We start from the raw sequence: 72089 nt of genomic DNA, 5'->3' as shown, positions 1-72089 counted from the left end.
ACTTGTTTCTCAAAGATAGACCTGAGATCCGGCTACCATCAGTTGAAGGTGAGGGAGTGTGATATTCCAAAGACTGCTTTCCGAACTCGTTATGGCCACTTCGAATTTTTGGTCATGTCTTTTGGGTTGACTAATGCCCCCGCCGCTTTTATGGATCTCATGAACCGAGTATTCAAACCATATCTTGATATGTTTGTGATTGTATTCATAGATGATATTCTAGTTTACTCCAACAATGAGGAGGAGCATGCCCATTATCTTAGAATCGTCTTACAAACTTTGAGGGACCAGGTATTGTATGCAAAGTTCTCTAAATGTGAGTTTTGGCTTGCATCAGTGGCCTTCTTAGGCCACGTTGTATCTGGAGATGGTATTCAGGTTGATGCTCAGAAAATTAAAGCTGTGAAGAATTGGCCTAGACCCACATCCCCAACAAAGATAAGGAGGTTCCTGGGTTTGGCCGGGTATTATCAAAGGTTTGTAGAGGTATTCTCATCCATATCATCACTATTGACTAAGCTGACCCAAAAGAAGGCTAAGTTTCAATGGTCCGATGCGTGTGAGGAGAGTTTTCAGAAACAGAAGGCCGAGCTAACCACTGCTCCTGTCTTGACTCTGCCCGATTGGAGAGAGGGCTTTGTGGTCTACTGTGATGCATCTAGAATTGGGTCTGGTTGCGTGTTGATGCAAAGGGGGAAGGTGATAGCCTGTGCTTCGAGACAACTTAAGGTTCATGAGAGGAATTACCCAACTCATGACCTTGAGCTGGTAGCTGTGGTGTTTGCGCTAAAAATTTAGCGCCACTACTTGTATGGAGTGCATGTTGATGTATTCACCGATCATAAGAGCCTGCAATATGTCTTCAGCCAGAAGGAACTCAACTTGAGGCAAAGAAGATGGCTTGAGCTAGTCAAGGACTACGACATGAGCATCCTCTACCATCCAGGTAAAGCTAATGTTGTTGCTGATGCTCTTAGCAGGTTGTCCATGGGTAGCACTGCCCATGTGGAAAAGGGAAGGAGGGAATTAGCGAAGGAGGTACATCGATTAGCCCAATTGGGAGTCCAACTCGAAGAGAACAATGAAGGTGGAGTAAACGTTCGAGATGGGGCCACGTCCTCACTTGTAGCAGAGGTAAAAGAGAAACAAGATCAGGATCCCATCCTCCTCCGGCTAAAGAAAGTTGTTCACAAACAAAAGGTGATGGTTTTCACCAAAGGGGGAGATGGTGTGTTGAGGTACCAAAATAGATTGTGTGTGCCGGATGTCGATGATGTTCGAGAGAGGATTATGGTTGAAGCGCATAGTTCCAGGTACTCCATTCATCCAGGCTCCACGAAAATATATCATGACTTGAGGGAAATCTACTAGTAGAGTGGGATGAAGAGAGATGTTGCGGAATTTGTTTCCAAGTGCCCGAATTGCCAACAGGTGAAGGTTGAGCATCAAAGGCCATGTGGTTTAGCCCAAAACATAGAAATTCCAGAATGGAAGTGGGAGATGATCAACATGGACTTTATTACAGGCTTGCCGAAGTCCCGAAAGCAACATGATTCCATTTGGGTGATTGTGGATAGAATGACGAAATCAGCTCACTTCGTGGCGGTTAAGACTACTAACACCGCAGAAGATTATGCCAAGTTATATATACAAGAGATTGTCAGATTGCATGGGGTCTCTTTGTCTATCATCTCAGACAGAGGAGCTCAATTCACTTCCCAATTTTGGAAATCCTTTCAGAAGGGATTAGGTTCGAGGGTGAACTTGAGTACAGCCTTCCATCCCCAGACAGATGGCCAAGCAGAGCGCACCATTCAGACGTTGGAAGATATGTTGAGGGCATATGTGCTTGACTTCAAGGGAAATTAGGATGATCACTTGCCTCTCATAGAGTTTGCATATAACAATAGCTATCATACAAGCATTCAAATGGCTCCTTATGAAGCTTTGTATGGGAGGAGGTGTAGATCTCCCATTGGGTGGTTCAAAGTTGGTGAAGCCAAGTTGATTGGGCCTGACCTTGTTCATCAAGCCATGGAGAAGGTGCGAGTTATTCGAAAGAGGCTAAAGACAGCCCAAAGCCGCCAAAAATCTTACACCGATGTGAGGAGGAGAGACTTAGAGTTTGAGGTGGATGATTGGGTGTATTTGAAAGTGTCACCCATGAAGGATTTCATGAGGTTTGAAAAGAAGGGGAAGCTTAGTCCTCGATATATTAGTCCTTACCAGATCTTGAGGCGGATTGGGAGTGTTGCTTATGAGTTGGAGTTGCCTTCAGAGCTAGCCTCTATTCATCCGGTATTCCACGTTTCGATGTTGAAAAAGTGATTGGGCGATCCCTCATTGGTAGTCCCCATTGATAGCATTGGAATTAAGGATAGCTTGTCTTATGAAGAGGTTCCGGTCCAAATTCTTGATCGCCAAGTTCGCAAACTGAGGAACAAAGAAGTCGCCTCAGTCAAAGTCCTGTGGAGAAACCAATTTGTTGAGTAAGCCACATGAGAAGCGGAGGAAGCCATGAAATCTAAATATCCCCATCTATTCGTGCCTACCTAGGAGAATGTTGAAGGTAATGACCATTTCCTTGACTTGAATTCATTTGTGCCTTCTTGAGTCTTGATTGATAATTGTTTGAAAATTTGATTGATTGAATGACTGAATGTTGATTGTGATCTGTACCCTGAGTCCATTTCCTGGCCACTCATCATTCGAGGGCGAATGATTCCAAGGGGGAGATAATGTAACACCCCTCAAAAATTTTCCCTAGAATTCCGACCCTTCTTGTATACGGGTAGGGTCGAACTCAAGTATTGAGGATCGTATGCATGAGTTGAGATGAGTCTTTGAGAATTTGAGCAGCGTTAGAGGTGAGGTGGGTCATGAAGGACCCCTAGGATCAAATTAAATCCAAAAGATTCGTCGTGGCTATTTTTCAGAACTTTTGAGGAGGGGCAATTTGGGAATTTCCCCAAATTATATATGTATCACCCTAGACTATTTTGGGATCATTTATTCAGCCCCCACTCTCTCTCTCTAAAAGCCCTAGAAACCTCTTCTCTCTCTCTCTCTTCTTCTTTCTCTCCAAATCCTTCTCCAACAAGAAGAGTTCCAAGAGCTTCAAGGTTTGAGTTTCCCATTGAAGACCCAACCACAAGGTTTTCTTCAAGTCTTCACTAAGGTATGTAAGGCTATCTAAAACATGGGTTGAGTCCACCCATGTGCCCTACTCTTGCTTTGAGGTTAGATATCTATGAAAAATGTAGTTTCTTAGTATGATTCATGTTTGAATGAGTTTTGTCTCCTAATTATTTAATGCCATATGTGTTGATGTTGTTGAGCTAAGAAATTCCTAAATCCTTAATGTTAGTATGAGTTGATGGAGATGACTTGTTATTATGTTTTGTTGATCTCTTTGGCCAAGTGATTATGTTGCTTAAGTCATTTTTCCTTAAATGTTTTATTCTACTTAAATCGTTGAGCTAAAGTCATAGAGTTGTGATGAGTCTTGAGGAGATATCATAAATGCTTACCTAAATGAGGCTTGATTGAGTTAATTAGAGGGTAGAATTGACGAGTAGACAAGGTCCTAAATGAGACTTACCATTATGACTTAAACTGAGTTAAGAATGAGGATAGAGTTGATGAGTGGGAAATGTTCCACATGAAACTAGCCGTGAGGGCTTGTTTGAGATGATTTGAGGGAGTCTTATGAGCATAGAGTCATGGGAGGAGTATCGAGCACCAAAGCGGGTAAGAGTATAGTCCATACTCGAACCCCAGAAACTACGCCACCAACGTAGGTAGGGATGAAACCGTTAAAGTCGGATGCTTCCCATGGGATCGAACTGTTAAAGTCAGATGTTTTCCATTTTATTGTCCTAAAATGATAGGACTCGACTAATCGATGGTATCCATGATTAGGGAGGCGTTCATGCCCTGGCAAGGTATGGACGGACGTGGTAACAATGTCTGATTGTTGTACTATCGCCGGCTCATAGGTGATGGGTTTCGATTAAGAGAAACTCCTATTTAGGCCTTGATAGTTCTCCGAGTCAGTTGAGTTAAGTGGCTTATGAGTTAGTCCTATCTAAACTATTCTTGTTGGACTTAGGACATTTGAGTGAGTTGTTATGTATATAAATATGAGCTAAGACCCTGAGTTAATATTGATGCTTTCTTGATGTTGTTTCCTCCGGCCATTTTACATACTCGTACATTCTATGTACTGACGCCATTTGGCCTGCATCATTTTATGATGCAGCGACAGGTACCAGAGATCATCAACCGGCGCTCCGTTGAAGATTCACTTACACTCCCAGCTAGTTAGTGAGTCCTCCTAGTTTCCGGAGGATGTTGAGTTCTTTGTATAGTTTTGTTGTTGTTGCTTCCTTTATCTTGATTATTGGTAGCCATGGGCTTGTCATTGGCACCTTCTAGACTTTGATAAAGGCTTTATAGACTAGAGTGTGGGGAGGTTGGACTGTTATTTTGAGGAGTCCTATTATACTTATTTTGTTGAGTTAAACATGTTTGGCCTTCGGCCCTTATATTATGAATAGTATGTCATGATTGAGCCTTCCTTTGAGCGTTTATGACTGATTGATAAAGTGATTGAATCAGGTGGTTCGCTTAAGGGTCAGAAATGGCTTTCAAGTGTCGGTCACGTCTAGGGTGCCCTCTCGGGGTGTGACATTGATGTAAAGTCAGCTTTCCTAAATATCTACTAGGAAGAAGAAGTTTATATTGAGCAACCACTTGGATATGTGAAGCTACGATAGGAAGACAAAGTCTACCGCTTAAAGAAGGCATTGTATGATTTAAAGCAAACTCCACGAGTATGGAACACCTGGATTGATAAATATTTTCAAAAAAATGGATTTGTGAAAAGTCCACACTAGCATGCTTTATACACAAAGAAAAATAAAGTCGGAGACATCATGATCATATGTTTATACGTCGATGATATGATCTTCACCGGAAATAATTCAAGTATGCTTAATGACTTTAAGAAAGCAATGACTAAATAATTTGAAATGACGGATATAGGTGAAATGCCATACTTCTTGGAGTCGAAGTGGGATAAATAAATGATGGTATATTCATGTGCCAAAAGAAATATGCGGATCAAGTTTTAAGAAAGTTCAGAATGCAAGATTGCAAACTAGTATCCACGCTAGCAGATTCAGTATGAAGCTAAGTGTTGACTCAATCGAAGAACGAATAAATTCAACTTTCTTTAAAAGTGTCATTTGTAGGTTACAGTATTTAACTATCTCATGAACAGATATCATATATGCAGTTTGACTTATAAGCAGGTTCATGTAAAGGACAAAACAAGATCACTGGATTACTGTGAAAAGAATCTTGAGATACATTAAAGGTACAGTAAATGAACTCCTACTTTATACTCACACTAAAAATTTGAGTTTGGTAGAATATTCGGACTCTGATTATGGGGGAGATATGGATGATTGAAAAAATACCTCTGGATATGCTTTTCACATCGGTTCGGCAGTATTTTCAAGGTCATCAAAGAAGTAACAAACAATAGCCTCATCAACGTGTGAAGCTGAATATATAGCCGCAGTAGAATGTACATATCAAGCAATTTGGTTAAAAATTATTCTTGATGAGATGTATATTGCGAATGATGGTCAAATTACTATCTACATCAACAACAAGTCTACTATAGTACTTGCCAAGAATCTGATATCGCATAATCGCAACAACCATATAGATACAAAGTATCATTTCATCCGAGAGAAAGTGAGAAATAAAAATGTGGAGCTAGTTCATTGTAGGACAGAAGACCAACTAGCAGATATTTTCACAAAGTTATAGAAAGCTGATACATTTTACAAGTTGAAACAAATGCTTGGAATGAAAAATAGAGTTTGAGAGAAAGTGTTGAAATTTCAAACTCAATTTGTTAGTCAAATATTGATGCACAAGAAGAAGCAAACTTGAAATTGAATTGTGGGCTACGAGTAGCATTCTTTGAGTTCAAAAGGACAACCATGAGCCTACAATGCATGCATCCTTTGTTGACTAAGGAAGACTTTGTAGCAAAGTATTTTTTGAAATCTTTATAAACCTTCACTTAAAAATAGCCATTGTTAGTAGTAAATATATAAAAAAAATAAGGAAATAGAAATGAGCGTAAAAGATTAGTAAGGTATTCCTTGTTGAGTGATCTTTAATTTCCAAAAGTGCCGCAGAACTAAGTTTGCATTATCATCTTTCTAGTGAAATAAATTCTTTACTTTGGTCCACTACATTTCCAACACCTATGAACTTTTGAGTTAAAGTTATAACAAGTGCATAATTAAACTCTAGGGAGACTTAACTTAATGAAAGGTCCATCTTATTCACCGTGTCATCCATCATATCAAAAGATTTGGTTCCACCCAGTGTTATCATAAAGTGGGGAGACACAACAAGAAATTATAAATCAACTTCAACTGATGACACTTTTGTCACCACCCAAACTAGACCCCAAATATGACACAATGATTAAAATCCTAAGATACTCTAACCAAGCCTTTTATCATACATATCATGACATGAGATAACATAAAATCAAGAGTTAACACAAATGCGGAAACTAAGTCTCAAAACAGAGGAATCTCGATAAAAGAGAATTCAAAACATAACAAGTGAAATAAACATAAGCATACTAGTCTAGTCAGACTATGCCTCTACTAATATAGACAGTGGTGTAGAACAAGCCCTAACTCACCCAAAACATAAGAAATAACATGAGTCTGAAATGGAAGAAAACATAAATGGTTACATCCTTGAAACATAAGGATTCACCAAAATAAACAACTCTGAATAGAATATGTGCTAGCCACGAGAATGGAAAGCACGCCATGACCTATATTATGAAATATATAGGCAAAACTATGCATTAGTACATGAAATATACTAAGCATGTGAGAAATATGCATAACGTAAAATATGATATCATAGCATGCATTGTTGTTGTTTTTTTCTTTTAGCAGAGTGGTCTATTGGCTTGATAATATATGGTTATATGTTTTCACTTTATATGTTTTTAGATATCATGATGGCCTTGCCGGCCACAAAGGAGTAGTTTGCGTTCTATATGAATTGCTGAGATTAGTTGAGTTTACTACAAGTTATGTTGACAGGGGCCTTGCTGGTTGAGGGCTTATTTTTAAGTCAAGATATACTTGTTTGTTTTTTTGATTTCATAGTTGGTATTATGCTAGTAGTGTAGTTGTCTAGCAAGCAAGTATGGCACCAGATGCTACTTGCATCCTGACATTAGGGTTTGACATTTCATATCTATGATCGACCATAGAAGCTACCCATCTTATGAAAAAATTGATGGAGAAATATTGAAAAAGAAAGAGAAACTTGCATATGGTGTTCATTGACATAGAGAAAGCCTATGACAAAGTCCGGAGAGAAGTCTTGTGGAGATGACTAGAAGAAAGAGGTGTATTAATGGCCTACATTAGGGCCATAAAAATCATGTACGAAGGAGCTAAAATGTAGGTAAGAATGGTGGAAGGAGACATGGAACACTTCGCTATGAAGATGGGATTACATCGGGGATCAACTCTCAATCCATTTTTGTTTGTCTTGGTGATGGATGAATTGACGCAAGACATCCAAAATAAGGTGTCATTGTGTGTTTTATTTGTGGATGATAGTACTTATTAATGAGACATGCAATGGAGTTAAAGTTATGTTAGAGGTATGGAGAGAAACTTTAGAGACTAAAGGGGTCTGGTTAAGCAGGACTAAGATAGAATATGTTGAGTGTAAATTCAACAATGTGATGCATGAGGTAGGCGCGGAAGTGTGGCTTGGTACACAAATTATCCCTAAGAGAAACAATTTCAAGTATGTTGGGGCTAAATCCAGAGAAGTGAGGACATCGATGAGAATATCACACATCATATTGATGCGACTTGGATGAAGTTGAGACTTTTGTGTGGAATTTTGTGTAATAAAAAGGTACCGTTAAAACTCAAAGTTAAGTTCTATAGAGTGGTGTGTAGACCAATATTATTGTATGGTTAAGAATGCTAGCCAGTCAAAACCTTTCATATCAAAAAAATGCATGTTGTGGAGGTAAGAATGGTGAGGTGGATGTGTGATCATACTAGGAGCGATAAGATTAAAATAAAGATTTTTAGGATAAGGTGGGAGTGGCCTCTTTGGTGGACAAGGTAAGGAAATCAAGACTACTATCATTTGAACATGTGAAGAGGAGATGCACAGATTCACCAGTAAGTAGGTGCGAGAGGTTGGTTATAGAGGGTAGAATAGATGCAGAGGCAAGTCGAAAAAGCATTGAGGAGAGGTGATATGACATAATATGATGTAGATTTAGGTTAACGAGGACATGCCCTTAGATGTGAATTTGGGGAGGCCGCGTATAGGTAGAATGTTAGTAGGTAGTGGTGTCTTGCTTAGGGTGGTTTATGTTTGCCAATGGTACCAGTTGTATTATTGTAGTTATTGTTTTGAGTTTAGCATTGTTTATTATTGTTTTCAATAATCAATCATAGTATGTTGTTTACTGTGTTTCAATTGTCACATTGTTTTACTATTATTTTAGAATCATTTTCGGTAGACTTTGCACTGCTACTTGTTACTTTTATATTCTCTTCGTTGTCTCCTTCTTCTTTATACCTGGATTTGTTGCACTTGAGCCGAGGGTCTTTTGAAAACAGTTTCTCTACCTCCATGAGGTAGTGGTAAGGTTTGCTTACATTCTACCCCTCCTCCTCTCCAGACCTCATTTGTTTGATTTCACTGGTATATTATTATTATTGTTATTGTAGATTCATCACTTTTTGAAACCCATATTTTATAGAACTGACAATTTTCTTGCTTGCTTATTTTTTTAATTCATTGAAGATAAAATTACACATGTGAGCATGATTATAAGATAAATAGGATAATATCCTTGAAGATTACCTATAGAGAAATAAATGGCCATTTTTCTGTCATCATTCCGTAAATGTAAATTATTTTAAGTGAATTATATATCAATAGAATTGAGACATCGAGAGGAACTCATATCTAAAATTTTAAGTTGTTTAGAGAGAGATTTAAGTTGTTATTTCTTGAAATCTGTCATTGTCATTGAAGAGCTTTGAAGTTCAACTTTTAAAATTCAACATGCTGTAAACATGAACCATTTTGGATAAATAATATATCAAAAGACTCAAAACACTGAGAGGATCTCATATCTAAAATATGAGACAATTTAGAAGAGATTTAAGCTAGTCGAGATTGGAAAAGAAAATACAGCTCATTAAAGAAGATGAATTACTGCAGCGTATAAATGTTGTATAGTATTATCTGATAAATAGATATACATCATTATGCACGATTATACACTATTCAAATAATAATGATACATTACATATACTTGTTATTTTTGTTGAATTTTTCTTCTTTTTCTGTCGGTGGTACATTTACTTAAGCACTTAAATTTTACAAGGCAAATACATTATTTAGAAAAAATAACTAACATCAATTGATGAATATCTCAACGAAAAATTTATCATTTTCTGCACGACCTGATTCTTAAATAAGGAATAAATATTTTATCAGTGTTTACTATTCTCCTGCCTTGAGGTTCCAACTCTGAAAGTTATTGACTATAACAACCCCCTTTTTAGTGCCATATTTGCTAAATGGCCAGCCAATTTATTCCTCTCTCCGAGTACATGTGTTATGATCATTGTTTTGCCTCACATAATTTTTCAAATCTCTTCCAGAATAGTCACAATTTTCCATGGCACTTTTCAGGTTCTTTTAATAGTATTTTTGATTAATAGAGAATCAATTTTCATAATTACTTTGTCTAACTGTGTTGTCTCTAAATATTCTAGAGCATGTAGGATTGCCAGTGCTTCTGCTTTTGTATTGGTGCTAGATGAATCCTTAATATCCTTGGCTTGTGCATGTAATATATTTTCCTCTATGTTTCTCACACAAAAACCCCAAGAACTCCTACCAGGATTACCTTTTGAGGCCCTATCTGTATTCACCTTAAGCCATCCTATGACTGGTGGTTTCCAAGTTACTGTGATTAGCTTGAATTTAATCCACATGAGGTTGTATACTTTGTTGACTTACAATAATACAACGCCGTATTCTTCGAAGATTGAGGAACAAGAAGAGATCTATTAAGAGAAAGATTTATTCTAGAGAAAATCTTAACAGTTACATTCAATCACAAATCACACGAAAGTTGTTCCTCTTTTATGAAGATTTACCCATCAGAGAGATGCACAGAGGAAGAGAACGAACTTCATATATCCTTTTTCTACTCAATCCAAAAACAAGATCGGACGTTATTCCGGTTTGTCTCCATTTTTGTGAAATTATTCCTCAAGCAAGACAGCTGATAAGTCATCGAAGATTTTGTGTGAATAATGGAATGGTTAACATTATATATATAATAATTTTAAAAAAAATTCATGATCCACGAGTTGGCCTTTAAGGCTCGCGGGTTGAGCCTATGAGGCTGGCTAAAAAGCCTTGTTCCTAAATGGACTGAAAAAATTTAGCCCAACCCAACTTAATTCAAAGATTGGATTGAATCGACCTTACGAGCCAAATTCATTTTGACAGCTCTAAAAACAATAAGAAAAGGAAAAAGAAAATTTTTAAAAGAGCAACAAAAAATTTTAAGCAATAAAAAGGTATTTTTTTAATAGCACAAAAAAAGGGGGTCAAATGGCCAAGCCGGTTGCCAAATAGGGTAACTTGTCGCTTTTTTTTTCTCCAAACCAAATAACGACCATTTTAAGTAATAAAAAAGAATTGGGCTATTTTTGTGTAAATAATTTTTTTTTCAATGGACATTTTGCATAATTCATGCCGTCAAATTTATTTTGGGCTCAAATAAGATCAAAAATTTGAATTGGGTCATGGCCCATCTATTTTGACCCGCTTAATCTCAATAATTTTAATATATTGTTATTTATCTTTTATAATTAGAATTTGAATTTCAACTCAAGTAAATAAAAGAAATAAGTTACAAATGGATAAATAAATCTTAAAAGAAATAAAGTAGATAAAATAGATAGTAATTCATAACTTCATTATGAGAACACACATTGCACTAATACAAATAAAAAAATCTTAAAACAGGTTGAAATTGATAATTAAATTGGGTTCAATTGAAGATTATTTTAGAATGAGTTAAAACATGCATAGGTTAAGATTGATCCAATTCAAATTATCTTAAATTCAACCCATAAAATTTTAAACGAATTAAATAACCCTTACTTATATTTGAATTCATTTTACCACCCCTAACCTAAGTATATCCTTTTGTAACTTGATTTTAGATGAATCTTGTCCGCAAACATCGCCTATACTTATGCCCTATCCAAAGTGATGATGTTATGAAATTTATTTATTTTGGGGATGGCACGTCACAAGCACCAAAAAGTCCATACAATCATGTGCCTCAATAGGATATTGACTTGTAGTTATAGGCATGCAGCAATAGTCCTCATTGTGCCCCTTATGAGGCAAGCACATGGGCTTTATCATTATTTGAGTATTTTATAATAAATAATTATTAATTTTAGTAATATTTTTTATTTATTATTATTTATTATAATATTGTGATAATATATTAAAAGTGAATTATACTTGCAATATAAATATATCATAAGTGTTTTAAAATATATAATGCTTGTTTGATAAGAAATTGACACAACATATTATAAGTGTATTAAGAGTGCTAAAGTCTTTACCGGCATTAGTTAATTGTTAGCAGATTCAAAGTCACTATAAATTTTAGGGACATTTACAAAAAATTATTAATTGACATTAAAAAAAAATATTTAGCGTTAATTAAACTCTGCTAAAGATATTTTTGATATAGTGATTGTGTATTTAGAATATGTGATGTTTAAGAAAAGCTAAGTGGTTATATTTTCAGTTAAGAATGAGACAAACTACAAGAGGATAAAAGACAAGAAAAAGCGAAAAAGATATTTCAACATCATGGCCAAAGATGAAATTCCAAATGGTAGAATTTGTATGTTTGTGTGAAAGGTGAAAAAAACATTGTGTTTGTGTGAAAGGTGGAAGTTAGTAAAAGAAGAAAACATGGAACCAAAGACTTATTAAAGGGTGTATTAACTGACTTTTTACATGCAGATAGTCAACTGTTTGGAACTTTTAAGAATTTACTTTTGAAAATCTTGCAAAAATAAACCCTTTTTGCATTCTCATTATTAAAAATGTTCAATCTTTGAAGAAGTAACTAATTTTTTTTTATGAATGGGTGCACCACAATTTGAGTAGATACATCAAAAAATGTGAATCAGACCTTGCGACATTTGGCTAAATTATAAGGACATTTGTAATACAACTAACAATTTTATAAATCAAAACAAACATAAATGACTTAACAAAATTAGAAATGCCACAAATGAAAAAATAATCTGAATATATACCCTCCGTGTCCCACTTTAGGGTTGCGTGTCGGTTGTTTCTGTTCAATTTTAAAGTTATTTGATTCAACATATCATTTTTCGATTCGTAGGTAGGAGTGTTCATGATTTGAAAAAAAAACTGATCCAAATCGAAAAATCAAACCAAATCGATTTTTATTTTGTTTGGTTTGATTTTAAATTTTTAAAAATTGATAAGATTTGATTTAGTTTTGATTTTGTTAAAAAAAAATTATATTTTTTATAATTATATATACATAATATAGTATTTTTGAACAACTTTAAATATCATATATATATTTTCATTAAAGTTTATTTAAGAAATCAAGAAAGGTCAAACAAAAAGTTAGCATAAGGGCCAACTTTTGGATGATTATATATACATTGGTTAACTAATTGTTGCTAAAATAAGCTGGCAAACACTAAGAAAATTGTATTGGTTGCTCAAGATGAATGCCATTTGGCATGACTAAATGGACAGTTAAACATAATTGGAGCTCTACTTTTAAAATTATAAGATTCAAAATGACACAAAGACAATTCATTTCTGTTTTAATGAATTGTTGTCTTTTTTTTTTTTTTTGAATGAATCACTTCTTTTATTTTGATTTACGGTTAATAATCAAACAATCTAATCAATCCGATTAAATTGGTTTGGTTTAAAAAATTTAGTAATCGATCAAATTGATTTGATTTTGACCAATAACTGGTTCAAACTGCCCCATGAACACCCTTATTTATAGGCATACTAAACAGTTATAGTACAATTAAGATATCAGTTTATTAGTTATCAGTTTATAGTTATCGAATGTTATAAGTTCGGTCCAAACCGCCCCATGATTTTCCTTATTTTCTTTGCCTTGTATTTAAAATTTTCTCAACCACACGTAATTTTATTTTATTTTCATTTTTTACCTTCTTTCATTGTTTTCTCTTGTTTTAATTGATTTATTTATTTCCTTTTATTTTCTTTGGCTTTGATTTCAAATTTAATTCTAAATGTCTTGAATTTAAAATAAGTTTATTTCATACGGATATCAAAGAATAGTGGAGGAAATCAAATAAAACATTAAAAATATTAATAATAAAGGACACTTTTTAAAAAAAATATTATTATTATTATTATTTTTAAAATACACATAATTTTTTCAAATCAATTAAAGTAGAAATATAATAAATTAATGAAAGAGAAAAAAAGAGTTAAAAGTGAGATGTGAAATAAATATTTCACAAAGAAAGAAAGAAAAATAACTAAATATATATAAGTTTTAATGTTAATAATTATGTGCACCAACTAATTGCAAAATGTTCAAAAATAAAATCTAATTTCTTTGCACCTTATGTGCTAATGTGGAGCCACAACTCAATTCAATTAGCTGAGGTGATATGCACGCGCCGCCACGTGTATATATGAGTTATTTTCCAACTGTTTTTTCAGGTTTTTAAAAAAATTAAATTCTTCTTATTTTTTTTGCTTTGTATTTAAAATAAGTTAATTGTATTTTAAATTTTCTCTAATACACAATTTTTTTAAAATTTCCTCAAACACACGTGATTATTTCTTTTACCTTCTTTCATTGTTTCTCTTTTATTAATTGATTTTGTTTATTCTTTTTATTTTTGCTTTTCTTTGAATTTGATTCAAAATTTAATTCTAAATATCTTGTATTTAAATTAAGTTTATTTCAGATGGATATCAAATAGAATGAAGGAAATCAAATTAAATATAAAAAATAGATAAAAATAAAGAGAAAAAAATAAGTTAAAAGGAGGTGGAAAATAAATATTTTATAAAGAAATAAAGGAAAATAACTAAACATATATAAGTATTAATGTTAATAATTATGTGTACTAGTTAATTGTATATTGTTCAATTAAAAAAGAATATGTCTCCAATATTGATAGATTTTTCTCATATTTTTCGCCTTTCACTTACTTTCAAGAAAGTGAACACACTCTTTATGTCACCACGACACCAGAAGGTATGTTTATTACACTTTAAAATAGTTTTAAAAAGTGTAGAACCCAATAAAACATAAATGTGTCCTAGATTTCAATCATATTTCAAAGGATACTTGTGCTTTCTTCCTTGGAATAATAATAATAATTAAGACAAAGTTGACCAATTTTATTCTCCCAAGCAGTAGCTAGACATTGTTAGGGGAAATTTCATGAATCATCAAATGCAGGTGGAAATATACTCATTCCAACTAAGAAATTCCATCTGATTCGATTTCCTCTAATTAGCTTAATGTTGATATGCCAAATTCATTCCTTTCTAATTGCTTTTGATATGATATTTTCAGTACCATTATTGAATCAACTTTTTATCTTAGTTCATGTGACTTAAATCTGCATGTGATTGCTAGCTGCCATATATGACAGCAAGAATTTTTGTTCACATCTGTCTTTCACAACTCACATTTTGTAAATATATACTTTATTATTATCACAAGTCCAATAATTTAGAATGTTATTGGGAAAGATATGTTCATATATACATGCATCACCAATCATGGTCTTTGAGATATTAAATTACATTTAGAGTATAATTTAGCGGTCAATAAAGTGGACAAAAAGTATAATAGATTAAATTTAATTCCTAGCTGCAGCAATAAAAAAAAAATGTACTAAGTAATGTTTTTCCCATTAGTTTAAGCAATATATTGATAGGCACAGTTACCTGATTAACGTGTGCCAGTGAAAGTAGCAAGTAGTGGAAATTAGGGGTGGATATGGTATACGGTGATATCGAGTTACAATATTGAAATTGAAATTTTTGATATCTCAATTTCAGTGTTATGATTTTGTTGTGCATTTCAAAAAAAAAATAAAAAAATTAAGTGTGGTATTTAGAAAAATGTTATCAAAATATCGAATACCATATCGAAGTATTTTATCTTTATATTGGAACTTTAACCATTCTATCTTGATTTAACTATCTTTTTGTGTGATTGATTAACGAATGGAATTGCATTACTTTCTTTTGAATATTTCTACATGTATAGGGTGTAAGTATGATATAATTGAGATATTTCTTAAAAATTTGAAGTCATAAGTATGACGTAACTCAGATGTTTTTTAATAAGTTGAAGTCATAAGTATGATATATAATTGAGATATTTCTTAAAAAGTCAAAGTCATAATTCTTTATTATATGAATAACCATAGTTTGTTAGACGATGCCCCCGATACATGTAATGAAATCGAGTACTATACTTTTTTGAGGCGCGCATACAAGTCGTTGGCAAACAAATTATGATTACGAATTTATCTTACCCTAAAACATCAAAATCGAATTTAGAAATATCGAATTAATTTGGGTAACTTGCTTGTATTATCATTCGCCTACCTGACCCGAGACAGACAAAAGGTATGGAACAAATAGTTTTAAAAAAAGTGAATTTAATCTTATAATCGTTTTCTTTTGTTTGAAAAGATAATAATGATAGTAGTATTTTAAAAAATTAAAAATTAAAATTACCGAATCAAAGTTTTTTAATATTGTACCATGCTCACTCTTTGGAGACAAATGTGTGGGTTCTTCGTCAACCCATATCTCACCCATTTTTCATCCGTTTTATTACAAGTTGAAAATTGATTAATCCATATTTAAAATAGGCGGATTGAATACAAGTTTAGTATGAATGGATTAGGCATGTTAACCAAATTTGGGTTAATTTCCACCGTATAATACATGTATTAGGTGGAATAATTGAGATGCATTCAAGTTGATAGGAATATCAAGAAATTGAATTCACCTCACATTGAGCTCTATATATATCTACACTTGTCTAAAACTCCAACACATTCAACATTCCATTTCCAATTCCAATATCCCAATGATATAGCAATGGAAAATTGTAGTCCTAGTTCCAAAAAACTGACCAAGACCCTCTTACCAATTCTTCTTGTATTATTATCCACAATCTCCCAAGCACATGAAGGCAACTCAAATTCCAACTTCATCAAATCCAAATGCAAAATCACAACATACCCTTCACTTTGCCTGAACACCCTTCTCCCATATGCCTCTTCTGTCCAAACTAACCCTATCAAGCTCTGTGACACTGCTCTTGACATCGCCATAGAGAGCGCGCAAAATGCTTCCCACATGATATCAGAGGTTGGAAAGAATAAAGGGATAACAAAATACGAGGCAGGTGCCATTAAAGATTGTATTGGTGACTTGAAAGATGCAGTGTATGAGTTGAAAGAGACACTTGGTGCCATGAATCATCTTAATGATACAGACAAGGATTTTCAATGGGATAATGCTAAGACTTATGCAAGTGCTGTAATAACTGATGCAAATTCTTGCTTGGATGGTTTCTCTGATAGGAAAGTCAATCCTGATGTCAAGACTAACATTATTGATGCCATTTCTTATGTTACTAAACTTGCTAGCAATGCTTTGGCTTTCATAAATCACCTTTATTGATATCTATATGTATGTGTTATACATCAACTTTTATTTTAATTTAATTTGTTGGTTGAACAAAATTTGGTAATATGAATGTTTACTCTCTTTATCTTTTTTCTTCCTTTTGGAGAAATATTGGAACATTACACGGAATCAGTATTTGAAATTCATGTTTTAAAATTTATTTTTTCCTAAATAGTGATTTTAAATTAATAATTTATAGTAAATAATTTTTTAATATAAATGTAAAATTAATTAGAACAAAACTAATAAGTTCAACCTAACCAAGCTCTGCTTATATGTGGTCCACCTTTTCTTGTAACTACTATAAGTATCTAACGTACTCTTTGAATTCTTAACGGAAAAACTTGGTGGATTCGCCGATGTTTGCATTAAGCAAATGAATGTAGGATATGTTCGTGTATACAAATTTTTATCGCTTAACTATGAAAATTAAGTGATATATATGTATTCTCAGTTCATAATTTACCATTGTTACAAACATGGAGCGTGTATATATTTTTAAAGTTTAACGGGTCAAAATAGTCATAATTAAGTTAATTACATTTTCATGGGGATAGGGGACAAATTGCAACTTTAAAGTTCTTTGATATTGTAATTAATTCAAGCATAAAATCAGTTGTAAAAGTTGTGAAGATAATGGACCCTGAAACTCTTGGATCCACCCATATATTTGTTTGTGGCATGTGATACAGCATAATTTTAAAATGACCCAATAAATCTAACCTGATTTTGTGGTAATTCTTTTGTCGAGGTTAAATGTTTTTATTTATGAGGGAAAAAAACAGTGTGTCGAAAAAGTAAAAAAGATGTTAAGACTTGCAATAATTTCTATACCAAAACGAATTAATGGCCTAACAATGTTGTACAACTCAAATAATTTCGGATTAGTTAAAGAATTCAAAATTCCACATAAAAACACCTTCCTTCAACATATAAATGTCATCTTTTGTATAGTGAATATAGTTGAAAACTTTAAATATTTTTTGATCTTAACTCTCTCTTTCACTACTATACGCTACAATCTCTTTCCACACTTAACATATTTCAACTCATCTTATTTTCATGTCTATTACAAAAGAAGAAACATTAATATTTGTAGGTGAGGAATTCTTTCTTGGGTTGGAAAAAAAAAATATAGTGTAGTAAATTTGCAATTTGATAAATGAATAGTCGAAAGGATACTTATGTTACAAGATTTTAAGGGAAATTAAGGCCAACTCCCTGCCACTTTCATTGGCTGCTAAATGTTGACCAACAAACTGTAACCTCGAACTCACCACTACACACTTTATGCTAACATAATGAGGTTCTTTAATTTGAGAGTAAAGAATGACATACAATGCCACCAGCGGACATAAATCCATACATAACGTGCCAGTGCACGTAGGGATGACAATGGGACGGGTTGGGGTGGTGTGGGTACGGGGCAAATTTAGAGTTATGCGGAGCGAGTTGAAATAATTATTTTTAAAATTAATGTGGTGTGGGATGAGTTGTGAATTTAAGGTACTAAATAATAACTTAAAGAAAATTAAATTTTTGTAATTACTAAAAATCAAAGATATAAAATTTTTATATTAAACTTTTATTTTAGTTTTAATTTTTTTTAAAAAAAATAACTAAATTAAACGTGTCTAGTGAATTGTTAATTTTTTTTTAGGCAAGGTCAGTGGACTCACTCACTATTTTATTGCTAACTTTTTAAAGTCTTGCAAGTTGCAATTAAAGCAAAACATAAATAGGAATATAATAACAAAATATTAAAAGCAATATGTAAAGACAATAATAAGTGTATCAAGAGACTTCCCATCTTCCTCTTTCACAATGCTTCTCCTCAAGTGCAAATGGAGATTCTGATGTCGTTGTTATTATTCCGTCCAGCTGGATTTTTTTGTTTTGGTCTTTGTCTGCTAATTGGTATGTAATTTTTATGGCTTTAGTTTTTGTTGGCTTCTTTTTCGTTTTTCCTTTATTTTGTCGATTTTCTTCCTCGCTCCATTTGTTCATTTTTAAGGTGTTTTCTTTGAGTGACTACTGATATTTCTGAAATGTTGTTCCTGCTTGTCGGATTTGTTGCTTGATTTTGACTTTCAGGTAAATACATTTTTTCTTTTCTTCGATTTGACCCATTTCAATGTTGAGCTGCTGCAAATTTCTTGTTGTGTTCCTTCTTTTCTCTGTTTATACCTTAACCAACTCCTGCCTCTGTCTTCCTTTCATCTTCTGCATGACCTGATTCTTAAATAAGGAATAAATATTTTATCACTGTTTACTATTCTCCTGCCTTGAGGTTCCAACTCTGAAAGTTATTGACTATAAAGACCCCCTTTTTTAGTGCCACATTTGCTAGATGGTCAGCCAATTTATTCCCCTCTCTGAGTACATGTGTTATGATCATTGTTTTGCCTCGCATAATTTTTCAAATCTCTTCCAGAATAGTCACAATTTGCCATGGCACTTTCCAGGTTCTTTTAATAGTATTTTTGATTAATAGAGAATCAATTTCCATTAATAGACCTTGTGGTCGGGTCTCCGGACTCTGCGTATAGCAGGAGCTTTAGTGCACCGAAATGTCCTTTTTAGGGAATCAATTTCCATAATTACTTTGTCTAACTGTGTTGTCTCTAAATTATCTAGAGCATGTAAGATTGTCGGTGCTTCTGCTTTTGTATTAGTGCTGGATGAATCCTTAATCTCCTTGGCTTGTGCATGTATTATATTTCCCTCTATGTTTCTCACACAAAAACCCCAAGAACTCCTTCCAGGATTACCTTCTAGAGAAAATCTTAACAGTTACATCCAATCACAAACTACACAAAAGTTGTCCTTTTTTTATGGAGATTTACCCATCAAAGAGATGCACAGAGGAAGAGAACGAACTTCATATATCCTTTTTCTACTCAATCCAAAAACAAGATCGGACGTTATTCCGGTTTGTCTCCATTTTTGTGAAATTATTCCTCAAGCAAGGCAGCTGATAAGTCATCGAAGATTTTGTGTGAATAATGAAATGGTTAACATTATATATATAATAATTTTAAAAAAAATTCATGATCCACGAGTTGGCCTTTAAGGCTCGCGGGTTGAGCCTATGAGGCTGGCTAAAAAGCCTTGTTCCTAAATGGACTGAAAAAATTTAGTCCAACTCCACTTAATTCAAAGATTGGATTGAATCGACCTTACGAGCCAAATTCATTTTGACAGCTCTAGAAACAATAAGAAAAGGAAAAAGAAATTTTTTAAAAGAGCAACAAAAAATTTTAAGCAATAAAAAGGTATTTTTTTAATAGCACAAAAAAAAGGGGGTCAAATGGCCAAGCCGGTTGCCAAATAGGGTAACTTGTCGCTTTTTTTTTCTCCAAACCAAATAACGACCATTTTAAGTAATAAAAAAGAATTGGGCTATTTTTGTGTAAATAATTTTTTTTTCAATGGACATTTTGCATAATTCATGCCGCCAAATTTATTTTGGGCTCAAATAAGATCAAAAATTTGAATTGGGTCATAGCCCATCTATTTTGACCCGCTTAATCTCAATAATTTTAATATATTGTTATTTATCTTTTATAATTAGAATTTGAATTTCAACTCAAGTAAATAAAAGAAATAAGTTACAAATGGATAAATAAATCTTAAAAGAAATAAAGTAGATAAAATAGATAGTAATTCATAACTTCATTATGAGAACACACATTGCACTAATACAAATAAAAAAAATCTTAAAACAGATTGAAATTGATAATTAAATTGGGTTCAATTGAAGATTATTTTAGAATGAGTTAAAACATGCATAGGTTAAGATTGACCCAATTCAAACTATCTTAAATTCAACCCATAAAATTTTAAACTAATTAGGTAACCCTTACTTATATTTGAATTCATTTTACCACCCCTAACCTAAGTATATCCTTTTGTAACTTGATTTTAGATGAATCTTGTCCGCAAACATCGCCTATACTTATGCCCTATCCAAAGTGATGATGTTATGAAATTTACTTATTTTTGGGATGGCACGTCACAAGCACCAAAAAGTCCATACAATCATGTGCCTCCATAGGATATTGACTTGTAGTTATAGGCATGCAGCAATAGCCCTCATTGTGCCCCTTATGAGTCAAGCACATGGGCTTTATCATTATTTGAGTATTTTATAATAAATAATTATTAATTTTAGTAATATTTTTTATTTATTATTATTTATTATAATATTGTGATAATATATTAAAAGTGAATTATACTTGCAATATAAATGTATCATAAGTGTTTTAAAATATATAATGCTTGTTTGATAAGAAATTGACACAATAGATTATAAGTGTATTAAGAGTGCTAAAGTCTTTACCGGCATTAGTTAATTGTTAGCAGATTCAAAGTCACTATAAATTTTAGGGACATTTACAAAAAATTATTAATTGACATTAAAAAAATATATTTAGCGATAATTAAACTCTGCTAAAGATATTTTTGATATAGTGATTGTGTATTTAGAATATGTGATGTTTAAGAAAAGCTAAGTGGTTATATTTTCAGTTAAGAATGAGACAAACTACAAGAGGATAAAAGACAAGAAAAAGCGAAAAAGATATTTCAACATCATGGCCAAAGATGAAATTCCAAATGGTAGAATTTGTATGTTTGTGTGAAAGGTGAAAAAAACATTGTGTTTGTGTGAAAGGTGAAAGTTAGTAAAAGAAGAAAACATGGAACCAAAGACTTATTAAAGGGTGTATTAACTGACTTTTTACATGCAGATAGTCAACTGTTTGGAACTTTTAAGAATTTACTTTTGAAAATCTTGCAAAAATAAACCCTTTTTGCATTCTCATTATTAAAAATGTTCAATCTTTGAAGAAGTAACTAATTTTTTTTTATGAATGGGTGCACCACAATTTGAGTAGATACATCAAAAAATGTGAATCAGACCTTGCGACATTTAGCTAAATTATAAGGACATTTGTAATACAACTAACAATTTTATAAATCAAAACAAACATAAATGACTTAACAAAATTAGGAATGCCACAAATGAAAAAATAATGTGAATATATACCCTCCGTGTCCCACTTTAGGGTTGTGTATCGGTTGTTTCTGCTCAATTTTAAAGTTATTTGATTCAACATATCAGTTTTCGATTTGTAGGTAGGAGTGTTCACGATTTGGATAAAAAACTGATCCAAATCGAAAAATCAAACCAATTCGATTTTTATTTTATTTGGTTTGGTTTTAAATTTTTAAAAATTGATAAGATTTGGTTTAGTTTTGATTTTGTTAAAAAAATTATATTTTTTATAATTATATATACATAATATAGTATTTTTGAACAACTTTAAATATCATGTATATATTTTCATTAAAATTTATTTAAGAAATCAAGAAAGGTCAAACAAAAAGTTAGCATAAGGGCCAACTTTTGGATGATTATATATACATTGGTTAACTAATTGTTACTAAAATAAGCTGGCAAACACTAAGAAAATTGTATTGGTTGCTCAAGATGAATGCTATTTGGCATGACTAAATGGACAGTTAAACATAATTGGAGTTCTACTTTTAAAATTATAAGATCTAAAATGACATAAAGATAATTCATTTCTGTTTTAATGAATTGTTGTCTTCTTTTTCTTTTTGAATGAATCACTTCTCTTATTTTGATTTACGGTTAATAATCAAACAATCTAACCAAATCGATTAAATTGGTTTGGTTTAAAAAATTTAGTAATCGATCAAATTGATTTGATTTTGACCAATAACTGATTCAAACTGCCCTATGAACACCCTTATTTATAGGCATACTAAACAGTTATAGTACAATTAAGATATCAGTTTATTAGTTATCAGTTTATAGTTATCGAATGTTATAGGTTCGGTCCAAACTGCCCCATGATTTTCTTTATTTTCTTTGCCTTGTATTTAAAATTTTCTCAACCACACGTAATTTTATTTTATTTTCATTTTTTTTTACCTTCTTTCATTGTTTTCTCTTGTTTTAATTGATTTATTTATTCCCTTTTATTTTCTTTGGCTTTGATTTCAAATTTAATTCTAAATGTCTTGAATTTAAAATAAGTTTATTTCATACGGATATCAAAGAATAGTGGAGGAAATCAAATAAAACATTAAAAATATTAATAATAAAGGACACTTTTTTAAAAATTTATTATTATTATTATTTTTAAAATACACATAATTTTTTCAAATCAATTAAAGTGGAAATATAATAAATTAATGAAAGAGAAAAAAAGAGTTAAAAGTGAGATGTGAAATAAATATTTCACAAAGAAAGAAAGAAAAATAACTAAATATATATAAGTTTTAATGTTAATAATTATGTGCACCAACTAATTGCAAAATGTTCAAAAATAAAATCTAATTTCTTTGCACCTTATGTGCTAATGTGGAGCCACAACTCAATTCAATTTGCTTAGGTGATATGCACGCGCCGCCACGTGTATATATGAGTTATTTTTCAACTGTTTTTTCAGCTTTTTAAAAAAATTAAATTCTTCTTATTTTCTTTGCCTTGTATTTAAAATAAGTTAATTGTATTTTAAATTTTCATTAATACACAATTTTTTAAAAATTTCCTCAAACACACGTGATTTTTTTTTTACCTTCTTTCATTGTTTCTCTTTTATTAATTGATTTTGTTTATTCTTTTTATTTTTGCTTTTCTTTGAATTTGATTCAAAATTTAATTCTAAATATCTTGTATTTAAATTAAGTTTATTTCAGATGGATATCAAATAGAATGAAGGAAATTAAATTAAATATAAAAAAAAGAGAAAAATAACGAGAAAAAAATAAGTTAAAAGGAGGTGGGAAATAAATATTTTATAAAGAAATAAAGGAAAATAATTAAACATATACTAGTATTAATGTTAATAATTATGTGCTCAGGATGTAGCACCTACCATCCTGGTATGTCATGTCCTTAGAGTTTACATTATGTGTAATATTTCGGTAGGTAGTCATATTGAATTATCTGCCATTTGGATCTCACAATATTTGTCTCCTCTTCAATATGGTTAATTTGAATTCTCCTTGGAAGCTCTTTTAATAAATCAACTTCTACTTTAACCCTAGCACAACTAGGTGTGGTTTGATTATTTGTGGCTTTGTCGATCGCTAATGGTTTCCCCCACTGCATTCTCTATTGAGAAAAGAGATTATTTATCGAACAAATTCGTTGGTAGCCTTAGAAACAAAATCCATGCAATAGCATAGTTGTTTCTTCCTTCAGACTGAACCATGGATCCCACTTTAAGAATCTCACAGGATAGTACCTATTTCTTACTCTTAGTTCCCATGCTTTTGACATAAGTGTAGCATAGTCTTCCAGTATAGATAATCTGATCAGAATATGACCTTCTAGAAATCCAATAATGCATGGACCTTTAATCTCCAATTGGATTGGAATTGCCTTCCTCAATTCATGTAAATCAGGGCGGTCATAGGAGAGTTTTACTACAGAAAATTGGAGATTTTGTCTCACTGTTAGCTTTTCAAATTCCTTAGTCCTCCACATAATCGTTGGCTCCCCATGAAGAAAAGTAATGGATTTTATATTAATTGGTTCTGTGATCTGTTGTGTTAGAGAATTACGAACAGCAGTAACATAGTTTGGATTATTTGTGGTGGTGTTTGGGTTTGGGTGGCTTGTGGAAGGCTGACCATCCCCAGTAGGAGGTTAGCCGCAGGTCGGCAAGGCCATGGGAGGTGGTTGAGGTATTAGTATTCATAGGGTTTAAGGTTCAGCTGAGAGCGTAAACTTCTTGCAAGTATTAGTTGTTGAAATGTTAATTAGAAAAAGTTAATTAGTGATTAAGAAATAATTGTTGAAATATTAATTAGAAATAATTAATTAGTTATTGATGTTGATTAGTAAAAAATAAAAAAAATTATGAATTTTATTTTTCATATTAAACTCAATTAATAAAAAAATCTTAAAAATTTATGCGGGGCGTGTCTATACGGAGTGAGGTGGGGCGGGTTGAAAATGAAATAAATTGTAATGAGGGGTGGGACGAGGAGGGGCGGTTTAAAAAAATTGTAGGTTGAGCTCAACCCGCCCTGTCCCATTGTCATCCCTAAATGCATAAAATGCATTTTTAATAATATTAAAATGTAAAAAATCAACAATTTCCCACTCATTTTAATATTAAAATATTAGAGTACTTTAGTTGAAGGTAAAATATTATGCATAATGAAGAAGCGTTCTGCATTGAACCTCCACTTAGTAAAACAGTAACCTTTACTTCAGAGTTAGTACTAGTCTCAAACTTGAACTATGACTACTTAAGGGAATAAAGCTTCATTGCTTACACACAATAATCAAGATGTTGACATAAGCTCTTTTAGCCAGCATATTACGGCCTTGTGTTATCCCGATTTTCATGAGTGTTTTTGAGAACAAGCCCATTCTCATATAAAGAGGCTTACTTTCTCACTCACATAGGTGAAATTTATCAAAGGTGCTTCTATAATTTGACACCCCACTCATACGAGATACAAATTTTCATTAAGAGTTCAAGGACTTGACCTCACCAAATCATTATAGGATAAATGCACTCACGTCAAAGAGAGAGAATAAAATTAATATTAGTGCATTTTTAACGAGTCATCATATGATTCATTTTTTCCATTGAACCTGGTTATAGGATCTCTAGTCCCTAGATTGGATTTTCTCATATATGACACTTGAAATTAACGGCTTCTGTGCTTCAGACTTTTATATTACCAAGACCTTAGTTTATAAAACTGCAAGATTATATAAGTTTTAACACAATTAATATTGATGATATACCAGTGATTAATATGATCTAACAATATTGTGTTTTCTCTTCATGAGTCTGAATTTATCATTATAATAATGATTTTGTACTTACCAACAATATTGGTGCTATCACAATTAATCAAAATTTAATAAAATGAATTTCTCAAAATAAAGTATGATATAATAAAATCAATTTATTTTTTCACTAGTTGAAGCTAAAAATTTTACTTCAACTTTCATTGTAGAGTTAACAAAAACTAATTTGCTTTTCTCATTCCAACAAATAGCCCTAAGTTTTCTCATCTGTATCAACAAAACTTTTAAGTATAGCATGATATTTTTTTTCCATAAAACAAGCCACCAAATTTCATATTAAGTAAATATACCTGATTTTCTTGTACATGCTATACTATATACACAATATTACATCAAGTGCAATTAGTCACATATCTCATATTTTTTTATTAGGCTAGCAAGCTCATTTTTTTTTCTTTGGCACATCATTTCACTCAATTGAATCAAAGGGAGTTGCAAGACTCAGACAACCAAGAAAATTGTATTTTATAATTTTTTCAACATAATGTGACTTGGCATGGAAAACTTTATCACATGTTTTATGGAATTTTTTAATTCCAAGAATGAAATTTTTCTCACCCAAAATATTTCATATCAAAAAGGCTACTCAACATGATTTTCATGTTTCTTTGATAGCACTTATGTTAAAGCCAAAATCACCAAGTCATATCCAACAATAATCACATGTGATTTATTCCAAGATAAATCTACGTACTTGTAATCCTCTTTTTAGAGCATTTCTCAAAAATGCAAAAATCACAATTTCACAGTGATTTCTTTTCCATTTCATGAACCCCCACTATTTATAGAGTTTTAAATATAATTTTGTGTTTATGAAAAGTATTATCACTTTATTTATAAAGAACATTTAAGTAAAAAAAATTTAAATCTTTTTTCGCTTAAATTGAGTAAGTAGAAAATTGTCACCTCCTAAGTCTACAGCCTCGCCGTGGCCGGCACTCAAAAATTATTGTTGGTTCGCGAGCGAATCCTTGGCGTGACTAACTCATTAAGCGGAAGACTTTAACTCTAAAAGTACTTAGATAGGTACAATAAAATATACAAACTCAATAATCTCAGTTTAAAACTCAAAGCTCTAATATATATAAGAGATATAACATAATATTTTTAAAACATACTCAAATGAATAAATTGGATACTGTCTAACTAGTCTATGTTGCCCTTTAAAACTAACTCTAAAATAGGTACCGGGATAGACCCACGACTACCTCAACTGATAAGTAAATGATTGAAAAGTAAAGACTCAAGAGCGCCTTTGAATGCAAAGAGGTCTCATCAAAGCTGGTTGGAAAGTTAGATCTTCAACGATGCATCTATTGAGGATCTTTATTACCTATGTTTGCATCATAAAAAGATGCAGCGCCAACTGACGTCAATACATAGAATGTACGGTATGTAAAATAGCTGAAGAAAAATATACTCAAAGTTACTCAACTCCGAAAATAACTAAACTCAATAAAGCAGGCAATATAATAAAACAATACTTTAAAAGATATGAAATGGAAAATTCAACTCAATATATAAAATATAATACTTTACTTCTTGGAGAGTTTCTCCAACCGACAACCATCATTATGAGCCTCGTAATGATACAACGTTCTGCCCACGTTGCTAGAGCTATCCTATATCTTGCCACGGTATAAGACAATAACTTTACAATGGATCCACTTAAAAAGTCCTCTTTTGAGACTATGAGGAGTCCTGAATGAATGGTACGATCCTATCTACGCTGACGGCGTAGGTTATGGGGTTGGAGTTATCTACACTCATACCCAAATTGGTGGACGATACTACTCTCAAAATATATTTACTTTACTCATATCTTAAGTGAGTGTATTTACTCAATTAACTCTTTTAGTCTCTTTTGGATTTAGCTCAAAACTCAACTTTTCTTAAATCCTCTTTCTCTTTAAGATAGGTAAAATCATCATCTCAATTATGCATTTAAAACACATACTTTAACTTCTCAACTCAATCTCAAAAATAGATGTTTAATGTATTAATACGCATGCTTGAAAATAGAAATCAAGAGACTTCTTCAAACTCAACTCATGCTCAAAATAATTATTGAGAGACTTCTTAAACTCATCTCATGCTCAACTGTTTCTTAATTTAATAATGAAAATATGCATTATTTTAACTCAAACAATGCATAAAATATTTAATGCAAAACTCAACCAGGATTCATGTGAATGCAAACATGAATCCATAATCTCAAAAACTCCACTCATTAAAATATAATCAAATATGCATACTAGAATTCAATAAGGAATTATATAGATACTCAAGAATTCACTTTATTGGAATTGAAACTCAGACTCAAAGCTTAACTTGACTGTATGAAGATGTAGGGCACGAGGATGAACTTAGTCCAATGTTATGATAGCCCTACATACCTGAAAGATCAATGATTTAGACAAAACTTGAAAGATTTTGGTTTAACACTTGAACCCTAACTTCTCCTCTTCTCTCCAATCCTTGCTCACAAAATATTATAAGTAATAATGAGAGAAAAGGCACATTGGGTACTGATAAGGGACTAATTTTGGTCCCAAAACGTCTTGGATTTAGTTTGAAAAAAGGTGGGTAAAGAACAAACTAACCCTCATTAAAATTGGGTTCTGGCCGCCTATGGACCCTTCTACGGACCGCAGAAGGTCAATCATAGAAGTCATGGTCAAAAAGTTGGACATTCTAGAATTGGGCTAGCTGGGTCTGCAATCAACTTCTATGGGTCATAGACCATAGGACGACTCATATTAGTTCACTCGTACATTCGACTAGAGTTAAGGCTCGAAGTCTACAGACCATTTTCTACGACTCGTAGAATGCCTTACGGGTCGTAGGACCCAATCGTAGACCCTGAGTACAATTTCCAATAGCTACTGAATTGTGTCACTAGGTCTACGAGTCCCTTCTACAGTTGTAGACCCTTTGACGGGTCGTCAGCTTGGACTCGTAGGATGATTTAACATTTAGAATAATTCTAAGTCCCGATGGGGGTCTATGAGTTATCCCTACGACTCGTAGAACAGTCTACGGGTCGTAGGTGGCACTCGTTCCCCTACTGGCAGTGTACTTCTGAAATTTTCTCTAATTTTTAGACTTGGTCTAGGTTAGAATAGTACGGGGTATTACAAAACTACTTTACTTGTTCATTTCTACTCTTCCATCTCTTGAAAAGATCTAGTGATGTTGAAGCGGAATGATATTTATATCTCCAATCTTGATATCCGTATTTATTCAAACCGTAACAAAAAATGTGAATCTCCTTAAAATTATTGGTGTAATATACCACAAATCCAATAAATTACAGTTGAAAAATAAAATGACAAAAATGAATAAAAAATATATTCAAGCTGAGGCGCAGATATCTCAATCTCTTTAAGGAGATTCAAGTCCATTGCAGCATAATCTATATCGATCCAGCATTAATACTCTTGATTTGTCCCTCTAGGATACTACAACCCAACAACATCGTACAATTCAAACAACTCCGGATTAGTTGAAGAGTCCAAAGCTCCACATAAGAACACCTTCCTTCAACATATAAATACTCTCTTTTGTATAGTGAATATAGTTGAAGACTTAAAATAGTTTCTTGTCTCAACTCTCTCTTTCTTTTTAAAAAATATAATTTAAATAGACATATATGGGCCGTTTATTATAATAGAAATAAAAAGCTACAAAGGATAAGGCTCTAAAGTGACCACTACCCATAACCAGGTCCAATTAACTAAACAAATCAGAAAAATAAAAGCTAAGACAAATCTAGAACTCAAAATTGGAAACAATGTCCCGATGATTTACTCAGAACTCCACACCTATTCTTTGGCCAGCCTCCGATGAGACGACGCTCCCACAGCTCCCTCAGCTCCACCAATCAACTAAGCTTATCAAAACACCCAAGTTCAGAATGAAATTTTTTTTTCCGTTAAAAAATCTCACTGACGCCAAGATTCACTCTAATGAATACTTCTTCAACTTGTGTGGTAAAGATCTAGGTTGTAGTAGATGAAAGAGGTGGTCAAGAACAATCGCCAGGAAATCATACTTGAGCTCGCATCAGGGGTAAGCATCCGAAGATTATCCAAGCTGAAATTATCGATCTAAGGTAGCCTCTTTTTTAAATAACTTTGTTTTTTTTCCATTTCCTTTAAATCACCATCTCAACAGTTTGAACTTCCAAGGAGTTAATACCACTGCTAGAGCCGATAGTTTGTTGGATTTGTCACAAAGTCTAAAACTTAGGTAACATGAATCCTTCAATTGAAATAGATTGTAGATGAACTTGCTTGAAATTTAGTGTCCACTTTCTCCTTGATTTGTGAGGTCCTTATTATCTGTTCTCATTATCCTCAAATTGGAGATACTTTCTTTTTCTAATTGAATAATTGCTCTCGCCTTTTGTGGAACCTCCTATATGTTTTGAAATTGATGTCTCATTGTACCTGCAAAATTAATGGCATAGTTAGTAAAAACGTCTACTAGGGAGTTCTCTTCTCTGAATGTGCGCAGTACCTCCACCTCCTTATTTTACATCAGACCCTTAATGTATCTAATATCCCATACAATCAATCAAGGAACCTCCCAAACTCCATTAATTGCCTTCTGAGCTGTCAATGAATCTGTTTCTATGATAAGTGGAATTAGACCATTGTGTAAGCACTAGTCTAATCCCATTCCGATAGCTTTCACGTCAGTCTCTATTACAGTAATATTTTTCAAAATTCTGGATTTTGCATAGATAAAATTTCCCTTTCCATTTTTTACACAAAAGGCCATAGATCTCAACCATGAACCATCAGTGTTACATTTATAACTTTCCATAGGAGGATGGATACATATAATAATCTTGTAGCTAATCTTAGATGAATATCCTTTTAGTTCTTTGACAATGAGAGGCCAAGTTTTTGGTATCTCTTTGAGCGAAGGATATTGTCTTGGTGAAACAATATTTGTTACTTTGACTCTCTAAAATCATTGACAACCTACTCATTCTACCCCCATGCTTTATCATATTTCTTCTCTTTCATATTTACCAAATAACAAAAGCAGGAAGTGCTTTATAAATTGGTTTAAACATAGTACCACAATCAGCATTCCACCATTCCTCCAAATTTTGCCTAATCTGCACCACTGAGAACTATAAACCTGCAGTTTCCTGAAAGAGCTTCCATATATAAGCAGAGTCAGAACAATGAATAAATAGATGCATAAAGGAATTTTGTACATTACAACTACAACAACACATCATTGAGTCAGATATGCTCCTTCTAATCAACACCTCCCCTATTAGAATTATTTTAAACTAGAGTCTCCATATTAGGAAGGATACCTTGAAAGGTAATCCTTTTCCCAAATATTGGAAATATTAGCAATAGGATCTTTCCTTATCCTGTACAACTCCCATGCAGAACCAACATTAAATTTACCAGTTCCACTAGGCATCCACCAAGGTTGATCTCTTCCTTCTGAAATCTTCAATTCTCCCAAAACACTCTGAATGTGATTACACACTTCCTCATCAAAAGCACTAGCTAATAGTTTTAGATTTCCACCCTTCTTCACTAAACAACTGATGCACGGATTCCACTTGACATTGCTCATGAGAGATGGGTAGAAAGCAGTGAAGAGTCCCTAGTTGTGTCCAATTGTCAAACAAAACACTTGCATGACCTTCTGTAGGTTTCCTTCAAATTTCTTGATCAAAGTGATTTCTAGCTTGAAGCATAGCCTTCCAGATTTGAGATCCTCCCTTCCAATCTACTAGTTATGGTCTGTACCTCTTGCAATACTTATTCCACATAAAATTTTCCCATAGAGAATTAGTTGTTCTAAACTTCCACCAAAGTTTAGCAAATAGAGACTTGGAAACATCAAAAAGGGATCTAAACCCCAATCCTCCTTCATTTTTAGGAACACAAATACCCTCCCAAGCTATCTAATGAGTGGCCCTGCCCTCTTCCTTGAAGTTCCATAGAAATCTAAAAACAATCCTATGACGATCATAAATAACACATTTTGGAGGATTAATAGCAGATAACAGATAAATAGAAATGCTTTGTAGCACATGATTAATCAATACAACTTTTCCCCTAAATGACAAAGTCTTCCCCTTCCAAAGCTGTGGCTTGTTCTGAATCTTCTTGATCAACTCTAAAAAACCATGTTCTTTTTCTTAGAATGACCAATAGGGCACCCCAGATACATTAAAGGGAACTTTCCTTTGGAGAAACCTGTCACTTCTTCTACCACCTAGACAGAGGTATGTGTTGCTTTGGTGTGCATGTAGAAAGAAATCTTGTCCTTATTTATTAGTTGGACAGATTGTTGTTTATACATTCTCAAAGTCTCTATAATCAACTGTAAAGATCTATCATCAGATGCTGCAAAGATGATGGTATCATCAGCATAATCCAAGTGATTCAATGGCTCACTCCACTTAGGTAATCCATAACTCTTAAAATCATATCTATCAAATAGCTTGTTCAAAGCTTGTGATAGAAATTCAGCACATAAACAGAGTGGGAGATAGGAGATCTCCTTGTTTAACACCTTTGATAGAATGGAAGAAACCATGAGCTTGACTATTAATTAGTACTGAATAACAATTATTAGCAATAATCCTCCAAATCTTTTCAACTACATTAGAGTCAAAACCCATCCTTTCCAAGACTTTTATAAGAAACTTTCAGTCTACTCTATCATAAGCCTTGGCCATATCTAGCTTAATAACCATATTATCTGGTTTTCCCCTCAACCTAATGTCAGAAATAATTTCTTAAGCCAATAAAATATTTTCAGAAATATTCCTACCCTTTACAAATCCAGACTATTCTAAGAAATAAGATTAGGCAAGATACCTTCTAATCTATCATGAATAATCCTAGAGATGAATTTATTAAGAAAATTACTCAAACTAATTGGTCTAAGATAAGAGAATCTCTTAACCACACCCTTTTTAGGAATTAATACCAAATTAGTATGAGTAATAGAGTTTGGTTAGGTAGCACCTTGAAAGAATGCATGAACAACTTTGATAACATCAAAACTTCCAGTAAAACCATCAGGACCATAATAACTTTTAGGAATAAGAGCAAACATCACCTTTTTAATCTCTGCTGCCTCAAGTATAACATTAATCTTGTCATTATCTTCGGATAAAATCTTGGGGAGTAGATGCTTTATGTCACGATCCAACCCTGTAGGCCGCGACTGGGGTCCGACCTGGACTCCCCGTATACATATCTATCAGTTGTGGTCATATTGAACTGTAAATAAAACAATATCATGTAATAGAGCCACACTGGCGATAACATTTTCATAAACCTGTAGCCCTTTTTGTTTGTATCACAACATGATAGGGCACGCAAGCCGATAAGGCTATCATAACATAATAACATATATCATATATCATGTAGACCCAGTTGAATCAAACTGACATACACAACTCACATATACATGTCCACAGACCTCTAAAAATATAAATGACAACATATGGCGGGATAGGGCCCCCGCCGTACCCCCAAATGGACAAAATAATTTTATCCATCAGTGGACAGTATCAAAAACTAGGCCCCGATACAATGGAGCCTCTTCCAGCTAAGCTGCATAGAATCCTAAGCTGAAAGACTCCCAAAACCTGTATCTGTACCTGCGGGCATGAACGTAGCCCCCCGAGAAAGGGGGGTCAGTACAACATATGTACTGAGTATGTAAAATGTAACATAATACACTGGAGGTATATTCGAAATAGAGAAGCAAGAGAAACAAATTATCAAATCGAAGACATGTACCTGTACTCTGTGAATCACAAAAGTATGCATGCTCAATTTATACAATATAGCCGGCCCTTTCAGGGGTCCGGTGAATCACATCTGTAGGACCATCATAGGCCCAACGCCATCACCACCTTATTACAACACATCATCAACATATATATATACGTACCCGGCCCTCTAGTAAGGGGTTCGGTGAGTGATGCAGTGAATTGTGCACGATAACATACCCGGCCCGAGACTCAATGAAAGAAGGGTTACAGTATACACGAATAGAGTAGTGAGTAACTATATGCAAATTAAATCATTATCAGAGACTCGACAAAATAAGAAAGTTAAGCTTTTGTTTGAGGACCCGAGTAACGGTGTAGTCATCACGAGTGTCCTCTAAATGCCATTATGGGCTATCTCAAAAGTAATCTCGGGGACCCTAGACATGTATCAACATAGGGCCAAATCATTTATGGAATCAAAACACTTAGTCTCGTATAGTCTTTAAGACTTGGGGCTTGTATATTTGGTACCTCTTTAATAGATAAAAGTTTCCAGGGAAATAGTTCACTACTATCAGAGTTCGATATTCAAAAGTAAATAAGAGATGTTTAAGAATGGAGTTACCCCGGAGCTCAGATCATATTCAACTTACAACTAAGATAAAGACATGCCCAAAAGAAGAAAGAGAATAAGCTTTATGAAGTCTGTACTTTCCTTTAGGTGATCTTCATGTACATATATCATACCCGGCCCATCATGGGTCTCAGTGAACCACTATGTCATCAAAATCTCATTTTCGTACCAAATACATATCAAGGGAAATGAGAGATAGTTGTACGTACTTATACCAAAACATGCCAAGAGAAAGTTTTACATACCTCTTGTGAGTTACTCTTTATTCCGTTCACCTCGTCGTCCTTTGAACCTATTCAACATGAAAGTAATACAAATATCAACCACTCTTAGCTTTCTATCACCTTAGGTTGCACCTTAGCATTCCTGGAATCTATTTCCTTGCCCGTCTCTTCGACTAGTTCTTTAATTAGGTAAGGCGTTAACGAAAATTGGGCAGCACCCCCCTATAATGTGCCCTATACGAATTTCCAATTCCACTCCTAATACCTACATCCAACCAACAACAACAACCTTCAACATGTATACAAGCAATTCACACCAACATTACATAATACAAACTCCAAACGACTTGCTCACAACTACGATATCCCAAAATAGGGTGTCTAGCCTTTATTTTGTAACACCTTTAATTCTACGAAATGAGGGGTCATGTGGTTTCCACTAGAAGCACCTTAAACCTCTTTAGAACATATTTAGGCCCTACAACAACACACCACACCCCTGCAGCAACAACTCACAAGAACAACACTTTACTTCGATGACAATTCAACTATAACGACTACAATTTGGGTTGTCTCCAATGCCAATCATTCCTATACCATTTTCACGTTTCCAGCCACACACAAGGTGTATAACACACCCCATAACAACACCACAAAGTTCAAATTAAAAGGAGAAACCTTACCTTACCCGAAATAGGCCACAATCCGCCAAGACGCGCCTCAGAACTTCTCTAGACGCGCTGAAATTATGTGGACTATTTGTATGACTTCCTCGCTGCCTCAAATTGGAATTTATTGTTATTAAACATCGTTATATAACTGTAGGATACCATAATCAATTAATTCACGGAACGAAATTCAGAGGCTTACCTCCAAAGGGCCTAACCCGTAGCCCCTCTCTTCTTGCCTCCAACGTTTTTTCCTCTTCTTTCTTTCACTTTTCTGGACGTAAAGATGAAGAGATGGTTCTGTAGACATCGTAACATACATATATACATATCCACGTGGTTGAGGAACACCGTAGATAATTAATTAACGGAGGAAAATTGGAAAACTTACCTTAAACTTTCTCAAACCATGGCTACCTCTTCCTCTCACGTTTTCTCTCTATTCATTTGGCTGATTTTAGATAAAGACCAAGTGAAGAGTCACATACTACATATATATATATATATAAGGTGACACGTGTCAGCCCCTAAGGGTGACACGTGTCAAGCCCTTATTGGGCCACCTCAACCATGCTGCCAATAGGGTGCTGCCACATGGTAGTGGGGTCCACCTCCCCCAAGCAGATGGGTCACCTACTTGACCCCAAGAAGGTGGGTCACCTGCTTGCTGCCATGTATCACCTTCCTAGGCTGCCATGTGTCACTTTTTTCTCCCTCGTGGGTTCGTCATCTCGACTTATTTTAAGAACCCGTGTAATCATTGCTACGTAGTCTTGGTATGTCCTCCAGTAGCTCAAGTATATAAGACTTTTACATTGATAACTACATAGGTAAATCGAGTCCTACGACTCCTTACTTGGCCTTCAATTCCCTCCGGATTCTTATGACTCCATTTCCAACCTTCTCTACTGTGGGGTATCACATTCTCTCTTCCTTAGAGTCGTTAGATAGTGTCGTAGCGTATCCGGCTCATATGATAATGTCTAAGGAACTTATGGGACATTCTGAGTTTAAAAGTGTGGGGTGTAACACTTTAACAGGGGACACTCATCAGTAGTAGTTCCATAAGTAAATTGCTTTTGAAAAAATGAGACCCCTTCTGCTACAACCTCAGCCTCAATTTATGCCCATGAGCTATCAGCCTTCTATATTCTTTTCAAGGACAACCTCTTTCTTCTATCTTTAACAAGAAAATGGAAATTTTTTATATTTCTATTACCTCCTTCAAAGCATTGGACACTAGCTTTTGTCTCCAAAACTTCTCCTCATAATGAAGATAAAGTTTTAATTCTGCATAAGCTTGTTGTAAAATAAATCTATTAGAAGGAGAGGGATCTTCTTGAAATAAGTCTTCCTTGATTTTCACAATCTCTTCCCTGATGATCAGTTGCTTGAAAATATCTCCAAATATCTTCCTACATTTAGATAAAGGCACTTTAGTTCTCTTCTGCTTTTGCTTTAATTGAATAAATATGTCACCATTATTGTCTGCCACCCAGTTTTGTAACACCACCTCCTTAAAATCATCCCTCTCAGTCTAGAACTTCAAAACTTTGAAAGGTTTTGCAATGAAAACATTAGAGTTGCCACAAATAAGAAGTAAAGAGGCATGATCTGACCAAGTTCTAGCCAGATATTGTAATCTAGTACAAGGAAAGATATCTAGTAGCAATTGATTAACAACAACCCTGTCTAATCTCTTGAAGATGCAGTCCCCATCTACTCTTACATTCCACCAAGTAAAAGGGTTTCCAGAGAAATGAACATCATATGAATCACAGGAATTAATACAACAAGTAAAGTCATCATATTCCCAAGGATAGACAGGTATTCCCCCAATTTTTTCCTCATTCCCTAATATAACATTAAAATCATCACCCACCAACCAAGGCAATGAAAAATTAAGACTTATCTGTCACGATCCAAATCTGTCCCATGATGGCGCCTACTATAACCCCCGAGTAGGCAAGCCAAACTCAACTAATGCAGAAGTCAAACCTTCATTTAAATACATAATCAATAACATAAGAAGGCGGAAGCAAGATAAATATAACAAAAGAAATAGGGCCAAGGTATAGATATGTAAATATGATACAAAATCTAGAAAAGAGCCCGAAAGTGACAAAAAATAATGAACTAACGCTAGAACAAACCCTAGACCAGGTGTCACCTATGCAGGAGCTACTAAGTACAAAAGCTGACAATATATGAATATACAACGCAGAACTGACTGTCCAAAATATAAAATAAAAGTTAGTGCAAAAGAGAGAATGTAGCAAGTCTCTGAATGCCGGAGGCTTACCACAATCCAGATCTGGCACAACTACGGATGATCAAGCACGTGTTGGGGGTGGCTTTAATTGGAAGCTGCATCAAAAAGATGCAGAAGTGCAGTATGGTTACCAAAACACGGGATACTCAGTAGGCATCATAGGCTGATCGAGCTCAGAAAAATAAATATATAATAATCAGCACAATGATACTAATAATAACAAGGAAGAAGCATAAAACTACGATCTCGGGGAAAAGGTATGGGAATATCATATAATAATCAAGTAAATCCAATAAATTATGCCATCACGTCAATAATCTCAACTCATAAAATACCGAAAAACTGCAAATATAAACTCGTAGTTATGACTCAATATCCTCCAAAAGTATCATGAAGTGTTCGGAATAACCCTCGAGCTAATCAATAAAATAAAGGGTCTTCTACAACCATACCTCGAGCTCATGAACATTGAAATATTAATCCGGAATATGTATCAACGGACCGCCCAAAATTCACACCTCGAGCTTATCAAATGAAATAAAGTATAGCCCAAAGTCAATGAAATAGCCGCCCGGAATCATACCTTGAGCTCATCAATCATGAAATGTCATAAATAAGATATTACCTTATTTCTTAAATTCCTCTTATTTATTCATCAACCGAAAGTCTTAATCTCATCTGTTATTCATTCTTTTAAAAATATTTTTAACACCGGCATGGTAAATAAGACAAGTAGCATGTCAAAATCATATATCACTCAAGTCGGGAAAAATTCCGTCAAAGACACCATACCACTAACCTGAGACTCTGTGTACCGAAAGCACAGCTTCGGGCCCAACATTTCAACATCATAAGTAAACAAGGCCTACACATAAGCCAAAATCATAACAAATGGTCAACCAAAACCAAACAAGTCAAAAAAGCGGCATCCGAAGTTCAAATCACCTAGGAGCAAGTTCTAAGGATTCTAAACTATGTCGACAAGTCAAGCTAGCACCTAGACTAAGGCTCCAATGGCTAAAATCCAAACTAGATATTAAAGATGATCGTCGGCTCCAAAATGCTCAATAGGATATAACCAACTAAATCACCAACCTAATCACACGTTATCTCCCAAAATATATCAATTCCAACCAAGCCAAGTCTATTAAGAGGAAGCCATAACCTACCTCAAGGTTGAAATCGCACATGAACCTGCTAAACTTGAGCTATTTCCTTCCGGGCCAGCTTCGAACAATGCCACGCTATCAAATTATTGAAGAAAATACCAAAACAAAGACAACGATACCCATATTACTATAATTAAAAACATAACTAAAATTGGGTCAAAATTCGACATTAGGACCCAAGGACGAAATCAAAAAACCAACTCCGTCACAAGGTCCCAAATAGCTCAAGAAACTGGTGCCCCAAAAATGAGCACATTCCAAGCATCGAAAGAGGTCAAAACAACCCCACTAATTTCAAGCCCTAGAATAGTAAAAATTCAAAGGGAACAACGAAATTGTGTGAAACTTACGAGTTTTTTAGGATGAGAAAAGGTCCCGGAACGTCCCCACAAGAATCTCTAACTTATCGGAACAAGAATTGTCGAACAAGACCACGAAAAGCTCTAAAAGTAAAAAAATTACTAAGTCCCAAAATGGGACTTAGCTGTAGGAAACGGGCATTAAATTTCACCAAAGTCAGTGAAATTGCCTTTCGCAATCGCGATCTGGGACTTGTGAACGCGAGGTCCGATCCAGCTAACCCATCTCAATTGCGATGGTCAATCACGTGATCGCGATGCCCAAGGTCTCATACCTTCACAATTGCGGACCCCTAGGTTGTGAACGCGATGAGTAAAAGTCCCTGCACCTGCAGTTCAGCTAGTGTTGAACTTTGGACAAATGGGAGTTTTCTCCGATGGGGGTCCGAATTCGTTCGAAACCCCACGAATACAAATGGACTATGCTACCTAACTAAAAGCGGCATTCTAGTCTCAATGAAATCAATGGATTTTCCAATGGAGGTAGTTTTTTTGAAATATTGACCAAATTCAACACTTTTCAAAGAAAGCATTCAAAATGCACAAATGGCCTAAACCTCATTTTGAGAACCTCGAGAACCGAACTAAAGGTCATTCTAGACCAAAATCGACGTTCCGAAGCTAACCACGATGACAAAATTTTCATCCAAGTTCGTTTACTCAAAATGTTGACCGAAGATAAAATTGGCCAAAACTTTAAAGTTAAAACGACAACCCACACAAACTCAAAATGAAGACTCCAAAACCCAAACCAACCTTTCTTTTAGACCAAAATGGACCTTCTAGAGTTGATGAAACCATAGAAATTCTCATACGACACCCAAATCTTCAAATGTTCACTAAAGTCCTTAAGCCACAAAAATGGCTAAACTACATCAAAGCTCAACCGAACACCTTGGGGAGCGTGCCACCCATACCAACATCACATAAGAGCAATAAGGAACCTATGGGAAGGGGTAAAAATAGTAAAACCACACAAAAGCATGAAAATGACCTTGTAGGTCATTACAACATCCACTACTAAAATGACTTTCATCCTCGAAAGTCAAGGAAGAAAGGTACCTAGTGGCTCAAAAAGGTGAGGACTTCAAGTCTGCATGTCCTGCTCGGTCTCCCAAGTAGCCTCCTCGATCGGACGATGCCTTCACTAGACTTTCAATGATGGAATCTCCTTAGACCTCAACTTTCTAACCTGTCTATCCAAAATAGCCACAGGCTCCTCCTCAAAGGATAACGACTCATCAAACATAACTGAATCCCACTAAAGCACGCGAGACTCATATGAGATATACCATCGCAACATAGAAACATGGAATACAGGATGAACACTAGCTAGTGTTGGGGCAAGGCCAACTCAAAAGAGCCGATGAATCTAGGGATAAGCTTACTCTTCCTCCCAAATCTCATCACGCCCTTCATGGATGACACTCACAGAAATACTCAGTCTACAACCATAAACTCTAAAGGGCTGAACCCTCTAATCAACATAACTCTTCTACTTACTCTGGGCCGTACGGAGTCTCTCCTGGATCATACGAACTCTGTCCACCGAATCACGCTGTAAATTGGTGCCCCAAGGTCTAACCTTAAAAGAATCAAAAACCAGCCCAATGGGGACCGACATCTCCTACCATACAATGCCTCAAAAGGTGTCATCTCGATGCTCGAATGGTAGCTATTATTATATGAAAACTCTGCCAAAGCCAAGGACTGATCCCAGTAGCCACCAAAATCAATAACACATGCCCGTAACATGTCCTCTAAGACTTGAATGGTCCTTTCGACTGACCATCGGTCTGGGGGTGGAAAACTCTGCTGAGCTCGACTTGGGTACCCAACTCTCTTTGTATAGACCTCCAAAAATGTAAAGTGAACTGAGTACCATAGTCTGAAATGATAGATATTGGCACCTCATACAATTGAACTATCTCTCGAATGTAAATTTGAGCCAACCTCTGTGAAGTGTAGATAGTATAGATCAGTAAGAAATGAGCAAACTTGGTCAATCGATCTACAATGACCCAAATAGAATCAAAACCCCGAGAGGTATGCAGTAAACCCACTATAAAGTCTATAGATATCCACTCCCACGTCCACTCTGGAATAGGTAGTCACTAGGTCAAACCACTTGGCCTCTGATGCTCGAACTTAACCTGTTGACAGTTCAAGCACCTAGACATCAAAGTTGCAATGTCCAGCTTCATCCCACACCACCATTAATCCTACCGTAGGTCACGATACATATTCACCACACCAGGATAAATGGAATATTTGGAACAATGGGCCTCCTCAAGGATGAGCCTAACTAAATCTCCAACTCTAGAAACACAGATACGACCCTCAATCCTCAAAATGCTCTCCGGATCTAAGGTTGTCTTCCTAGCCTCTCCACTAAGTACCTTGTTATATTCCGTATTTTTGTACATTTGTTTATTTGTGAGCTAATCGACATAAATTCAAGGACTTTTAATTTCGAATTTTAAAATGGCACGATTTATTTGTAAATGACAAGTTATATGGATAATATATGTGAAGTTAAACACAACTCAAGAAGGACCCTTGATCCAAATCAAAGTGGAAGCCATCAAAAATTTATTTTTTAAGTCACGTTTTTGGGACTTCGGGAGGCCATAACCCCTTTAGAATTTGGGAATTTGGGAAAACTCTCAAAATTAGAGTTGTATATAATTGAAATAGTTGTACAACCATAGGTCGTGGGTCAGAATGTGATATCAGCATAAGAAGATATGGATATTTGAAGGATGAAAGGTCGAGTTGAACAGTGGATTCGACCCAACCCGATTCCAACTCGAGTCAAGCCCAATACCCACACCATTTAAGGAGATTTTTAAGTTTTTTCCTTCATTTTTCAAACCCAAAACATCCAGAAATTTCCAGAGAGAGGAGAATTTAGAGAGAAATATCAATTTCGACCAAAATCTGCCCTGAATCCCAAAGCTCATGAAGAGAAAAGTGTTGTACGTCGCATTGACTTCAATTTGAGCTAAAAATCAACCAAACAGGAGAGTGTTAATGTGGTTTCTGCATACTTAAGGTAATATTAAAGTTCCTTTTTCATTGTTAACAAGTGTATTTAGAGTTTTAACAAATTAGAACGGAGAAAGCAGCGTTATAAACGTGTTTGTTGTTTTGTTGAGATTTATGGATTAAGGGGCTATTTTAAGTAGATTAAATGGATGAAATTTGCTTAGTTATGATGCTAATAATTCTTGATATTGGTTTTTATGTTGCTGATGAGTTGTTGTTCTTGAATTTGGAAGAATAAAGTATATGAAGATATTGTATATATTTTGGAGCTGTTTGGTATGATATTTATGGTTGTTTTGCATTGACATTCTGGGGACTATTTCGTGGTTGTTATGAACTGTTTTGTGGGATGGAATATAGGGGGATTGTCTATAGTGGTTGTTGTTGTTATACTATGGATATACGGAAATAAAGAAGTGAATACAAGCATTGACATCTGAATGTATATTGGGCTATTTTGGAAGTAACTTAAGGATGGATTTAATTCTAGTTTGATATGAAATTGTTGGTATTATTGTTGTTGATATTGTAATTGGTATTTGGCTAAATGGGAATTTTGAGGTTTGTTAAGTTTCATTCGTACTTGGATTAGTTAGTAAGTGATGTGGATATCTAACTGTGGCCTATGTCATCTTAATTTTAGACCCACGAGCTCGAGAAGTAGACGTTGGACATTTAGATAGAGTTCAATGTATGTAAAGATGTCCCTTCTTTCTTTTGGCATGTCTTAGATTTAAGTAATGAATGATATGAGCTTGGGGTAATTCTATTCATAAATTCCGAGTGTAATTCACGATCCTTATTTATTTCCTAATGTGATTGAGCTATTTCCCCTCGAGTCCTCTATATATTGGATAGTTGATGGTGTATAAAAGTCGCGGACCACACTGCCTCGCAAATTAAATTCAAGCTTCAATTTTGGTCACTACATGTCAAAGGTCCGCGATGCGGACTTGTCGCGGACCATACTGCCTCGCGCTTGAATTTTTGATTTCGCTTAGTTTATTCTTTATGGCCAGGTCAGCGATGCGGACCTGTCGCGGACTACACTGTCTTGGCCAATAAATTCTATACTTTAGGCATTCGAGTGTTAGTTACTCTACTTATTCTATTAAGTCTCAGATGATGATCTATTTGTACATGGTTGTTAATGATACCCTATTCATGCATATTGTTATTGTATTATTCACCGAGTTCCTTACTAGAGGTACCGATACGGTATATAATAATATGATGTTATGCTGATATGATTATGGCACTGAGTCCCATGACGGGCTAGATACGGTATACGTGTACACGACTTTATTCATCGAGTCCTTTACTAGAGGGTCGGATATGGTATATGTATATGTATATGATTATGATGATATAATTATGACACCGAGTCCCATAATGAGCCGGGTACGGTATATGATGATGATATGCATGATTTCATTTCATAAGATGCAAGTACTGTGATTTATTAATTACCATATGTGCCTCCTGGAATCTCTACTTTAGTATGATCATTCTTATTGTATTTTATGTACACTCAATACGTATGTCGTACTGACCCCCTCTCTTCGAGAGGGGAGGAGTTGTTGCGTTTCATGCCCACAGGTGCAGATATTCGCTTTGGTGATCCGCCATCTTAGGACTTCTATTCAGCTATCTTGGATGCTCCATTGTCCTGGAGCCTAGACTTTTGGTACAGATCTTTTTTGAGGTATATATATATTTATCTAAGGGTACAGAGGGGCCCTGTCCCGTCATATGATACTGTTGATACTCTTAAAGGTTTGTAGACATATGTGTGGGTTCTGTATGGATGTTGTTCGACTTGTTAGCATGACTTATTTTGGAATATGTATGTAGTGGCACCCTTGTCGGCTTATGTTTTATGATATTTTGGTTGATTGTTACTCCTTAGGAGACGGGTTACTATGATATATATATGTAACATTTTGAGATGATGTCATATTTTCACAAAACCTCCATATTGTGTCTAGTTTTAGTTTGATGTTGTCTAATCGATATGTATACGAGTGTCCAGCTCGGGCACTTGTCATGGCCTACGAGGTTAGGTCGTGACATACCTTATCACAAATCACCCTCAATTGTAGGTCCTCAAACTGTTATGCCCGAATTTGCTCTATCAAGGAAGACCTAGCCTCCACACAAGCAAGTACCCTGCCCGGCTTAGAAATATCAAGACTGAATGTCCAAAGCTAAAGGTTGCTCCTCAACCGATAAGAATGCCAAACTCCCCATACTCACTGCCTTCCAGCTCAAAGCATCTGCTACTACATTTGCCTTGCTCGAGTGATAGAGAATAGTGATGCGATAGTCCTTCAGCAACTCCAACTACCTATATTGTCTCAAATTAAGGTCTGGTTGAATATGTACTGAAGACTACGGTGTTCAGTGTAGATCTCACAATGGGCTCCATACATGTAAGGCCTGTAAATCTTCAATTTGAAGACTATCGCTGCCAACTCTAAATCATGCGTGGGGTAGTTTCGCTCATGCACCTTTAGCTTCCTGAAAGCATTTGCAATAACTCTACCCTGGTGCATCAGAACGCAACCCAAGCCAACACCTGAAGCATCACAATATACTGTAAATACCTGGTTCTCGACAAGAAGAATAAGAATCGGAGTTGAAGTCAATAAGGCCTTGAGCTTCAGGAAGCTTGCCTCACACTCATCAGACCACTTAAAAATGAACATTCTTATGATTCAATCTGGCCGAAGGAATTGCAATAGAGAAGAACCCCTCCACAAATCATTTGTAATATCCTGCCAAATCAACGAAACTACGAACCTTGATAGGAGAAGTGGTCCTAGCCCAATAACGAATTGCCACTATCTTCGTTGGATCTACCATAATTCCATCCTTAGACACCACGTGTCCTAGGAGTGCCACAGACTCCAGCCAGAATTCACACTTAGTGAATTTGGCATATAATTGTTATTCCCTCAAGGTCTAAAGTACTATCCTTAGGTGCTGCTTATGCTGCTCTCTGCTCCCGGAGTAGACTAGGATGACATCAATGAATACAATGATGAAGGAGTCCAAAAAGGGCCTGAACACACGGTTCATCAAATCCATGAATGCTATCGGGGCATTAGTCAACCCGAAAGACATGACTAAGAACTCATAGTGCCCGTATCGAGTCCTAAAAGTAGTCTTAGGGATATCTGACTCCCTAATCCTCACCTAGTGATATCTTGGCCTCAAGTCTATCTTAGAGAATACTGTTGCACCCTGGAGCTGGTCAAATAAGCCATCAATCTGCGGCATCGGGTACCTATTCTTGATGGTCACCTTATTCAGCTGCCTGTAATCAATACATATACGCAAGATACCATTCTTCTTTTTCACAAACAGAACAGGAGCACCCTAGGGAGACACATTGGGCCTGATAAACCCCTTACTCAAGAGGTCCTGGAGCTGCACCTTAAGCTCCCTCAAATCAATTGGAGCCATTTAATACGGTGGAATAGAGACTGGCTGTGTACCCGGCTCAACATCGATGCCGAAATGGAAGACCAGGTAGATCAGTGGGAAATACATTAGGGAACTTTTGGACTACCAGAATAGAATCAATAGAAGGAGTGTCAGCACAAGTGTCATGGACATAAGCAAGATAGGCTTAACACCTCTTTCCCACTAACCGTTGAGCCCTGAAGAAGGATATCACACGACACGGTATATGACTAACTGCACCTACCCACACAACCTGAGGAATACTAGGCATACACAAGGTAACGGTCTTGGAGAAGCAATCCAAAACCGCATGATGAGTAGACAACCAATCCATTCCTAGAATCAAGTCAAAGTCTACCATATTTAGGACAATCAAGTGCGCTATATTATCATACTCTAAGATAGTCACCACACAGAATCGATATATTTGATCCACAACTAAAAAATCACCTACGAGAGTAGCTACACACATAGGCACAGGAAATGGCTCACATAAAATACCCTATCAAGTAGCATAACAAGCAGACACATACGAGTAAGTAGACCCTAGATCAAATAAAGCATAGGAAGGCTGATGAGAGACGGAGATCATACCTGTGATGACGGCATCCGATGTCTCTACCTTCAGCCTACCCAAAAAGGCATACATATGACTGCGTCCACCTCTACCACCTATACGGCCTGCCTAGGGACCACCCCTAGTACCTTGAAAATTACTTTTGCCACCTTGTACACCTTTTGTAGGCAGTTGAACTGAGCCCTGGGGCCTGAACCTGCTGACCCTGTGGACCTTGCTGACTCTAGCATCTACGATAGCTAATTGTAGGACACTCCCTGGCAAAGGGACCTATCATACCACACTCATAGAAGGCCCTCCTAAATGAACCTCCCTCTGATATCCTAGTTGAACTCGAATGGCCACCACAGCCTAAATACCCAGAAATCTAACCCCGAGAAGACTGACCCAATGTCTCACCGCTCTAACCGTCGGCACCTATTGATCTACCATCTGTAAGTTGTAAGGCTGCCTGAATCAACCTACTAGGTGGATACTGTTGTAGATGGCCTTTGCCAAAAGAACTCCTAACACATGGCAGGCATTCACTAAAACTGCCTTAGCAGTGAGGCCTCTTATCGCTGCCTCCGTAGGCCTCACCCCTAGTACCTTGAGAATCACCTCAGCCACCATATACACCCTTTTTAGGCTGCTGAACTGGGCCCTGGGGCCTGAACCTGCTGACCCTGACATCTATGATGGCTAATAGTAGGACACTCCCTGGAAAAATGACCTATCACACCACACTCATAGCAGGCCCCCCTGAATGAACCTCCCTGTGATATCCTAGCTAAACCCGAATGGCCACCACATCCTGAATACCCAGAAATTTAATCCCAAGAAAACTGACCTAAAGTCTGACCGCTCTAACTGCCGGCACTTATTGATCCATCGTCGGTAAGTTGTAAGGCTACCTGAATCGGTCTACTAGGTGGATACTGATATGGATGGCCTCTGCCAAAAGAACTCCTACCACATGACAGACATTCACTGAAACTGCCTTAGCAGCGAGGCCTCTTGTCGCTGCCTCTATAGGCCTCACTATGTATATTCTTAATAGTACGATTATGATCTACTATCTGCAAAAATGAACAGCTTAATGCAACCATCTGCTCTATAGCCAACCTCAAAGAAACAGACAACCCTTTAATGAATCGGCGCACCCACTCCTACTTTATCAGCATAATCATGGTAATGTGTATGGATAGCTCATGGAACCAAGACTCATACTCTGTGACTGTCATCGATCCCTATACCAGCTTTGTGATTTCATCTTTCAGCCTCTCCTTCAAACTGTGGGGTACATATTTCTCCAAGAAAGCCTCGGAGAATTGAGTCCATGATATCAATGGCCAGAGTCTACCCAGAACTACCTTCAGGAGAGGTTCTACGACTCAACATGATGAGTCATCATCCTATTGATGAGTCGTAAGAATGAATCATCTCAAAACTTCAGAGGCCCCAAACTTGAAGGCTTCCCTGACCTGCAAGATGATTCATCATGATGACTCATAGTCATAAAGACAGGTCATAGACATGACTCATATGCAAAGATTAGAGACTCTAAATTTGGGTCTTCTCAAACCTGCAGGATGAGTCTTGTTGACGACTCATACTCGTTTCGATGAGTCATAAACTTGATTCGTACAGAAACTCCCGAGGCTTGCTTTTTAGGAAATTCATCAGGACTGCACTACGACTCAAGTCTACGAGTCGTAGACTTGAGAATAATTTGTAAAAGTGAACTCGTAGGGCCAAATTTTAGTTTTAATGAAAGGCACTTATATTATTTCTCAAGTTCGATTCAATGAACCTAGACATAATTATGAATAAGTTCAAGCCTACATCTACCTAATCATTTGAAATTTCCCTCATTCTAAATCATTCGTCTAAAAAAATTCTCTAAGGCAAATAACTCAATTATCTTAAGGATTCCTATCTAAGTTTCAAGCTAGGATTTTAGATTTCTTCATGGTTTCTTCTCAATTCTAAGTGATTTCACTCAAGGTGTGTGGGGATTGATCCATGGGTTTCTTTCACCCATGTATTCTCAAAGTTTTCTCAAAGTTTCCTTCAATTATCAATGATGTATAACCCTAGTTTTGATGAATTGCATTGAGCTGTATCAATTTCATTTTAAATTGTTATCAATGATTATTCTGAGCACGTTTCTACAAATATTGCATGATTTTGATTTGAATTATGAATGCCCATGCATAAACCTATATCCAAGTTATGATTATGAAGTTAAAGATGATTTTCATAAGTTGATTATGAGTTCAATGATTTTGTAGGAAAGTTTTTATTATTTAAAGCTGAGATTATAATTTAATGATGAAGTTATGATGATGACCAATTATGATCAAAGAAAGTTACTATGGTGAGATAAGTACAATTCTCACACAATCATGTTTAAAGATGGTGATAAAGACAATTCTCACCGAAGTTATGGATTCTTATGCATCACTAAAGTTAATGAGCTACTCCTAATATGTTTTATAAAGATGGATTTATAGGTAGTTATTATCTTTCCCTATTATATTATTATCATGTTTATATGAGTTTTGTTGGGATATTGACTAAGCATTGAGAGGACTTCTAGGTGGAATACGATTTGGTAACGCAGTTAGTTATGCAAGAGAATCATAGTAGCAACCTAAATTCTAAACTACATTTCTCTTGTAGGATTGCCTTCATGGCCTAGCTAGTAGATCCACATATAGCAAAGTTAAGTTGAGTTGAGTACCATGACGGAGTATACCCTGGCAAGATAGCCTCTCCCTTCTCGATGAGGGTTACATCGAATTCATGTTATAGCTCGCATAGTCTTAATATGTCGGTTAAAGTTCTTATCCCACACAAGTTTGAAGTTAAACTATGAGTTTTGCGATAAAGTTTTATGATATGCATTGACCATGAGTTTTCATATGTTTTCAAATATTTTTAAGCCTTACTCATGTTCATTATGATTGGTCATGCATCTTATGACATATTGTTCATGTCCTTTACTTGTTCATGCATATCTCACATACTTAGTACCTTCCATGTACTAACGCATATTTTATCTACCTTGTCTTGTAATGTAGGGACGGACGACACTCACGACCATCCTCTTCATGTCTAGAGTTTCTTTAGATATCAAGGAGTTGGTGAGTTCTCATTCTATCGTGGACATGACTTTTATTCTCGTTGTTTACTTGACTTTTCTTCTATTGTTTTGGGTGAGCTAGGAGCTTGTCCTAAGCCCCCATCAAAGACTATACTAGAGGCATGTTTAGACGATGATTTGATGTAGTCCATTTGGGCGTCGATTAAGTATTTATATCCCTTAGACCCATTTCTTTGAGTTGTTACTTTCGCTTATTTTACTATGTTTCTTTACCTTATATATGCGATGTATGCTAAAATGGCTTGGTTGGGGTCCCTCTCACCTTGATCGCCTTGTCTTGACTTGGTCCCTAGTTCGTATCGTGACACAATGATTCACATTGAAGGGCGGACAACTCCAATTAAAAAAATGTTAAACAAACTCTTTTTTTAAAAAAATAATAACAAATTAAATAATAATAATAATAATAAATATAAGATAAAGAAAATTAAAGGTATTCACTAAATATAACATCATGTACAAAAATAAATACGAAGATGTACCCAAACTCAAGGTGACACCTAGCAAGTCTGGTGTCGGAGTGCAGCCTTGGTTGAATTTTTGAGGGTTTTTCTCAAAAATTTTGCCCCTGTTCCAACTTCAACAAACTCCGGTATTCAATCTTATAGCAAATGTCTTCTTATTATTTTTTTTGATCATTTAGAAAAATTTCCCCAAGTTTCCGGTGTAAAAAAGATAAAACACTTACGGGTAATTTGATCGAGCCATTATGGTGCCTATGCATATCGTTGAAATAGGAATCAGGTCAAACGTAGTTCCAACCTATAGACTAGGTAAGCCATAATTTTTTATAAGACAGCTACAACTTTTGACTAAGCAACTACAATTTTTTTATTAAACCACCACAACTTTTGACTAAGCAACCACGAGTTTTGACTAGACAACCACAATTTTTGACTAAGCAGCCAACACTTTTGACTAGACAATCACAATTTTTGACAAACAACCATAACTTTTGACTAAACAGCCATAACTTTTGACTAGACAACCACAACTTTTGAAAAACAACCATAACTTTTGACTAAACAGCCATAACTTTTGACTAGACAACCACAATTTTTGACAAACAACCACAACTTTTGACTAAACAATCATAACTTTTGACTACACAACCATAACTTTTGACTAAGCAGCCACAACTTTTGACTAAATAGTCACTAAATTCTTGAAACAGTCTTGCTTTTGACCTTTGAATATGCAAATTTTTCATACATCTCAAAAAAAAAATCTAACGAAAAGGAAAAACTCAAAGACAAAAGTATTAGTTCATTAAACAAAAATAATGTATAAACAGACAACACTTTTTCATTCAAACAGAATTATCCAAGATTTGAAGAATTGGACACTCTAAAAAAGATGACCGAATGGACACTCTAAACGGCGTTGAACGACCACAAACGAACTATCTATTTTCTACTCTAAAAAGTAGAATGCTTTTATAAACAGAAAGTCACAGATAACCACGTAACCACTCTTATTTCTAATGCAAATTATTTGTCGTTTGGCAGAAATCATATCATGATGCAATGACAATGTACATATAATTAAACAAATAATGAGTAAGGAATATATATATATACACACACACAATATAAAAATAATCAAGAAAAGATATCCAAGGCTCAATATATGATATAATAAAAGAAAATTCTCCTTTATTTAAAAAAATGAACCCATAATGGTTAGAACTTCTATTCCCCAACAGAGTTGCCATTCTGTTACATCCCTATTTTTTCAAATAAGGAGCAACGTTGTGGGACTCATTTAAAATCAATTTATTTGTTTTTAAAAAAAATTAAGGGGAAAGTTTAATTTAAGGAGTCGCCACCTAATTTTAGAATAATTAGGTGTCACGATCGGAATATAAATGTGATGGACATACCCTTTTCCACCGGACAAGTCACCCTAGCCCACTAAATGCGAAAGTAAAGACTGAAACAGTTTAAAACAAGTGATTTAAATGTCAAAAACAGAAAATCTTTATCATTACAAAATCTCTCACGGACTGATTGTCACATATACAAGGCTTCTAATATAAGATACTAAAATAAATACAAGTATCAACCTTTGTATCTCAAATAGAACAAAGTAAAGGATAAAGAGGAATAGGAAAGATGGTCGGCATCAACAACTACCTCTCGAATCACCTCAGGAAGCCACAAATGAAAGATGAGAAAAATTATCACTGTCCGGGCTCAGAACCTATACAAGTGTAGATAGCAAGGGTGAGTACCATCGACATGGTACCCAACAAGCGAATGACTAAGACTAAGCTAACTAATAAGACACATGTACTCCTGTCATACCATCCAATCCCTAGATTACAACTTGTATGGAAATCATCCAATCTAATAGTTCTAACAGCACAGTACAGTATACATATAAGTCTCCACAACAGTGCAACTCAAGTATCAAATAGGATCTCATCAGTCAATAATACAAATCAAGGGGATATCATGGGGCAAAGCAGTCCAAAATAGCAAAAGATGTATAATGTAATGAAATGCAATGCAATGTCACATATAGTGATGCAAGTTTGTCCTAAATGATACATATCCACTAACTAGCAGTCTGGAACCCATGGAAGCTAAACATGGACCGTGTATCCGCCGGAACTATTTTCCTTTGGCATAAATCATCTCTCGCCGAAACTATTTCCCTTCGGCATAATTCATTTCTTGTCGGTATCATTTTCCTTCGACATAATCCTCGAATCAAATTTTATCTCAAAGTATCGGAACCAATGCAAATAGGCAATGTCCATGTAAAATACAATGATGGAATGAAAATATCAATAAGTCATAGCTCATATCACAACAGTATATTCAAATATTCACAACAAGTCAAGTATCAATTCATATCAAGCAAAACATGCATAAGTCATATCATTTGTCATCTATTGCCCCATTATTCATTATAGAGTTCGTTTTAAACATCAAATAACTCAACTAATCCCCAAATCATTTCCCCTAACTACCAAACATGTAAAACATGAATACATGATCCTACAATATTAAACATAGGTTTAGAAATTCAATTGCCTCGATTTCAATCTCAAACTACTCTGAATCTAAGCTTTACCCTTACGCCGACGTTCCGAATCAATCTATTGAAATAAGTAATCTCAATAAGACTACGAGTCTAATGATAACCAATTTGATATTTTGAACATGGGCCCTAAACTGACCCGAACAGTCTGAAATACCTAATTTCGAAAAACGAACAGAAATTTGAAAATTTTAACATAAAAATGGTTCTTGAGGTATTTAGAAACTAATACTACAAACCAATTTGAATTTGGAGTTAAAATCAACCTCAAACACCAATTTAAAAAATCAAAAGTTTTTGATAAAATCCCTCAATTTTGAAGCTTATAAACCATGAATTTGAAGTGAAAATCAAGTTAAAATCACGGGGTAATGAAGGATTGAAGTCAAGAACACTTACCCACACCAAAATCCTCGAATAGCCCCTTCAAAATCACCTAAGCCGATCTTCTAGAGTTCAACAATGCTAAAAATAAGATAGCGTGTTCGCGACACCCTTCCTCGCGATCGTGATGAGTAACTTCGGTCAACTCATTAATTGACCATCGCGATCGCGGGGAAATCCTAGCGATTGCGATGACTAACTCAGCTAACACTTCGCGATCGCGAACAACAAATGTCCCTACACTAAATTTTAGATAACACAGCTATTTTCTCTAAGTTTCAAATCTCGAAATTAATCCTCAAAATTCATTCGGAATCCCAAGCACACAGACTTTATATTCTGCCACACTAATTTTGATGTTCTGGACTCAATGGAACCATCAAAATTTGAATTCGAGGTCTCCTTGACCCGAAACTAGAAAAGTCGCAACTAAACTAACTTAGGCTCCAAAATACCAAAATTGAATCAGAACCTCTAAAAATTCTACTAACACTTCTTCTAGACTAAAAACCACCCCATGAATCCAATAAATCGTCGAAATTTCATCCTGAATATCAAAACTTAGAAAATTGACCAAAGTCAAACCTTGACCTAAAATTCATCAAATTCTCAACTCAAGACCTCAAATCTTCTTTACCACTCCAATTCTGATTCCGTAAACTCTCTTAGACCAATTTCTCCATTCCGGAGTTGTTGAAATTAACAAAATTCTATTCTGAGACTTGTATCTCCAGTTGACCTAAAATACCACTTTTAGTGACTTAGAGCTTATAAAAACTCAAAATTTCCAAAACTCAATGTTTTCATAAAATTTTCTCAAAATCAACACTCGATACAAATCAGAAATAACTCGGGGCTGCTAGAGGGAGCAACAAAATGGTCATTTCGTGAAAAATTCTAAAAATGACCTTCAAGGTCATTACATCAGGAAATCAATTAATTATTTTTTAAAAAAAAGTGTACAAAATCAATAGATTCTAGGTAAGGGATTCAAGTGATTCAGAAGAGAAGGTATTAGCACCCTTTAGAATCCACAATTGTAGGTCCCGACTGAACTCATTTCTTTAAATTGAGGAGGATTAATGCACAAGTATAAACTAAATAAATAAATAATAAAATAAAATAATAATATTAAAAACAGTCTAATAGTTGTCTAACGTCAATAATATACAATAACAAATTAAAAATATTATTCTAATTTAATTGGAATAGCTTCTTCGAGAGGAAACTCTGAATACCTGTAAAGATATTTAGTAAAAGTGTTAGTAATAGATAAATATGATTGAAAATAATAATAATAATAATAATAACTCAAATATAAAACCAGTCTTATGAACATGAAGGCCTTAAAAATGGACGGTAATTTTTTTATCGGCCAATTTAACTATTTAAATAAGTTTAATAACATAACAAAAGAATAAAAGTAACCAAATAATATTCAAAAGCCGTGAATAGTGGCAAAACTATAACAAATCATAATGACAATGTTGCTAAAAAAAATAACTACCAGATCATTCATACCATAAAAAAAACAATACAACAACAAAAGAAAATAACTTGACTTTACAGGTGGTTTCCACCAAAATCTGTAACTTTCCAATAATTATTGTCAAAATAGTGAGAAATAAATTTAAAAATATATAATCCTAGCATAATGAAATAAAGAATAATAGGAAAAAACATTTATAGTGGAGGCAAACCAAAGGAACGAAGAAAATTAGTAAAACATATCTATAAACTACCAGTAAGAAATATAAAAAAAAATAGTGGACAGAATTAAGTTGGTATTGGGTTTTTACCGGAAAAAATATACTCAGTAGTGGAAGCGCAAAATATAATATATAATATAAACTTCAACTAAAATTTTCGTCTTTTATTAAGTTTTCCGACATAAAATCACATAAGATTAAATAAGACAATAAAAAGTAATATACACCATCTATATAATAAATAAAAACAATAAAATATAATATGCACCATCTATATAACAAACAATATCACAAAATAATTTATCATAAAGATCATTGAATGACAAGTAGCACCATTTAAATTCTAGAAAAAAGTGCACATACTTGACCCCAATAAATTAATACATCAAAATGATTAAATAAAACAAACTAAGATAAAATACAATAAAGTAGATGAGAATAATAGAGTGTACCCCAATGCTATAAACAAAATTAAATCTAACTTAATAAGAAGACAAAACAGGTTTTAACAAACACAATACAAAACGATGACAACAATAATTAAAAATATGAATAGACCCAAATTAAGTTGTCAATCACCAACCCATATTTATGGAAGGAAACTAACACATCGATGCTAGAAACAACTCTATTGAATTAAACAAAACGTATATAAATTAAAATGAAACAAACAACAGTAGTAACAATTGAAACCCTAAAAAAGAAACAAAAACAACAAAAAATCAGTGTGCTTCATTTCAAGAACTAAGCCATAACAATAGTGTTCATCAGAGAAAACAAAGATTTCGCCGGAAAGTAATGATGTTCTTAGTTTGAAATAAAAAATTAAGTAAAGTCAATTAATTGTGCAAATGAATCAACCAATAAAAAAAAGAAATTTAAAACAAAGAAAGAAATATCATTGGAACAAAGACATAATTTGCCAACAAATTAAAAAATATGAACATACAGAAACTCACAACCATTATTACAAGCAATATTGAATCAACGAAAAAATAATGAACAACTTAATATGCAGCAACTTAACAACAAAAATAACTTAGGAAGTCAATAGATAATCAAAATAATGCAAACCCCAAAATAGTAACAAGTGGAAAACACATTAAGATAGAAATAATAAAAACACAAAGATGAAAAATAGACTCAAATAGATATAGAGATAAAAAATTAAAAGGGTCACCAGAGAGTTTCTTTTCCGAACAGATCTGGAAGTATGTTTCGTTGGAGTTTGCTAATTTTTCCGGAGACGCTCATGGAGGAAGATCTGATTGTGTTTGGTCGGGTTTATCGTGGCTGGATGAAGGAGATGAAGTTGGAGCTTGTATTGTGCGTGGGTGGTGGAGCTGTTTGGAGGTGTGGTTGCTGGAAACTAGGTGAAGGAGAAAGGGTTGTGTGGAGGAGAAGGATGGTCGAAAATGGGGTCGTGAGGGTGAGGGAGAAAGTGGAGAAGAGGAGTAAAAAATGTGTGGAGGCGGCATGACTGAAGAAAATATAGAGGAAAATGTTCAGGGTTTTTCCCTTAGACCATTTTTGTCCATTAATATATCTGAAAATTTGATCCACCATCTATGGACTCAAAACTATGGCCCAAAATCACGGGCTAATTAAATATCTACATAATAAAATATTTATTTGTGATTCAATATTATTTTTAGATTGTGCTAATAATACTAAAATAAATATGAATAAGTATAACAATGGCATGTAAAAATGCAAACTAATGAATTGTTATTTAAAAAAAATAGCAATAATTGAAAATAAATAAAATAAACTAATAAAAATCCTAATCTAAGGATAATTATTATTAACTTTTAAAAAAAACTGAAAAGATGAGTAAAAATTATATTGTGTGCTCTTTAACGATCAAAAAGTCTGAAGACATTAATTTTGAGAATAAAGAGACAAAATTGGGTGTCAACATCCATGTTGATATATTTACCGACCATAAGAGTTTGCAATATGTGTTCAACCAAAAGGACTTGAATATTCGATAAAAGAGATTGCATGGTTGTTGAAGGATTATGATATGAGTGTGTTGTACCATTCGAGTAAAGCAAATGTGGTTGCTGATTCTCTTAGTATACTTACCATGAATAGTATTTCCCATATTGAGGATGAAAAAAAGGAATTGGTTCAAGATGTTCATATAGACTAGCTCATTTGGGTGTTCGATTCGTTGATTCTAATAATGGCGGTATTGTTGTTCAAAATGATTTTGAATTGTCTCTTGTAGCAGATGTTAAGGCAAAACAAGATAGTGATCCTACCTTGGTTGACTTGAAGAAAGTGGTTGTCGAAAAAATCATTGAGGCTTTCTCTCAAGAGAGAGATGGTGTGACATTAAGGCAGATTGTGTGTTCCCAATGTTGATGAATTAAGAAAAATGATATTGTTCAAAGCTCATAGTACAGCTGACTCCTTTTCAATAGAAAAGAATAGCCAAACCAACCCAGGGTTTGGGGAATCACGGGGCCTTACGTATTCTATTCATTTGGGTTCCACAAAGATGTATATAGATTTGAGGGAAGTGTATTAATAGAATGACATGAAGAAAGATTCCTAATTCTGAACAAGTAAAGGTTGAGAATCAAAAATCCAGAGGTTTAACTCAAGATATTGAGATTCCTACTTAGAAGTGGGAAGACTTGAATATAAACTTCATTACAGATTTGCCTCGTACCTGTAAGCAACATGATTCGATTTGGGTGGTTATTGACCGAATGACTAGGTCAGCTTATTTTCTTCCTGTTAAGACTTCTTATTTAGATGAGGACTGTGCTAGACTATATGTTCAAGAGTTGGTTAAGCTTCATGGTATCCCATTGTCCATCATTTCATACTGAGGTACTCAATTCATATCTCAGTTTTGGAGGTCTTTTCAAAAGGGTCTTGGTACTCAAGTTAAGCTTAGCACCACTTTTCACCCTTAGATAGATGGTCAAGTTGAACGTACCATTTAGACCTTAGAAGACATGTTGAGAGCCTATGTAATCAATTTCAAGGGTAATTGGGATTATCATTTGCCATTGATAGAGTTTGTCTATAATAATAACTACCATTATAGTATTCAGATGGCTTCATTTGAGGCCTTATATGGTAGGAGATGTAGGTCCCCTGTTGGTTGGTTTGAAGTTGGAGAAGTTGCCTTGATTGGACCTAAGTTAATACATGAGGTTATGGAAAATGTTAGACTCATTAGAGAAAGATTGAAGATTGCCTAGAGTTGACAAAAGTCCTATTAGGATGTGAGGAGAATGGAACTTGAATTTGAGGAAAATGATTGGGTTTACTTGAAAATTTAACTTATGAAGGGTATGATGCATTTTGTAAAGAAAGGAAAGCTTAGTCCCCGATATGTAGTCCCATATTAGATTTTGAGGCAGATTGGCAAGGTGTCATATGAGTTGGATTTGTGTTGTGAGTTGGCGTCGGTGCACCCGGTGTTTCATGTATCCCTATTGAGAAAATGTGGGGGTGATCCTAGCTCCATTGTGCCTTTGGACAACACTGTTGTGAAATAGAGTCTATCCTATGATGAGGTTCCGGTTGAGATTCTAGACTGGCAAATTAGAAGGTTGAAGAATAAGAAAATAGCTTTCGTTAGGGTGTTATGGAGGAACCAAGAAGTTGAAGGTGCCACATGAGAAGCTGAAGTTGATATGATATCGCAATATCCTCATCTCTTACCTTCTATTCCTAGTTTAGGTATTGAGTTCCTTCATGATATTTCTTTTGCACGAATAAGACAGGAGCACCCCAAGGTGAGACACTTTGCCTTATGAATCATTTATCTAGGAGATCTTTCAACTTCTCTTTTAGCTCTTTTAACTCTACGGGAGCCATTATATATGGTGGAGTAGAAATAGGCTAAGTATAGGGAATGTAGGACCCCAAAGTTGGAAATTCGAAAAAATAGAGTTTAAAGGATATTCCTTGAAAATCTCAGCTTTTTTGGCACTAGATAGATTTCATGAATCCCTTAACTGGACGTGTAGTGGACTGCGGACTGAGGAGAGCCACTAAGGTCCAGCACTGGTAGATGAGAAATTTGGGGAAAAGGATTAAAAAGGGCACTACGGTCCGTGGTGCGAACCACGGACCATGCAGTCATCCATGAACCCGATCCCCCATGACCCCAAGTTTGAGTGATAACCACTAGAAGGTCCACGACCTGTATTGATGTACACGGACTGTGAAGAGGTCCATAGAACCCAACCCTAACAACCTTTTGAGTCATTCAACTTCATGAGGGGCTTCACTGTCCGTCATGACCTTTATAGAATATAGTGGCCTCCATGGAAGTCTACCCCTCTAGTATGAGTTTCTCTTCAAAACCACGACCCTCACCACGAACCAAGGTGACTTTCACGGGTCGTGATGACATCCTATCATGAGGTCCCGATCAGTTAAGTTATTGGTGTGTTTTGGTCTTTTCTCTGTTGTTTCATGAATATATTTGAACCATTTTGGTCGCTAAGTCCTATTATATTAACTATCCCAAACCCTTCTAACTCCCTCATTCTCACCCTAATACCCAAATCACAAAATCTTCTCTCTCAAAGTTCTCCCAAGGTCTTCTTCTTCCTCAAGCAAAGAATTTCAAGGGTTTCAAGCTCAAGTCTCCAATTAAAGTGCAATTTAGGGCTTCTATAGTCTAAGTTATATGGGAATTCATCCATGGATCCTTTCATCCATTGAGTCCCAAAGTTCTTTTCAAAATTCTCTTTATGAATTCTTCTTCTAAGCCCTAAATTTTCATGAAATTGCATTAGGCCATCTTAATTATAATTTATTTTATTATTATTTATCAAATTATGCATAATTCAAGAAATATTGTATGATTTCAAGTTGATTTTCATAGACCCATGATATATGCTATTTTGAAGGATTTATGATCATGATTTATATAGGAATTTCTATGAATGATCTACAAATGTTTATCAAGGCTTATGAATGACTCATGAAAGTAATGAATAATGATGAACTATGATTTCAATGATGTTTCAAGCAAAGTATAAAGGATGTGATGGGTTTTCCTCACACACTCTTGTTAAAGATGGCGAATGATTCTCTCACCAACTCATGGATTCTTATGAATCAATCAAGTTAATGAACTACTCTTATGATTATTTTATGATGATGATTAATGTCTATTCTTTTTATCGAAAAGACATAACCAAGAATTCAAAGCGATCATACCGAGTTCTAAAGACCGTCTTAAGAATGTCACATTCCCTTACTCAGAATTGATGATAACCCGATCAAAGAACATTGAAAAGTAGCTTACACTATGAATTTGATCGAACAACTCACCCATTCTTGGAATGAGATACTTATTCTTAATAGTAACCTTGTTCAATTACCGGTAGTCAATACACATCCAAAGCAAACCATCCTTCTTCTTAACAAAGGACCCGGAGCACCCCATAGAGAGATACTCGATCTAATGAAACCCTTATCCAACAAATCCTTCAGCTAATCCCTTAAATCTTTCAGTTCTTCCAAGGCTATTCGGTAAGGAGGAATAGAGACAAGTTGGGTATTGAGGATAAGATCGATACCAAAGTCTATTTTCCTTTTAGGAGGGATACTTGGGAAATCATCGGGGAAAGCTTCCAGAAATTCATTAACAACCAAAACTAATTCAAGAGTAGGAGATTCGAAATTTGTATCCCTAACTTGAACTAGATGACATATGCAACCTTTAGAAATCATTTTCCGAGCTTTAATGCACTAGATAAATTGACCCTTAAACATGGAATTACTACTTTTCCAGTCAAGGACTGGCTCATTAGGAAACTGAAACTTATCCATGCGGGTGCGACAACATATAGAAGCAGAACATTCATGAAGCCAATCCATTTCGAGAATAACATCAAAATCGGTCATATCAAGTTCTACTAGGTCAACTAAGGTGATTTTATGAAAGAATGAAACTGGACAATTTCTATAGATTCTCTTAGCCACAACTGAATCAACAACAGGAGTTTAGACCAAAAAAGGCTCTAACAAGATCTCGAGATTAACAATGAATTTCATAGAAAGATAAGGAGTATCAAATAATAGAGTAGCCCCGAATCTAACAATGCATAAACATCAAAGTAAAAAAAATTCAACATACCAGTCACTACGGTGGGTGAATCCTATAATTCTCGATGAGTCTGGAGGGCATAAAATTTGTTTTGGCACAGACTGCCACCCGAAGTAGTACCACACTAATCCGATTGGCCCGCAATAGTCTAAGATTGAATCTAGACCTGGGGTCGACCACCACCTCTAGAATCCTTTGCCTGATGACCCTGCTTACCACACCTATAGTATGCATCCGATCCCACCAAGAATTCTCCCTTATGGTTCCTTCCTCACTAATGACTTGACCACTTGGAACTCCTCCTAAAATCTTAGGGTTGGGCACCCTATCCTTATCAAACTTTGGAGCCGGAGTGTTTAAAGAATTTTAGTTTTGACGAAATTGAGGGAGACTACTATTTCCATACTTTCCATGAGAGTATCCACCACTATTTATTCTAGGCCTCTTGGACTCCCTTCTAGATCTCTCATTTAGCTTCTCCCCTCTACTTGTTCGGCATAAGTCATGATCCTCAAAATATCGATATCCTTGATTAGCATGGTAGTTATAAACTCTTTGACCACCAATTCAGACACACCTAAAACAAACTTCCCCATACATGCCCTTGGATCGGCGATCATAAAAGGGGTATATTTCGATAACTTCGTGAACTTGAGGGAGTACTCCCTTAAACTCATATTACCTTAGCACAAATAGATGAACTCTTTAAACTTGGCCTCCCTCAACTCAAAAGGAAAAAACTGATCAAGGAAAGCACTCTTGAATTCCTCATAATCAACGAGGCTATTATCTCCACCTCTCTCACTTTTCGATTGGTCATACCAAACTTGTGCAACCTCTTTAAGTTGATAAGCCGCTAAGTTTGCTTTCTCCATTGGACTTACACCCATGATATCCATAAAATATTAGCAATTCCCTAAATAAATTCTTATGCATCTTTATTCACCTTACAACCATGAAATTCAAGAGGGTTCATTAGGGTGAAGTCACGAACTCGATCAACCGCTGTACCCATATTTAGGTTCTTGGGAGCTATCACTTCCTTATTTGCTTGAGCAGCTACGGCTTGGGAAAGAACTTGGAAAGTGGCTTAGAACTCCGCATGAGAGACTTGCTCATTGAAGGGGCCATTTGAAGCTTATTTCTCCTCTTAAACATTCCTTCGTACCAAAATCTTTGTGGAGGAATAATTCTGAAATTGCAAAGAGAAAGCGTTAGAAGGAAAATACTTAGAGTTCAACTCCATCGCACGATAAGATCATGAAAGAAGTAAAGTTTTTTCTAAATGCCTCATAACCTCATAGTCATAGATATGGTGCGCTTCACACTGATGAACAAAACTCTACTTGATGTGGCATATTAGACTTCGTAGGACACCTTAAACCTTATGCTATAATATAAAGTTTGTCATGACCCAAGCTAGGCCCTAGGTGTGAGACGACGATCAGAATTCTGAGGGACTCCAACCACGACTCTTATCATATCATACATAAGCAAACATACGGTAATTAAAGTAATAGGACTAAATCATTAAAGCAGAAGTAAATTCTCAGCTCAAAATAGAAGGACAACATAGACTCAATGGATATCCAACATGCCTCTACTAGTCTAGATGGGGGCCTAATACAAGCTCCTAGCTCAACCATGATAAAAGATAAAAGTTATAAGAATGATGAAAAGATAAATGTACCATCCTCGAATCATGAGGACTCACCACTATAAGAAAGTAAAGCTCAACTCTAGAAAAAAGTGGGAGGTGCGCGATAATCGTCGGTCCCTATATTATAATATGATATAGGCAAAAGTATGTGTTAGTACATGGATTGTACTGAGTATGTAAGAAGCATGCATGAGCAATTATAGTAAGACATAAATCAATATGAAAATGGGATGCATGAACAATATGTTAAAACATGAGTAAAATTTGAAAAGCATTTAAAAATTATATCATAATCATATGGTCAATGCATCATAAACATCATGAGGCAGCTTTATCATATCATAAACCTTTGTGTAGGATAGGATCTTTAACTGACATATAAGACCATGCGAGCTATAACATAGAATCTGATATAACTCCCCCATCGAAAAGAGAGAGGCCACTCTGCTAAGGTAGACTCTCTGAGAACCTTTCTTTAACATTGAGTTATTTGTGCATCCACTAGCTAATAATATTGGCAAAAAAAACTACGCAGGCAACACAGTTAGGGACTAAAGGTTGCTACTAGGATTCCTTGGGTCGCTACTTGATCATCCGAACTAAACCCCACCTTAAAGTCCTCTCGGTACTTAGTCATTATCCCAATGAAAAATCATAAATCATAGTCATTAATATTATTAGGAAAGAAAATAATATATACCAATCCTCATCATAAAATAATGATAAGAGTAGCTCATTAACATGATTAATTCATAAGAACCCATGAATTGATGAGAAAATCATTCACCATCTTTAACATGAGTATGTGAGGAAAATCCATCACAACCTTTATACTTTGCTTGAAACATCATTGAAATCATAGTTCATCATTATTCATTACTTTCATGAGTCATTCCTAAGTCTTGATAAATATTCGTAGATCATTCATAGAAATTAATTTATAAAACATGATCATAAATCCTTAAAAATAGCATATAGCATGTGTCCATGAAAATCAACTTGAAATCATGCAATGTTGCTTGAATTATGCATAATTTAATCAATAATAATAAAATAAATTATAATTAAGATGGCCCAATGCAATTTCATGAAAATTTAGGGTTTAGAAGAAGAATTCATAAAGAGAATTTTGAGAAAAACCTTGGGACTTTATGGATGAAAGGATCCATGGATAAACTCCAATATACCTTAGACTATAGAAGGCCTCTCTCGCTATCTCTTTTTGGGTCAGGACTATCTTATCGTAGACTCTCTCTGTCTATCTCTTTCAAAAAAATCTAGAAAGAACTTACCATGAATGACTTTTCGCTTCTTTCTGCAGAAAAGAGTAAAACTGAGTACCGAACTAGAAAAGATCAGAATCAAGTCATTCAACCTGGGCATCCTTAGAATGAGAGTTTGGACAGTCAAAGAAATAGGCCTTGCAAATCTTTCTTCAATTATTCCATCACATATAGAAATCGTTAAATGAGAGAGATTTTGTTGGTTATAGACTGATTGAGCGGAGTAAGTCAGTAACTCTTATCGAACTTCTAAAAAGAGTCTCACACTTTAATTGGAGACTTTAGCTTGAAATTCTTTGCTTAAGGAAGAAAAAGATATTGGGAGAACATTTAGAGAGAAGATTTTGTCATTTGGGTATTAGGGTGAGAATGAGAGAGTTAGAAGGGTTTGGGGTAGTTAATAGAATAGGACTTAGCCCCAAAAATGGGTCAAATATATTAATGAAATAATAGAGAAAAGACCAAAACACACCAATAACTTAACTGATCGGGACCTCATGACAGGAGGTCATCACGACCCATGAAAGTTACCTTGGTTCTTGGTGAGGGTTATGGTCTTGAAGGGGAACTCATACTAGAGGGGTAGACTTCCACGGAGGCCACTATAGTCTGTGAAGTTCATGACAAGCAGTGAAGCCCCACTTGAAGTTGAATGAACCAAAAGGTTGTGAGGGTTAGGTTCCATGGACCTCTTCATGGTCCGTGTACATCAATATGGGTCTGGACCCTCTAGTGGTTATTACTCAAACTTGGGGCCATGGCGGATCGGGTTCACGGATGACTACACAATCTGTGGTTTGCACCACGGGCTGTAGTGCCCTCTGTAATCCTTTTCCCCAAATTTCTCATCTACTAGTGCTGGACCTTGGTGGCTATCCATGGTCCTCAGTCCACTACACGTCCAGTTAAGGTCTTTATGAAACCTATTTAGTGCCAAAATAGCTGAGATTTTCAAGGAATATCCTTTAAACTGTATTTTTTCGAATTTCCAACTTTAGGGTCCTACATTCCCTATACTTAGCCTATTTCTACTCCACCATATATAATGGCTCCCATAGAGTTAAAAGAGCTAAAAGAGCAGTTGAAAGATCTCCTAGATAAATGATTCATAAGGCAAAGTGTCTCGCCTTGGGGCGCTCCTGTCTTATTCTTGCAAAAGAAAGATTGTTCTTTAAGGATGTGCATTGACTATCGTCAGTTGAATAAGGTTAATATAAAGAATGAGTACCCTATTCCTAGAACCGATGATCTTTTCAACCAACTTTAGGGTTCTACTCCTTTCTCTAAGATAGACCTCAGATCAGGCTATCATCCATTAAAAGTGAGAGAAAGTGACATTCTGAAGACAACCTTCAGAACCAAATATGGTCATTATGAGTTCTTAGTTATGTTCTTATGCTTGACTAATGCTCCTGCAATATTTATGTACCTCATGAATAGAGTGTTCAAATAGTACTTAGACATGTTTGTTATTTTTTTATCGATGACATTCTAATCTGTTCGAGGAGTGAGGAGGACCATGCCAACCATCTCAGAATTATTCTCCAAACACTTAAGTAAAATGAGTTATATGTTAAGTTTTCAATATGTGAATTTTGTCTAGCATCTATGGCATTCTTAGGCCATATTATTTTTGGTGATGGTAGTCGAGTAGATTCACAGAAAATTAAAGTTGTTAAGAACTGGCCCAAACCCACATCCTCGACTGATATAAGAAGTTTCTTGAGTTTGACTAGTTACTATAGGAGGTTTGTTAAGGGATTTTCTTCCATATCATCGCCATTGACTAAGTTGACTCAGAAGAATACTAAGTTTCAATGGATCAATATTTGTGAGAAGAGCTTTCAATAGTTGAAAACATGATTAACTATTGCTCCAGTTTTTTCCTACTCGAGGGAACATATGGTTTCGTTATATATTGTGATACGTCCAGAGTTGGATTGGGATATGGTTTAATGCAAAAAGGCAAAATCATAGCTTATGCCTCCAGACAACTTAAGATCATCTAGAGAAATTATCCGACTCATGATTTAGAGTTGATAGCGGCAGTGTTTGCTCTTAAAATTTGGCGTCATTATCTTTATGATATGCATGTAGATGTGTTGACTGATCAAAAGAGATAGCAATATGTATTTAGTCAGAAAGAGTTGAACGTGAGGAAGAGGAGATGGCTTGAGTTTCTTAAAGATTATGACATGAGTATTATCTTACCATCCAGGTAAAGCTAATGTTGTCAATGATGCTCTTAGCAGGTTATCCATGGGAAGTAATGCTCATACTGAGGAAGAGAAAAAAGAGTTGGCCAAGGAAGTGCATAGATTTACACATTTGGATATTCGTTTTGTGGACTCTAATGAGGATGATTTTATTGTTCAGAATGGGGGTGAGTCTTCACTAGTTATTGAGGTGAAGTAAAAGCAAGACCAAGATGCTATTCTCCTTTAATTGAAAGAAGATGTTCATAAGCAGAATGTGATGTCTTTTCCAAAGGAGGAGATGGAATGTTGAGGTATCATGGTAGATTGTGCATTCCAAGTGTTGATGGTCTTCGAGACAGAATAATGGCAGAGGCCCATAGATCTATATATTTAATTCATCCAGGCTCTTCAAAGAAGTACCATGACTTGAGAAAAGTCTATTGGTGGAATGATATGAAGAGAGATATATCTGTATTTATTTCGAAGTGCCCGAACTGCCAACATGTCAAAGTCGAGCATCAAATGTCTTTTGGTGAATCCTAAAGTTGACAGAATGGAAGTGGGAGATGATTAATATAGAATTCATTTCAAGTTTACCACGGTCTCATATACCACATAATTCAATTTGGGTGATTGTAGATAGAATGACCAAATCAGCTCACTTCTTCCTTGTTAAGATTATAGATTCAGCAGATGATTATGCAAGGTTGTACATTAGAGAGATAGTCAAATTGCATGGAGTTCTCTTGTTTATCATCTTAGATAGAGGTACTCAGTTCACTGCACAATTTGGAAGTTATTTTAGAAAGCATCGGGTTCAAAGGTGAATATTAGTACCGTTTTCCATCCGTAGATAAATGGTCAAGCTAAGCCTAAAATTCAGATAAACGCACTCTTGAGTTTTTAATTTCAGTCATGTATTTATCAATTTGAGGTTGTCATGGGCCTGACCCGGTATCCATTTCAGAGTCAGATTTAGAGGCTTCACAGACTAGTCAGACAGTGTTTAGTTTATTCATTTGAGTATGCTTTGAAAATATTAAGTTTTGTCTTCTATAGATATATTTGAGTTTTGAGTTTTAAACTGAGATTACCAAGTTCATTTACACTTATTGTGCCCATCTAAGTACTTTCATAAGTTAAAGCCTTCCGCTTAGCGAGTTATCCAGGCCAAGGGTTTGTTTGGGAACCAACTATGGTTTATGAGTGCTGGCCAAGCCTAGGGTGTTGACTTGGGGCATAACACAAGATTGAACAACATTTCTTGTGAGGTATCCCTTTTCAATCTAATGTTAAAATTATCAAATTGTGGCTACACTTTTTCTACTTTCCCTTTTATTTAACTCGTATATAGTTGAATGAAAAAAGGCTAACAATATTGGTATTATAAAGTGATGATGTTTTTGTCGGTTTTACAAAGAAAAAAGGTCACTCTATTGTGAAAAAAATGGACAACTATTCCTAGTGTTTTATGTTTTCATTGGAATTAGTGAATTATTTTTATTGTTGATTATTTTTTAATGAAAAGATTTTATCTAACAATTTCACTTATAAATATATAAGAATTTACTTTCTTAATATGAATAAATTATTTATTCACTCTGTAATGAACCTGAAGTTCATTTTTGATTTTTTTTATAAAATGACTATTTTAACCCTCTTGGTAATTCCTCTGAGTCATATTTGATCAGTGTTTTGAGTTGGTTATGTAAGTTCTTTGAAAAATTAAGAATTTTTGAAGTTTTTTTCAGTTTTGAAAGTTTAAGTTGTTCAAAAGTAGTTTTTGGTACCAATCGAAGCTACGAGTCTCGAAATAGGATTTCATCAGTTTCATCAGCTCTAGAATATGTAATTTGGTATAGGAGAGTTGTCAGTTTCATTTTTGGAGTCATATCTTGGAATTGAGGTCTTCAGTTGAAAGATTGAAGAAATTTAGACTAAGAGTTGACTTTGATCAATATTTAAAAATTGGATGCTCGAAATGAATTTTCGACGATTTTGTTGAATTCGAAAGATGATTTTATGGCTATTAGCAATGTTAGTTGAATTTTCGAATGTCCCAAGCTTGATTTGGTGTTTTTGAGTCTAAAGTTAGATTTTGACTAATCAGCTTTCGAGTCAAAAACACCTCGAATTCAAACTTTGATAATTCTATTGATTTTGGAACGTCAAATTTAGTAGGGTAACATGTATGGTTTGTGTGCACGGGGTTTTGAACAAATTTTGAGATGCCAATCAGTGAATTTTGTGTTTAAGTGAGTGTTGTGTCTGAGTTCTGGTTGTAACACCCCTAAAAACGTTATATATGATGTTTCAATTCTCGATGAAAATGATATCACTTCTGTATTTTGGGCATAAATTTTAATAGGATGGTCCAAATTAGATGATTTAAATTTCCGAATAACCCGAACATCATTACCTATAACTTTTGTGGACCATATTTTAAGTTTTGGAGGTTAAGTAGGTCAAATAAATTAATTGTTGCAAGATATGGTGGTGTGACGAAATGGAGTATTTGTAAAAGAAAAATCATATCTCACTGTAAGATGCTCCAAATCGGTTGATTCTTGAACGAAATGAAAGTAGACTTCTAGAGAAACAATTCATATGAAGATACCAAATCCTAACGAGGAAGTTATCTTTTTTAAACGCAGCTCCGAAAAAGGGTATTCCATTAAAAGAAGGTTCATCTCACCAACCATGGAAAGATCTAGATCCATTTGACATCACCCATGACATCACAATTTTCCATTAAATTTTTAAATTTTACTTTATAATTATTTTAATTATTTTAGGTTCCTTCTTCATACCTATAAATATCCACATTATTTCATTATTTTGTTCATCAAGTTTTCTCAAGCAACTCTTCTCTCTATACACTCCTTTACTCATTTTCAAAATATAGTTTTAGTTCTAAATAGTGTAGAAATACTATTTCAGTGAATCATATACTCTGGGTAGCACACAAAATGCTCCAACGAGGAGAAAATGTTAGGATTCAAGAGTTTTTATTAACTCCTTAGATTTTGAGTAACGCTTCGGATTTCAAGTATGTAAGGCTTCAATGAGAGTATTCCTTCCACTCTCATGTCTAAAGTATTTTGATTATATGATAAATTATGTTTATTTTCTTTAAGCTTTACTCTAAGTTGTGTGGGTGTTTATCCATGAATTTTTCCACCCATGTAATTCAAAACTCTTTCAACTAAATCTCTTGATTTCAAGTAATATTTTCTTATAGGTAATTCTTATTTTTACTTAATAGCATGAATCATGGTTAAACTAATAATTATTAATCTATTTTGATGCAACATGATTTCATATGTATGAATTGATGGATTGCAAGTAAGTTCTCTATTTAAAGATTCTTGAAATTCATAGTGGGGTTGTTTAAAGCATAATTTTTAATTAATGGATTTCAAAGTATTTATGCATATTCATTTACATACATGTTTGCAAGTTGAAATGATTTGAACCCACCTAGTTTTACTATGTTTTAAATGAAGTTTGACTTAAAAACTTTGACTCCAAATAAATATTTATGAAATCAATGTCTATGATAAAAAGGGAGTCATATAAAATAAAAGAATGATGAAATGCTATGAATGATGATTCTTTATGCTATAACGATAATTCTTTCATAGTTAAATCACCGAATATTTTAATGAGTTATTCTACCAAATATTATGTTTTAAATTCTGAAGATATATGCTTATGACTATTTTGAAGTATTAATCTATTCTGTGGAATTGACTTAGCACCGAATGGGTCATTGAGGTGGGATTCGATAAGGGAATCCTAGTATCAACCCCTTGTCTCATTAACTATGTCCCAACATAGGAGCCCTTGTAGGCTTAGGCTAATGGATCCATGAAAACTGTTAAAGTTAAAGAAATGAATGAAGTTAACGGAGTTCTACCTGACAAGTAGTCTCTCCGGCCAACGTAGGGAGTTATGTTGGATTCCATGTAATAGCTCACATGGTCTTAAATATCGATTATGGTCATTTTCCCACAAAAGGAATATTTTAAAGGATGTCTATATGATTGATTATGCATGCATTGCATTATGTTACATATTACATAAATGTTTTATTATTTCCTCAATGTTCATGCATGCTTACATACTTAGTACATTCAAAGTACTAACGCATACTCTTTTGCCTATATGATATCACCATGTAAGGATCGGTACACCTCCTCGTTCTCTTCTACATGGCTAGTTGAGATTTTATTTGAAGACTACTTTTGGTGAGTTCCCATATTTCAGGAACAATACTTTTTTATCTTTCTATCTTATGATTAGATATTTACTATGAAATTTTTTTCTATTATGATTGAGGGTGAGCTAGGGACCTGTCTTAGCCTCATTAAATCGAAAAGTTAGGTATTGTTGGACATATGTAAGTTGAAGATTTACTATTATAATTTCTGCTTGTTTATTTATTGTCATTACCTATGAAAGGCTAAAAGAATATTAAGAGGCTTGTTTGAGATAATTCTGCGTTGCTCATTCGCCATGTCATATCTAGGCCCTAGGCTTGGGTTGTGACACTAGTGCACCCTTTTTCGCGTTCACGGAGAGCTTTATTGCAATCGTGGAGGGTTAGCATGTAGACCTCCGCGTTCGCAGAAGTCTAGACGCATTCGCGAAGGGTGTAGAGTCCTAACCTCTGCGTTTTCAGAAGAAGATACGCGTTCACGAAGGATCTCAAGGATCAACCTTTGCGATCGCGGAGAGATGTGCACCTGGCAGTTTAGTTAATTCCTAAAAGATAAAAAATGACCTAGTTTTAAACATTGGAAGCTCGGGAGGGACAATTTTATGGTGATTTTTTGAGAGACTTCATTTTAACCTATAATCTTCATTACCCATTGATAATATCATGATTTTGACCATTAATTCTTGATTTTGAACTTCAAATTTTTGGGATTGTTTTTTAAGAACTCAAGTTTTCGTAAATTGGTGATTATGTACAGATTTTAACTTTATTTTGAAATGGATTTTGCTAATAGATTTTTAATACCTAGAAGAACGTTTTCATATAAAAATTTGTAGATTTACCCCTTCATTTCTAAAATTGTGTTTTTGGGTCGATTTTGGCCTAATTTCCAAAATTAATGATTTGAATGTCATTGTGTTCATATTCTTATTAGAAATTTATATTTGAATAGTTTTTTTTATTTCGGAGATTCGACGAAAGGGGAATTCCTAAGTTTTGGGATAGTTTGTGATTAAATTGAGGCAAGTGAAATTCTAAACCATCATTAAACCATGTAGAATCTTATGCTTCTCGTTATATGTGTTGGAGAGTAATGGAAATTGTTTCGGGTTACATGCTCACTTTTGTTAATCTTAATAATGAAGGAAGGAAAAATAAAATGGCATTTGATTATTTGTATATGTGATTGATGTAATGATGACTTTGGTACATTGCGGATATATGACGTGATTATCTTGTTATAAATTACATGTTGTTATTGTAATCATTATATTCTCATATTTGTGTGGACATTGACTATTTGCACTAATTCTTATATTATGTGATGAGGCTGGAAATGATGAGAAATAGGGATCGAGCCACACGCTTGGTGGCAGGTTCTATATGAAGAGCCAACACGCTCCATGGCGGGTTCTATATGAGGGGACCAGCCACAGGCTCCGTAGAAGAATACATGGATAGAAATGTCCTTCATGGATTTTGTACTGAGATTCAACAAATATGTATCCGCAGAATAGAAATGCATTATCTTATTTATCAACTCACTTGCATTGCATTGCACATATTTTTCAATCTCTGAACTGTATTTCCCCCTTGGTGCGTCATGTGATTGATACACTTGATTTGTATATGATTTGTTTGAGATGGTATTGAGCTATTATTAGTTGAGTACTATATGATACACGAATTGTTAGTTTGGGTTGATTTATATACAGGTTGTAGTTGAGGAGGTTCCGTTGGGATGACAGGAGTACCTGTGTTCTATTTAGCTTTACGTAGTCTTAGTAGTCCTCTTGCTAAGTACCATTTTTCTTGGTACTCACTCCTTTCTTCTACACTTGTGTAGGTTATGAGTCCGGACCCGCGTGATTCCTTACATTCCTACCACATTTCAGGCTTCTATCTTTAGTTGTTGAGGTAGCTGTTGCACCCTTCCTACGGGCACCTTTTGCTCTTTCTATGTTTTAGTCCTGTTTGGAGACAAAGACATTTGAAACTGTATTTCTTTTCGCATATTATGTATTATATAGCGGCTTATAAACGTGACAACCAATCATGAGAAATTTTGAGTATATTTATCCGTTTTGTTTAAGTTTTATCTTGTACTGTCTTAATTACTTCCGCATTTACTTTTCCTTGGGTTTTAGGTTGACTCGTCCCTTTGGGTTAAGGAGAGCTCAATCACACCTTGTTTTGGGTCATGACATACTCGCTAATATTTTAGTCTAATGTTATTATTATAGTTTTATCATTTCGAATTTATCAAAGCTTGAATTCGTGGCACTTGATATTTTTAGAAAGAATTACCTTTCATGAGTTCTCGATGCTAAAATTCACCTAGACACTAAAGTGCAACTATTACCGAGGGTA

The 72089-nt window shown here is 34.8% G+C and overlaps 1 protein-coding gene and 2 long non-coding RNA genes across 3 annotated transcripts; 2 read left to right on the top strand and 1 right to left on the bottom strand.

The window, feature by feature from the left end:
• The first annotated feature begins 16153 nt into the window (after nucleotides 1–16153).
• Nucleotides 16154–16999, top strand: LOC129902985 (pectinesterase inhibitor 4-like). The gene has a single exon (XM_055978457.1). The coding sequence runs from the start codon at nucleotides 16321–16323 to the stop codon at nucleotides 16906–16908; it is 588 nt and encodes a 195-aa protein (XP_055834432.1). The 5' UTR covers nucleotides 16154–16320; the 3' UTR covers nucleotides 16909–16999.
• A 12478-nt stretch (nucleotides 17000–29477) lies between these two features.
• LOC129903228 (uncharacterized) lies at nucleotides 29478–49294 on the top strand. The gene is made up of 2 exons (XR_008770223.1): nucleotides 29478–29897; nucleotides 49042–49294. It is a non-coding gene; the product is annotated as an uncharacterized LOC129903228 (long non-coding RNA).
• A 4355-nt stretch (nucleotides 49295–53649) lies between these two features.
• On the bottom strand, nucleotides 53650–55822 carry LOC129902844 (uncharacterized). The gene is made up of 2 exons (XR_008770161.1): nucleotides 55446–55822; nucleotides 53650–53794 (listed from the first exon to the last, which is right to left on the bottom strand). It is a non-coding gene; the product is annotated as an uncharacterized LOC129902844 (long non-coding RNA).
• Between the last annotated feature and the right edge of the window lie 16267 nt (nucleotides 55823–72089).

The sequence above is a fragment of the Solanum dulcamara genome, chromosome 9, assembly GCF_947179165.1.
Source record: "Solanum dulcamara chromosome 9, daSolDulc1.2, whole genome shotgun sequence".
Lineage (NCBI taxonomy): Eukaryota > Viridiplantae > Streptophyta > Magnoliopsida > Solanales > Solanaceae > Solanum > Solanum dulcamara.
This window is presented reverse-complemented; position numbering and strand designations above follow the sequence as displayed.

Excerpts from the sequence above, each read along its gene's own strand:
- LOC129902985 (XM_055978457.1), top strand. The coding sequence starts at position 16,321 with ATGGAAAATTGTAGTCCTAGTTCCAAAAAACTGACCAAGACCCTCTTA.